At 41.5% G+C, this 66,924-nt stretch overlaps 2 protein-coding genes and 1 non-coding gene across 5 annotated transcripts; all 3 read left to right on the top strand.

The window, feature by feature from the left end:
- Window positions 1–2,050: 2,050 nt before the first annotated feature.
- On the top strand, window positions 2,051–2,125 carry trnaa-cgc (transfer RNA alanine (anticodon CGC)). Its single transcript has one exon. It is a non-coding gene; the product is annotated as a tRNA-Ala (tRNA).
- A 4,094-nt stretch (window positions 2,126–6,219) lies between these two features.
- On the top strand, window positions 6,220–18,118 carry LOC134454196 (polymeric immunoglobulin receptor-like). Of its 2 annotated transcripts, XM_063205048.1 has the most exons (11): window positions 6,220–6,316; window positions 7,289–7,615; window positions 8,195–8,233; window positions 8,999–9,100; window positions 14,016–14,128; window positions 14,552–14,756; window positions 15,311–15,515; window positions 16,400–16,465; window positions 16,776–16,829; window positions 17,297–17,361; window positions 17,682–18,118. In XM_063205048.1, exons 1-8 carry the CDS (start codon window positions 6,259–6,261, stop codon window positions 16,413–16,415), a joined length of 1,065 nt encoding a protein of 354 aa, XP_063061118.1. In that variant the 5' UTR covers window positions 6,220–6,258; the 3' UTR covers window positions 16,416–16,465; window positions 16,776–16,829; window positions 17,297–17,361; window positions 17,682–18,118. The 2 variants fall into 2 exon arrangements, with proteins under 2 accessions (XP_063061118.1, XP_063061110.1); XM_063205040.1 differs by lacking the exons at window positions 16,400–16,465; window positions 16,776–16,829; window positions 17,297–17,361; window positions 17,682–18,118 and adding an exon at window positions 15,620–15,761.
- Window positions 18,119–29,947: 11,829 nt separating this feature from the next.
- On the top strand, window positions 29,948–59,248 carry LOC134454160 (zinc finger MYM-type protein 1-like). Of its 2 annotated transcripts, XM_063204988.1 has the most exons (7): window positions 29,948–30,136; window positions 31,766–32,039; window positions 32,511–32,617; window positions 34,503–36,655; window positions 40,898–40,984; window positions 57,104–57,287; window positions 57,936–59,248. In XM_063204988.1, exons 1-4 carry the CDS (start codon window positions 30,122–30,124, stop codon window positions 36,651–36,653), a joined length of 2,547 nt encoding a protein of 848 aa, XP_063061058.1. In that variant the 5' UTR covers window positions 29,948–30,121; the 3' UTR covers window positions 36,654–36,655; window positions 40,898–40,984; window positions 57,104–57,287; window positions 57,936–59,248. The 2 variants fall into 2 exon arrangements, with proteins under 2 accessions (XP_063061058.1, XP_063061049.1); XM_063204979.1 differs by lacking the exon at window positions 40,898–40,984.
- The last annotated feature ends 7,676 nt before the right edge of the window (window positions 59,249–66,924 follow it).

The following is a 66,924-nucleotide window of genomic DNA, read 5'->3' as shown; positions in this document are numbered from 1 at the left end:
TGTGGAGTGCTGTGTCACAATGACAATGGGAGTTGGAGTTTCCCAATGGGCTTTCACACACACACCAGTGCCACCCGCTTGACGCCAACATTTTTCGGCTGCAAGTGGGTCTGGCCTTGGATCTGTCGAACATTTTGAACACTGTGCCCTGAGTCTGGCAAACCAATCACAACGCAGAGATTTGTTTTGAATCAAAGCGGGCGGGGTTTTGAGGGAGTGACAACGAAGCTTGCAACGTTGGGAGAGCACATCAACAGATCGCTGATTGGTCAGAGCGCCGACCTATAAGCACAGTTTGAAAAAAACAACGGGTTGTTCTCATCAACAATCGTTCATCGGGGCCGACCAAATTACACATCCAGTCTCACATTTAGGCTGGGGACCATTCCATCATTGGCGCTGAATTCAGCGGCGCTTACGCGCAAAAGCGGAGTTTCAACTAACAGCAGCTTAAACTTGAGGCAGACGCCGTTCCACCACTGAGGATCAGCTGCGTCTTGGCTAGTTTCACTTCAGCCGCGCTCATCAAAGCTGGCCTTACGCTCGTGCACGTTGTACATGGGAAGTCCATATCGACGATTGTCGAAAATACGATCATGTTGTAGACTCGGGCATGGCTTGTCAAATCAAGTCTTTATCAGAGATGTCAGGCGCCTACCTGTAGGCGAGCGGTAACGCAACCGCACTTTGATTGAGAGACCAGCGTTCAATCCCCACCATGCGTAATGACAGATCATAACTCAGTTATCGAAGCGAGAGTCTCGTCCTAACCTCGACTGCCATCATTTCAATGCGCAAAAATAAAAAAGCTTGCATCATTTAAGTTGTTTTAATTTTATCTTTCAGAAGAATTTATTTTATGATAACAGGCAAGACTAGGTAAAACGTTAGGCAGAGATAATTGAATCATTGCAATGCAAACTCCAAGCGTAGGCATCTGCAAGGTGGTTGTGAAGACGTTTTTTTATTGCCTATGCTGAAAATAGCCTAAAGGTCTACATTTAAGGTAGGCCTATTGGTAGACCTATTGCTTGACAGCAAATGAAGCCAGCCACAAAGCGACATCAAAGGAGAGAATAGGCAAACGTATGTTATAAAGTTTTAATTTCTAACATGTCGCCATGCAAGACTTGAACCCGGGACGACCACTTATTACGCAGCGCACCTGCCCACTGTGCCATTCACGTCTTCAGTGCCATGAAAGGAATTGTCCGATATTGTGTTAGTAAATCAACACTATAAATGTTTTTAAAAATGTGCTGATTATCATAAAACCCGCGAAATGAAAGACAATGGTAACTATTGTAGTTTTTACTGGCATTATCACATCATAGACTATTAAAATAGAGTGACTGGTTCGCTTTGATCTCGTAAAATGATGGCGGGAATCAAGCGGAACGTGCCCGTTGTGACAGCTGTTTCCTACAGGTTCATGTTTTGTGCAACACTGATTAATTTAGCCTGGTGTTAAACCTGGGAGCTACCAGGTTAACGTTGGAGCATAAATTACCGTGGCAACTCAGCTGAGTTTCAGGTTAGCAAGGCTGATGGAACGGATCTCTGTCTAAAAATAGCTTAGTTTACCGACTTGAGCTCGGATTTGGGGTTACCGCCGTTGATGGAATGGTCCCCGGGTAATGTAGCACACACACACACACACACACACACACACACACACACACACACACACACACACACACACACACACACACACACACACAGCATTCTTAAGTAAAACTATAGTTTTTGTTAATTTAGCAGGGACATCACATATCATAACATTAGCCCAGTTCAAAGTTATTTTTTTAATTATTATTTTATTTTTATTTTTTTAACAATACATTATTACATGTCATATGCAAGAGTTCATACAATTACAATTTCATACATTTTCTGTTCTACATGGGGGATGTAGCTCAGAGGTAGAGTGCATGCTCTCGGTCCTGGGTTCAATGCCCAGCATCTCCAAGGGCAGTTGAAAAAGGGCAGGGCACACCAAAAGACTGGGCATCGTTCTCCAACAGCCGTATCTGACTTTTCCCTGGAAGATGGAGGGCATGTAGCTCAGTGGTAGAGCGCATGCTTCGCATGTATGAGGTCCTGGGTTCAATCCCCAGCATCTCCATGGCAGCTTTTCAGAAGTGAGGTGCCTCTCTGGAAAAGCTGTCGTGAGATGGGCCAATAACGGAAGTTCATCCCCTTCGAGAAAAATTGCCCAATTTCTGCTGCCCCACCTCCCAAACTGAGTCGAGGAGTCAAGAGTGTTCTGGAGTTGCCTTTGTGGACATGGCATCATTCTCCAACATCCGACTGCCTCTTGCACGAGTGACACACTTCCCACGTCTGGATCAACTCTTTGATTTCTTTGGAAGACGGAGGGGATGTAGCTCAGTGGTAGAGTGCGTGCTTTGTTTGCATGTATGAGGTCTTGGGTTCAATCCCCAGCATCTCCATGGCAGCTTTTCAGAAGTCAGGTGCCACTCTGGAAAAGCTGTCGAGAGATGGGCCAATATCCAAAGCTCATCCCCTTCGAGAAAAATCACCCAGTTTCCGCTGCCTCGTCTCCCAAACTGAGTCGAGGAGTCGAGAACGTTCTAGAGTTGTGGACAGCGCATCGTTCTCCAACAGTTGTATCCAACTGCCTGTTGCACGAGTGACAATCTTGCTTCCCACGTATGGATGAACTCTTTGATTTCTTTGCAAGATGGAGGGGATGTAGCTCAGTGGTAGAGCGCATGCTTTGCATGTATGATTTCCTGGGTCCAATCCCCAGCAAGTGAGGTGCTGCTCTGGAAAAACTGCTGAGAGATTGGTCAATATCCAAAGCTCATCCCCTTCGAGAAAAATTGCCCAATTTACGCTGCCCCGCCTCCAACACTAATGCCTCTCAGGAATTGAGGCCCAATTCGAAACAGGGAAGGCAGCTGTCCTTCCAGTGAGCTAACTGGACATCGAGTCATGAAGTGTGGATCGAAACGAAAAAATGCTTTATTTCCTCTCTCGGCAGTTGACTGCATTTGTGGGCGTAACGAGGATATTTCGAGGATACATCAGATGCTGACTTCGCTGCCTTGGTACCCAACATGCTGTGCGCCACCTCCCTCTCAACCGGAAACCTGAAAAACAAACATGGCTACTACCCAAGCTACTACCTTATCATACTCTTTATTCTGACACTTATGTGTGTAGATATTGAAAATCGAATGGATAAATCAACATTGTAGTATCTAAATATGCTGTCGCTAGATCTATTTATAGCCTATTTTACGATTCCGTTGTCCGACGATCATTCACAGTTGAAATAGCATGCCTACGCTAAGCGCTAACGTGATGAACGTAACTCCCGCCATAGAATGCATAGAATCACCGTAACATCAAATGCGCAAGGCAGCGCACTCGTTAGTGCCGTTCGTAACGGCGGCCTCATCAGCTAACTTCGCCTATCTGATCAGTGACCTGTTTATGTAGGAGGAGAGTCATCGAGTCACTGCCTCCCGTTTCGAATTGGGCCTACGAATGTTCACGGGTACGTTCCAATAGCGACCTTGCGTCCTCCACTTGTGCTTGTGGCTTCATACCAGGAAGTAATATGTTGTGATGATATCACTGACAACAGCATTATGTTTCAATATCTCGCAAAGCTCAATTATAAAATCATTTTCTGATTTTCAAACAGGATGGTTAATGAACAATAGTCCACCAAAAATTGTTTTGGCTAGACTGACAGCGGGGAAACTTAATTTCTCCTCGGAGGCGGGGCATAACAAAACATGAGGCCACAAGCCCAAGTCGAGGATGAGAGGTTGCATATTGGAATACACTCTAGAGTTGCCTTTGTGGAATAGGTGGTGGGCCCAGTATCATATCTTGTCAGTTCGTTGTTGTTAACGAGTGGCAACTTTATTTTTGCTTATATAACCCCCTGACAACCCATTAATCAATATTTTGGCTGTTGCCATCCTCAAAACGAACAAACAATCCTGAAGTTTAGGCAAAGGACGCACTAAACTTCTTGGAAAAACGAAAGTCTTTGGGTGCGCGATAAAATGGATCAACTTAAGGAAGAAAAATCCGCACTCACAAAATGCGTCTCATTATTTATTTATATTACCACCATGTCCAAAAAGCAAACGCGTTTCGGCTATCAAGCCTTCATCAGTGCATCCTCAAAGCTTGCACATTGATTTATAAAAATGACAACGAAAACTAGCCGACTGAGTGACGTCACGTCAATACAAAGTCAACGAGGCAGAATACAGCTAGCCTCGAGCGTGCATGCTACCCGGAACCGTCAGATTTCATGGCAAAAAATTACAAGTTGGGGGGTAGGCCTAAGTGGCCTCACTTGTTGTGTACATGCAAAAAAAATAATTCTCTGAAACTTTCAGAAGTGCTCTTTTTCGCTGTTAGTGTTCGGTTGTCTGACCATCATTAGGCAACGAGAGATAAATGTCAAAAAGAGGACAGGTCTGTTCCCTCAAAGCGATAGAGCAATGAGGTGACGGGGGTGGATCAATTTGCCAAAAAACTATGTGTCAGTAAATAAATGCAAGCTGTGTTATTTTTTCCAGTAACAGCAAAATGGTCAGGAATTAAATGCCTACGTTGTTTCAATGATTAGGTGAATTATCTGCCTATGAAAAAAGCCCGATAGGCCTATGCGGATAAATATTCCCTTTTCAACTTTGAGGGGCGGAGACTTCCCATTGACTGTGCATTATGTGACGTCATCCCCAGTCTTTTTTATTTCCGTTATTTTTTAATATCAACATGCAACTTTTCAGCGTGGCAACAGCCAGAATATTGCTTTACATATTGTCAGGAGGTTATATTAGAAAAATCAAGTTGCCACTCGAGAGTGAGAACGAAACTCGTTTTCTAAAGGAGCTACGAAATCTATCCCACAGTCTAGAAGGGATGTAGCTCGGAGGTAGAGCGCATGCTTTCAGTCCTGGGTTAAATCCCCAGCATCTCCATGGCAGCTCCTCAGAAGTGAGTGATCCATAGGGACATGGGTTTCAGAAGAGTGTTCCATAGGGAAGGTGCACGGAAGGTGAAATTCCTGTGGTAATGTCTTTTCAATGACTGTTACAACGTTCCACTGATGGAACAACGTGCACTGATTGCATCACATAAATGTCTATGGTGTAGTTTCACTCTTGCTTTCAGGAAATTCCTTTCGTAATGACAAACATTTGTTCTTTGTTGCCTGGTCCTTTCTGCATGTCTGCCCGTCTTTCAGAACGACCAGGAGAGGAGACTTCCAACTTAAGTAAGCGTTGCCCTCATGTTCCTTTTTTCTCAAGCACCCACACACACACACACACACACACACACACACACACACACACACACACACACACACACACACACACACACACACACACACACACACACACACACACACACAGACAAACAACCATTTCTTTTCAATGACTGTTACAACGTTCCACTGATGGAATAACGTGCACTGATGGAACAACGTGCGTTATACTTTGTGAAGCAGACATAGTGTTAGGGACTTAGAACAGCACTTGTCTAGGAGTGTAAAATTGCTGACCTAGACATGTTAAATGGACACTTGAAGTTGTCCTGTGACAGAGCTGGCTGTGGCTGTGGCCATGCAAAGTACAACAGGCTTCCTCTTTGTGTTTTGTGGTCAGCTCAGCTAAGTTTTCAAAACCAAACCACACGTCAAAAAACACAGCCTATGCATGAATCAGTCGTCCATATCTCTCTCTCTATCTATCTCTCTATATATCTCTCTCTGTCTCTCTCTCTAGCTTTTTTCTTTCACCTACTAACAGAGAGAGACGAGGGAGGGTTAAGAGAAGAAGGGTGTGAATACGTGGTAAGCAGTCTGATGAAAACGGAAAACCTATAGGCAGGGACGGATCATGACTCCATGGGCCCCTGGGCCAGACAATAAGAAAGGGCCCCCTCCAGATGTTAGAGACCCTATATTGTTGGGCATTCAGGTGTTTTCCCCCTGAAAACATGTGAAAATAGAGTTGTTAAAAGTGTGATTTTACACAACATGAGAATGGAAATTTAGAGGATTGGGCTTCAGGGCCCTCTGGACTCTTGGGCCCCTGGGCCTGGGCCCGGTAGGCCCTTGCAGTAATCCGTCCTTGCCTATAGGTCATAAAAGTGGCTTGCCGCTGTTATTCATGAGAATTTCGCTTGCGCCGAATACAACTAAGTATTCGTAAGAGGGTATTGGCTGTGTTATTATTTGCACGTGTATTTGATTGCACCATGAAGGCTCTCTTCGTAAAGACTCTCTTCTTCATTCTCAACCTCTCCAACCACTCAGGTATGGGCAACAATGGGAAATGGAGGAATTGTGCGTGTGTGAGTGTTGTACGTGTGTGTTTGTGTCAGACACGTCAGTGAGATAGGGAGACAGCGAGACACTGTCTTGTACTATTTGCTTATTGTTTTCATACATTACAGTATGTTGTTCTGTTTTTCCACTGTTTGTAGACATGGTACGATACAATGCAACATAATACTTTATTGTCAGTTTACACTGAAATTCATTTTCAATCCCTGAGCAAGACTCGCTCAAGACAGGACATACACTTAACATCACATCACAAGACTATTGCACAACTGACAAAAATAGAGGACTCAGGCCTACAGACATATATACATAAATACGTACATATTGCACATCACATACAGTACAACTCACATAACCAAAGTCCTATTTATCTATTCTAGCTCTATTAATCTACATTAATCTACACATATATCTTAAAGACTGTCTGTATGGGGTGGCTGATTTGACTGTAAAGGGGGCAATAAAAGAAATACATGAAATAGTTGCACGTTTTTTAGATGGCTAATTCAACAGAAGAGAGAAGGACAAACTAAAGGTTTTGACTCTGTATTGGCCTGTGTATATGTGTGGACAGGGGTGTGGTAGCCTGGCTCTCGACAGACCAGTTCAACACAGGAGGGGCACACACACACACACATACACATCCAGGTACACACATAACCACGCGTGTGCACCACTATTAACAAATTAATTTTACCATACCAAATACACCAATACTGTATGTTTGATTGTAAATATACTAATCCTGTATGTTTGTTTTGTGTGTGTGTGTGTGTGTGTGTGTGTGTGTGTGTGTGTGTGTGTGTGTGTGTGTGTGTGTGTGTGTGTGCATGTGCATGTGCATTTTTGTGTACTTACGTGCTTGTCCTTGTCTTTGTGCTTGTGCTTGTCCTTGTGCTTGTGCTTGTGCTTGTGCGTGTGTGCATGTGTCTGTGTGTGCAGGTGTCTGTTCTGCAGAGCCAGTGCTCAGTGTGAGTGGACGTGTAGGTGGATCAGTAGAGATCAGATGCCCCTATGATGCTGGATATGAGACCTACTCCAAGTACCTCTGCAGAGGAGCCTGTTCCTATGGGAACAAAGACAAACTTGTTGAAACTGAAGAAGGGAAGAGCGGGGCTGTTAAAGTAAGATTCTCTCTCCATGACAACACCACTTCTAGAATCTTCACCGTCTCCATCACTGGACTGACTGCAAAGGATGCTGGGAAGTATCGGTGTGGAATTAAGACTGGATTTGCGTTTAAAGATATCTACATTGAAGTCAACCTAGGTAAGTCATGTGACCGGGTCCTTTGGACATTTTAGTTCCTGTGCTTTATTACCTCTGTGTCGAGGTCATTGTTATCTCCGCCTGACACTTCAATATCCAGTGGTTTCATCTATTTTGCTGTGTACAAAACTTCTAGGACCGCTGCAGCCGTACTGCTTGATGTGTTTTTACTCATTTTTTACATTTGTAAATGTTTTGTTGGTTCATTATTTATAAGTTTAGAAAGATATTTAAGCACTGTTATTCTACCTGCCATTTAGACAGTCAGTCACCATGATTCTATTTTGATCTGGCTTGACGGAGGACGATTTTCTATGAACGGTCATTATTTTATTGTTGTCATTGTTGGTTTTTTTATTCATTTATTTTTTATTTGATTTTACTTTTTTTATTATTATTATTTTATTCATTTTGCTTTGTTGTTGTTGGTTATTATTTAACTGGAAATATGTTGAGGGCAAATTACATGTTCAGAATTTGTACAGCTACATTGTTATTCTGATGTATCTGTTCTATATTTCGAAGTTATTTTTGTTTCTTTGTTTGCTTGTGTTCTTGTTTGTTTTCCATGGTCAATAGGCATCACACCACCTGTCATCACCGCACCTCTGACCTCAGGTAAGAGGAACCAGGCAACACTCTGCTTATTGACCCGTTCAGAATTCATGTCACACTGAATGCGCACACATCGTTGACTCAAACTTATATACATAAGTTTGACTGACTGTTAAAGGAGCCATTATGTAGCCAAAGTGTGTGGCCAAAGTATGTAGCCTATTGCAACTATTCTGCTCATTGAAGCTGCATATCGCCAAATTTGACCTTTTTCATGGATATTTAAAGTAATAAACTAGAACTAGTATTTTTTGTTTGCTTTTGTTTTGCAAAAGAATTCACCCAAGTAGGCATGTAGCATTCATGGAATTTAGTAACACTTTAGAATATTTTTGCTTAGAAAGCTTTATTTCTGTAACACTTAAAGGACTAATTGAAAAAAAATTGCCTGCTGGACACTTCTTTATCAAACCGAATGTCTCATCAGCTACATGCTACATCGGCTTGCCTAAATGAACACAGTCCATGCTTCAGCCACGGCCGTTTGGCTGTATTATTTGAACAGCCGGCAACACAACACGTTGTCGGCATGTTGCGCGTGAACAACGCTAGTCTACAGGTCTGTATCTTTTGTTTATTAAACCCCAACATCACCAATTGACTTGCATGGGCTGTTTTCCTCCTCAAATAGGAGTAATGCACATGGAAAACATCATGTCATTCATGAGTATTATCCTTGTAGTACTGGCCTCTCCCACATAGAGGCTGTGCCTTCTTTGTGTCTGTTTTTGTTGGTGGAAATCATGTTTGTGTCTCGTCTTTTTCTAGAGAGTGACAGAGCTACCAGTCCTCCACCAGCTACTCCTCCTCCAACTCCAACTGCCCCTCCTTCAACTCCAACTGCCCCTCCTCTGCCTCCTCAAGTCAATGGTGAGTAGCCGTCAGCATCCACATAGCAGCACACTGCAACTCTATGTGACGTCAACAGTCCCCCACGGGGCGTGAGAGAGCCCTTGGGTGAAAGTTGAAACGATGAAAGTTACACTGTGGAAACCACTCAGGTAAAGGGAGAAACGTTTACATGTCTGAAGCATAATGAAACTTGTGACGTGATTTAACAAGAGACATAATGGACGCAATGCATGAAAGTTAGCAACTAGCTTACATGACTGCAACTCTTTTCAAGCCTATAGTCTTGCCAGCAGGATACTGAAACATTTTCTGAACATGAGAGAGACACACCCTTTGCATCCCCCATGGAGAAATTGTTGTAGATGTTTTGTCTAGCCGGACTATAGTCTCAAAGAGACTTAAAGTTGCGTAAGCCTGGGTAGCAATGTCACTTTGGCAACCTGCTAAATTGCTATCTCACATCCTTCCTTTCTCCTCGTCCTCTGGCCTTCTTGTGGGTCTGAGACATCTTCTATGATGTTGAGGCTGGACGAACAAGGCCATGGCCGTAGCCAGGAATTTGAAATAAGGGAGGTCCATAGTGCACGCGCAGCCCGCCAGAAATTTTTTAAAGGTGCACTGAGTAGGATGATGCCTATTGTAACTAAATGTTGCTCATTGAAACTATGCTATCTTTTGCCAATTTTGGTCTTTTCATGACTATTTGCTAAATAATGAACTAATATTTACTAGTATGACCACAGCTTACAGTATGTTTTGCAGCTGAAAAGATTTCTGGAAATTTAAAATGGCGAACAATGGAGACGATCCCCTAATATATTAATCCCCTAATATTAATAATTATAATATTATCCCCTAAATATTATTTTCTCTAAAAATAAGGGAGGTCCGGACCTCCCTTACCTCATATGTGGCTACGGCCATGAACAAGAATAGCAATGGAAGAGGGATATTTATATCAACTCGCATATACACACACACACTCGCTCTCAGACCTATTGGATGGAGCGGGTTTTTTTGAGCATACTATGCACACATAGGCCTACATAATGCATTGCCAACAAAACAAGTCACAACACCTTCGGAATATGTACAGCGTCTGAGGACAAGAATTTCCGTGATTGTCTGTGCCACTAAAGTGAGAAGGGAGGAGAAAGAGCACATCTGGAATCAGTAAAAACTGGTAAGTGTGCCTAATGCATTCCATGAATTATCCATCCATTATCCATTAGCTTCAAAGTAAACCAAAAAAGTTTGTGGATGGGTGCTCTTTGGTCCAACGTAATTTTTTTCCAATTGGGTGAAAAGAAAAAATTGTTATTGACCAAGGCACACTGTGAGGTTTGAAAGTTGATGAGGATCAGGCTAGCATGTTAGTGCTTTTCCCGTGTTATTATCTAAATATTATGGTAAAAGAAGTATCATCACTGGAGGTGAATCACAGGAACAACAGTCTCTGACTTTTTTGTGCTTCGACTATCCTAGAATTGTTTCAGCTATTAGATGTTGTTTTAGCTATTGTTTTAGCTATATCAATGTCTGTTGTTTTATGTATGTTGTTTCATGTTTTCTTGACATTGTCAACTTTCATAAACTGTCATTTAAGAGTTAGATTAGAAAATAAAACATTACATACTGTTAAGGTGACCATTTCAGAGAGCATTGAAAAGAATCGATTGACTGTGCTGTGACCAAATGAATGTCAGTTGCTAGATTGGGGTTTGTTTTAGTTGTCAGACCTCTCCAAAAAACGGTAAATCTTGCGACAAAGTTGTTAAACTGATATTTCGCTGGGATAAGGGGCTTAATATCTTTCGGATATTATAGTAATTTTCTGAGGCTGGTATTGGAGATAAGGTAGACAAGGTGCAATAGCTTTTGTAATACTATTGTAGCTAGTTAGCAGCTATATACTATATGAAGTAATATTAGTATTATCATCCCCTTGAATGAGCTATTCAAACAGCAACATTACGGTAAATATTTTGGTGTGTGTGTGTTTTTGTCTTTAGGACGCTCCTATGGCCTGGAACTTAGAGAGAAGTATCCCATTCTTGTGGCACTCCTGCCACTTTCTTGTGGCGGTCGTGTGTGTGTATGTGTGTGTGTGTGTGTGTGTGTGTGTGTGTGTGTGTGTGTGTGTGTGTGTGTGTGTGTGTGTGTGTGTGTGTGTGTGTGTGTGTGTGTGTGTGTGTTTGTACCAGACTGTGTATTAGTTGTATGCGGGTCTGTGTGTGTGTGTGTGTGTGTGTGTGTGTGTGTGTGTGTGTGTGTGTGTGTGTGTGTGTGTGTGTGTGTGTGTGTGTGTGTGTGTGTGTGTGTGTGTGTGCGCGCGCACGCGCGCGCGCGCGCGCGTACCAGAGTGTGTTAGTTGTATGTGCGTATGTGTGTCCGAGTGGATCAACACTCGATCAATGAGATGATGCTGACCATGATGAGAATCTCTGCCTCCTACAGACGTAGTAGTGCTGAGCTATCGGCCTAGACCTTTGGCTCGGTGGTATCGTAGGCTACCTGTGCCTCCCTCCTAACTGAGAGGTTGTGAGTTCGAGCCCCTAGAGGCAGATTGTGCATAGATCTCGCTGCGTGTTGAGAGTGTCGTAACTGACAGATGATGGTTATCAGATGAACCCCTTTTCTAGTGAAAGCTACTTATTACAATGTATCGCAACACACGCACAAAGTTCTTCCCACATTGCCGCAATAACATAACATGAGACTACATTACATTACATTACACTTATATGATGCTTTCATCCAAGGTGACTTGCAGTTGTTACAAGGTAGGCCTACTGTATTGGCAACCGTCCCTGGAGCAAGGTGGCGCTAGGTGTCTTGCTCTTCAACCATGGAGGCAAGAAGGCATTGGAAAGTTTTTGATCAACTTTTTGATCTACAGACCAATTCCTTAACCAATACACTATGGCTGTCCCCATGACAGCATTCTGACTCTACATTTATTTTCTCTCTCTCTCTCTCTCTCTCTCTCTCTCTCTCTCTCTCTCTCTCTCTCTCTCTCTCTCTCTCTCTCTCTCTCTCTCTCTCTCTCTCTCTCTCTCTCTCACCCTGTCTCAAACACACACACACACACACACACACACACACACACACACACACACACACACACACACACACACACACACACACACACACACACACACACACACACACACACACACACACACACACACACACACACACACACACGCTGCGATAGCAAGGTGTTATTCAGTGCCTGGAATTACACTCTGTTCTCTGTATCTACTCTCTCTATGGAACCTATGGTATATATCTGTATTTCTCCCCATCATTTCTCATAAAGAAGTGTGTTGGGCGGAGGGGAGGCAGTATAGTTTGCTTGGTCACAAGAAGGCCGAATGGACATCACAGACATCATGGCAATACTCTGGACGCTTCTCTTCTGCCTTAATGCGGGTGAGTGTAAACGGATAAGTGTATTGTGGAGAGTGGGTATATGACTGTATGCATGTGTATGTAATGGATAGATATAATATTGTGTGGTCGAAGTGTACATAGCCTATATGGATAAGTGTATTGTGGAGAGTGGATGTGTACAGTATGTAATGAATTGATATAAAATATTATAAAGTGTCAGCTAAGAGTAATGTAATGTAATATTTTGTATGTTGTTAATCATTTTCTCTTCAACACATGTAAAAGGAGTCTTTTGTTCCTTTACCTGACACGTTTCAACGGTGTAACTCCGTCTTCATCAGAGGGTCACACATGATGAAGACGGACGGTACTCCGTTGATATTCTGTTTCAGGTAAAGAGGGAAAGCACAAAGTTAAAACAACGTTAACATGTGTAAACAAGAGACAATGAATGACTACCTTTAACAAGAAAGCACAAAAATCATAATACAGTGATGGACTATAATGTTTAAGCATGCTTGTTTTTTTTTTTTATCTCAATTTACCATGTGATTTGGACTTTGATTGCCCTACTATGATATTCTTTCCTTAAACTATTAGATCATTCAGTTCTTGTATTTGTTTTTTATATATTATATATTATATATATATTGTATTTTACTAGGTTACATTTCATTTTCTCTATTCATCTGTTTTATTCTTTTTTTATGTGTTCAACAGCGGGTGGGTGCTCCGGTAATGTGGTTGATAACTATACTCTTCAGAAACAGGGCCGTAACCATTTTCAAATACTGAGGTCCTGAGGGGCTGTAGAATTAATAAATAAGGCTCTGCCATGCTTTATTCTATTCTATTGTATTATATTCCATATCCTTCTATTCACTTCTATACTATCATACGCCCTCAACAGTGTGTGTGACAACACGGTATTGTGAGGAGAGGCAACTGGCAGCCAACCACGTGAGCTAATTTTTTGACCGACAGCGGTTTCCAACAATCAGAGGTTGAGTGCGCAGCTAGTTTCGCGCAGTCAGGGGAAAACAAAAATTTAGAGCTCATGTATACTCTGTTTGATTGGATTCCAGTCTATTATATAGGCTACAGTTAGGCCTATCCTGTTATGTCTTTTACATAGGCCGGATGTATGCTGATGATGTGGTTGGTAACCGTGGAGGACTACTATTTTATTATTTTATTTAGCCTACCTTTCTTCTCTTTTTAATTCTATTCTATTTTATTCTATTCTACTCGATTCGATTCTATTCTATTCACATTACATTACACTTAGCTGATACTTTTATCCAAAGTGACACAGTTACTTACATTCTATTCTATTGTATTATATTCTATTGTATTCTATTCTATTTTAAAGATATTATGTCCTTCAAAGTGTGTTTGCTGGTGATATGGTTGTCCACTGTGGATGTTTTCTATTCTATTCTATTCTATTCTATGCTATTTTATTCTATTCTATTCTATTCTATTCTATTCTATTCTATTCTGTTCTGTTCTGTTCTGTTCTGTATGTCCATTACAGTGGGTGTGTTGGCTGGTGATGTGGTCGGCTACTGTGGGGGCGGTGTGAGCATCAGGTGTGAGTACGACACACAGTATGGCCAACGCCCCAAATACTTCTGCCAGGGCGAGCAGGTGAGTCTTCCAGAAAGCCTCTCAGACCTGAATGCTTCATGTATGGGGTCAGTTTTCCAAGTCCCAGTTGTGTGAGTGACTTAACTAAAATAAACATAAACTAAATTGAATTTTTTTAAAAATCTAGCCAAGGGAACCATGGAGTCAGTCAGTCCAATACTTGACTACAATTATTCTACATTACAGATTACGAAATTGGTCATTGCCAATTGACTAAAATTGTGCACGTAATACTCAATTTAGGCAAATTTCAGAAACAAACACTCACATGGTTCAAATATGCCTGAACATATTTAGTCATAAAAGACATCTGAGCCACGGCCAAGGTCTTGTAATGTAACGTAATGTAATGTAAATACCCGTGTGTAAATATGTAGATAGGCAGTAATGTGTTGTGATGTACGTAAATATGGCTCCTCCTAGGCAGCCTGCAGGGAGTTGATCCGAACCAGCACCAAGGGCAAGTGGGTCAGTAAGGACCGTTTCTCGCTGTTCGACAACGGGACGCACTACTTCATCGTGAGCATCTCTGAGCTGACGACGTCTGACTCGGGCCGGTATCAGTGTGGCGTCAGCGTCCTCGAAGGGGAACCGGTCCAGACAGAGGTCAACCTGAAGGTCAAGGACGGTGAGTGGAGTAGATTTTAATGGCAGAGAATACACACACACACATACACACACACAGACACACAGACACACAGACACACAGACACACACACACACACAGACACACACACACACACACACACACACACACACACACACACACACACACACACACACACACACACACACACACACACACACACACACACACACACACACACACACACACACACACACACCATGATAGTCGGGGAGTGGAGTGAAGGATAAGCCACAGGTTCGGTCTGTAGGTCCATACAATCAGAGAGCGGCGAGGGGTGGAAAGACGATGATGCGAACTACTTGACAAACAGACGCTTGCCGTTTGTTTGAATAGATACAACTGACACGATTGGCTATGGGCTGCGTATGCCAAATGATTTATCTCTAACGCTCAATAAACAGTCATGGGCAATAGTAAACCACTCCTTTCTTACTAAGTTGTCTCGAGATGTCATTTTTGAGATAGTCTGGTGTTGACCAGGAAAGGTAAAACTAGGTTCCTGATTGATTGAATGCCTTTTTTTCACCACACAGAAGTGTCCAACTGCGGCATAACAATGGTGAAAACCGCCTTCGTCGGAGAGACTCTGAACGTCACCTGTCCTTACCTGGATGTCCATGAGCATGCTGGCAAGTACCTGTGCAAGGCTTTCCATGGCCAGAGCTGCAACTACAAGGTTTCCGCCCAGGCAGACAGTACCTGGGTACACTCGGATAAGGTATCCGTCTTCGATGACAGGTGACTATATGCTTCCGTGTGTATTTGTTTGTGTGTGTGTTTGTGTGTGTTATCAAGTACCTTTGCAAAGCTTCCTGCGGAAAACTGTGTGTTTCTCTGACAAGGTCTCCATCTATGATGACAGGAAAGGGCGTGTATTCACAGCGTTGCTAAGCAACCTGGGGATGTACGACCGGGGCAGCTACTGGTGTGGTGTGGAGACGGGATGGGAGCACGGTGGAGAGGATGGCTACAGAGCCCTCATCCGCAAACTACAGCTCACTGTGAGAGGTATTATTATTATCATTATTATTATTATTATTATTATTATTATTATTATTATTATTATTATTATTAGTAGTAGTAGTAGTAGTAGTAGTACGGGATGGGAGCACGGTGGAGAGGATGGCTACAGAGCTCTCATCCGCAAACTACAGCTCACTGTGAGAGGTATTATTATTATCATTATTATTATTATTATTATCATTATTATTATCATTATTAGTAGTAGTAGTAGTAGTAGTAGTAGTACGGGATGGGAGCACGGTGGAGAGGATGGCTACAGAGCCCTCATCCGCAAACTACAGCTCACTGTGAGAGGTATTATTATTATCATTATTATTATTATTATTATTATTAGTAGTAGTAGTAGTAGTAGTAGTAGTACGGGGTGGGAGCATGGAGAAGAGGGCTACAAAACTCTCATCCGCAAACTACAGCTCACTGTGAGAGGTACATTACTGAATAACAATTTATCAAACTACCAGTGCATACTACTACTACAGTACATAATATGAATATAGAGGTGTGAGTATGACTAAATGCAACTGTAAGTGCACTTAAGTATGATATCTTAATCCTTAATTTTAACAATTGTGACTATTGTTAATATTGTGCTTGTTTAGCGACAAGACCCCTTAACTCGGGTACAACAGAGTCATATGTCTCTGCCTGGACAACAGCAGACCCAGGTGAGGGAGACAAAAATGAGACTTTGTTATCATAATTTTATCTTGACCGTTATTTCAACCTTCAGCTCTATCTTTATTTACCTTATTTCTCCTTTTTATTACTTTTGGGATAACAAAACTGTTATCTGTGTGTGTGTGTGTGTGTGTGTGTGTGTGTGTGTGTGTGTGTGTGTGTGTGTGTGTGTGTGTGTGTGAGTACATGGATGTCTGCGTGTGTGTGTGTGTGTGCCTGTGAGCGTGTGTGCCTGCGTGCATGTCTGTTTTTGTGGTATTGTGTGTGTGTGTGTGTGTGTGCATTCGTGTGTCACAGAAACCACATCAACGCCTCTTTCTGCCTTGAGCACTGCTGAAGACACAACCCCGGGTAAGCCCTATAGACTGCAGTTCAAATATAACACACACAGCCATTGTCTTCGCATAACACGAGTTTTGCACCGATACTATTTTTGGCCCTGATTCCGATACCCGATGCAGTATAGGCCAATACCGAAAACACACAGATACCACAATGCGAGCGAGAATGAGAGAGAGAGATAGAGGCCGCATGAACTTGATGAATACTTTGGTATTGGTGACCTATTTGTTGGTACTCGCCGATACCAATACCACCATTATGGTGCCGATCTGGGCCCCGCCTAATATTGCTATCGGTATCGGTGCAACGCTACATAGCACCCTCATTTTTGTTTTGTGTTGATTGCACAGTAAAAAGTGCAGCGTCAATTCAAGACTTAGTTCTCTTTATCAAACCTGACAACTCAAAGAATGTAATTGTTGTTACAATGACCTTGAATATGCCTAATTGGCTATTCATTTATTTTGTCATACCAGACGCTGCCCTACTACTGCTGCCAAGCTTGTTCAGAGAGGACAGTAATTTCATTTACTGTATAGAGGTATGTACATACTCTGGTTTCAGTAAATGTTTCTGAATAGGAAAATATGTGCTGCATGGCTCAAATTTTAATTTCCCTCGAAGCAATACTTAAGCCTGGCTTTAACAGTTCATATGTTGACCTTGTGCTATTGTCCTTGTAATGCATGCATTGAATGTTTTGAAAAATGCAGCATTTTGATTTCATTCACAAAATATCAAGCGTTTTTGATGTTGTTCTTGATGTTCATGACATTTTATGAAAATTATTTTTATTGTGTTTTGGAAAAGACTCCTTCAATTACAAGTCCTGATATTCTGATATTCTTTTGTCCCACTCAGGAACCAGTCAGCCCGAACCCAACCATCGTTTTCCACGGGTCCCTGAATGCCCTGAAAGCAGAGAACATCAGCATCCATCTGGATGGAAAAACCATTGTCAAAGGAAAATTGTCCATCCCAGAATCAATTGAATGTCTGTTTTGTGTTTATTTTCTTTTTAACGTTTCATACCCCACGCCAATAATTAACACCCTCACCTTTATCTAAAAATTCTTGCTAAAATTGCCCAACAATACAAAGATTCCCCTCCCTGTCCTCAAAATGCATAACCAATTAATGTCCTACAATTAGATTACTTAGAAACATGTTTTTTTTGTAATTGTCTTTTATTCAAAGGTGTGTGTGCGTTATTTATGTCACTAGGATTAGATTTATTTGTTACACCAGCGCCTTGCAGCCTTGCCATGTTGTACCCAGCCCCCTTGTGTGTGTGTGTGTGTGTGTGTGTGTGTGTGTGTGTGTGTGTGTGTGTGTGTGTGTGTGTGTGTGTGTGTGTGTGTGTGTGTGTGTGTGTGTGTGTGTGTGTGTGTGTGTGTGTGTGTGTGTGTGTTTTGATGACTTTGCTGCCACTCTTGGAAACAATCTTGTAAACAACCCCCCCCCCCCAAAAAAAAAACAAAAAACAGAAATGGAAACATATATATATATATATATATACATTGTACATTGTACGTTTTTGATGGATGAATGAATTAATGTAAAAAAAAAAAAAAAAAAAAAGAGAGAGAGAGAACAGGACAGCACTCAAAGTTTTGTGTTTTATTGCCCTCTTTTTTTCATATAGGCTATTGTTGAGCGCGTTACACCCCTTTTTTGAATGAATTAATTAAGCAATATGACCCGAGTGGGAGGGATGATGTGCACTGACATCCTTCCTGGTGTGGTTCGGCCATAGGCAATCACACCAGGGAGGATGTCAGTGCACATCATCCCGACCACGAGGGTCATATTGCTTAAATAATCTTTTATACAATAGTTCATTTGCCAACAAAATACCACAATAAATGTTCGAATTCGTGTTTATTAGTTACCTTAATCATACTTTGTTTACCTGCTCCGCTAAGCAAAGTAGTTCCGAATTGATTGTATGGTTGCTATGCAATGACGAGCTGACAAGCTGACAGCGCCAGCGCGCAAAGTTCCATGAAACGGTGTGAAGTGCATTTCTGGACTGGGCTTCGCTTACTAAAATGATGCATGATAAATGAAAACACTGTGCAACTTCAACATTTTAGTTAGATGCCTATTTTATAAGCCTTTTTCAGCCGATATTGATTTTCACATTTTTGTGGACCGCAAACTTGCTGCTAGCTGCGTAAAGACTGTTGTAATACAGTAATTTGACAATGCAGGTTAATGCAGGTCAGAATGTGAAATACTGCCACCTTGTGGTGCTATGTATGCTCCGTGTTTCAGTTCAATAAATGCTCGTGAAACTTCAATAGGTTATGGGCCCAGTCGGTCCCAGTCAGTTCTAGTAAATAGCTTAAAACAGTGGTTTTACACGGATTCTGTGTGGAGTACTCGGTGTTGTGTGATTCACAATGGAGGACAGACTGTTTATCGACAAGCTAAGTGGACCAGACAACTGGGCAACGTGGAAATTCCAGATCGAGCATCTGCTGAAAGCTAAAAGTCTATGGGGCATGGTAATGGAGACGGAAACATTAGCACAGGATGCTAACGCAGCTGCACGAGCTGAATTCGCTAGGAAGAAAGAAAAAGCTTTATGTTGGTGCTTAATGTAAGTACATCTCAACTGTACCTAATTACAAGTTGCCAGTCACCTAAAGAAGCGTGGGATACGCTGAAGGGACATTTTGAGAGAGACACTCTAGCAAATAAATTGTTTCTAAAGAAGAAGTACTTCAGGTGTGAAATGAAGGAAGGAGAAACGATAACCGAGCATTTGAAGCGCATGAAAGAATTAACAGATCAGCTCAGTGCTATTGGTGCTGTAATTGAGGAGGAGGATCAGATTGTGACATTGCTGGGTAGTCTCCCACCCAGCTATGCAACAATTGTCACTGCCCTGGAGACAAAGATGGACAGTTTGACTCTTCAATTCGTGCAGCAGTCATTAGTAAATGAGGAACAAAAGCGAGTGCAGGCAAACGGCAGTACCAGTGTTGCGCCACCAGGTGCCGCCTCTGCGATGCAAACTCAAGTGCGTGGGGATCCACAGCCTGAGGGAATCGACAGATCCAAGTGGAAATGTTTTAAATGTGGGAAAGAGGGACATCTGAAACGAAATTGTCCAAAGTTAAAAAATAAAAATCAAACCCACAAGGCTAAACAAATGACATGTGAGGATAATGAAAATTCTGAAAGTGCAAACGAAAGTGCATTTGTTGTCAGAGAAAATCAGAATGAAAAAGTGAAACAGGTCGAATGGCTAATCGATTCTGGAGCGTCAAAACACATGACATGCTCAAAAGAAATACTGCAGGATTACCAGGAATTCACAAAGCCACAGTCAGTGAAACTGGGCGATGGCAGAGTAGTCGATGCACAAGGACTCGGCACTGTAAAAATGAAAATGACTTTCAAAGTGAGTGATGTCAAAGATGTCACAATGTACGATGTGCTGTATGTTCCCAAGTTGTCAGGGAATCTTTTCTCAGTGGGAGCTGCTGTGAAAAAAGGGAATACTGTGCAGTTCAAGAAGGCCCGGTGCTACATTCGTGGAAAAGATGGAGATCTTCTCGGGATGGGAACACAACGATCCGATGGACTATACCAGTTGGATGTGGAGGGGAGTACGCCTGTCCCTCATACAGCAGGAAGTGCATCAGTTGCAGCCAGCCTATGGCATCAAAGACTGGGCCACACTACCATGCTGAAGGAGCTAAAACCTCTGGTGAGTGGAATGGACTTTTCTGCTGAAAAAGAGAACTCCTTCTGTGAAGCGTGCGTGGAGGGCAAGCTGGCTAGGAAGCCATTCAAGTCAGTGGGAGCAATACGCTCAAAGCGAAAACTGCAGCTGATTCATAGTGACGTCTGTGGTCCCATGCAGACTGAATCTATAGGAGGGTCAAAGTATTTCGTGACATTCATTGATGATTACTCAAGATGCTGCAAAGTATACTTCATGAGGCAGAAAAGTGAAGTGCTCAGCAAGTTCAAAGAGTTCGAGAGAACATTCTCCAATGAGTGTGGACAAAGAGTTGCAAGACTGAGAACAGACAACGGTGGGGAATACACGTCGAAAGAATTCCAGGAATACCTGAAAGCTCAAGGCATCCACCATGAAATGTCTGTACCCCATACACCACAGCAAAACGGTGTAGCTGAAAGAAAAAATCGGACTTTAGTTGAAGCAGCAAGGAGTATGCTGTCTCATGCAAAGCTGTCAAACATGTATTGGGCAGAGGCTGTAGCAACAGCAGCCTACGTGCAGAACAGGTTGCCCACATCACTTCTAAAGCAACAGACCCCGTACCAGAGATGGAGTGGAAAAAAGCCGAACATCAGTCACATGAGAGTTTTTGGCTGTGTGGCATATGCACATGTTCCAGAAGTAGAGAGGAGAAAGCTGGACAAGAAAGCGGTGAAGCTTCGCTTCGTGGGATATGCCAACAATGCAAAGGGCTATCGTCTGTGGGATGAGGAGAAAAGGAGAATTCTGATTCGCCGGGACGTCATCTTCAATGAGACAGACTTCGACTGGAAACAGGAAGTGGAAGTATCTTGTTCAGACAGTGATGCTGGCAGTGGTCCTGATGAGAGAGGAGCATCAGTCAACGATGACACACCAGTCAATGAAGCTCCGAGAGAGTGCGGCAGAGTCAGAAAACCCCCAACAAGGTATGGCTATGATGAATATGCAGACACAGTGACTGTTGAACATTATGCAAATGTCTGTAGTGTAAATGAGCCAAGTACACTGAAGGAAGCAATGATGAGCTCCAATGCTAAGGAATGGAAGGAAGCAGCTGATTTGGAGTACGAGTCCCTGCTTGAAAATGATACTTGGGACTTAGTGAAATTGCCAAAAGACAGAAAGCCGATAGGTTCGAGATGGGTGTTCAAAGTCAAGCACCATAGTGATGGAGAAGTGGAGAGATACAAGTGCAGACTTGTTGCCAAGGGTTACTCACAGAAGTATGGCGCTGACTATGATGAAACGTTCTCACCTGTTGTACGATTCAGCTCAATTCGTGCATTGCTGTCCTTTGCTGTTCAGAATAACATGCATGTACACCAGATGGATGTCGTTACTGCATTTCTAAATGGACATCTAGAGGAGGAAATCTACATGGAGCAACCAGACGGGTACGTCAAGCCAGGCCAAGAGCACTTGGTGTGCAAGCTGAAAAAGGCAATCTACGGCCTTAAGCAGTCACCTCGCTGCTGGAGTAAGACTTTCACAGAATTCATGAAAGATCTTGGATTCAACCAGAGCACATCAGATCCCTGTGTGTTCGTGAGAGCTCGACAGGAGCTAGAGATCTTAGCTGTTTATGTCGATGATTTGATTCTGATCACAGAGTCACTGCAGAGCATGAGTGAGTTGAAAGTTGCTCTGAAAAACAGATACAAGATGAAAGACATGGGTGAGTTGTCTTACATACTAGGCATCTCAGTGATTCAAGACAAGACAAACAAGTGTGTGTACCTTCACCAAAAGCATTACATTGAAGCCGTTCTTCAGAAATACGGCATGGATAAAGCAAATCCGGTCACAACCCCAGCTGATGCAAATGTGAAGTTACAGAAAAATGATGGTGTCAGTAAGCCAGTGAACCCAGGTACCTACCAGTCAATTGTAGGAAGCCTGCTGTACGCAGCAATGGCCACCAGGCCAGACATTGCACAAGCAGTGAGTGCTGTGTCAAAGTTCAACGCAGAACCAAACACTGCACACATGACTGCTGTGAAGAGGATTCTTCGCTACCTGAAAGGTACCGCAAACCTCGCTCTCAAGTACCAGAGGTCAGAGTCTGGAACTTTAGTCGGCTTCTCAGACGCTGACTGGGCAGGAGATCAGGATGATCGTCGCTCTACAACCGGAAACGTCTTCCTACTGAGTGGAGGAGCAGTAAGCTGGCTCAGCAAGAAACAGAACACAGTCGCACTGTCAACTGCTGAAGCAGAATACGTCGCTCTCAGCCAGGCAGCACAAGAATGTACCTGGCTTACACGACTTCTCAGTGATCTAGGAATGGACGTTACACCAACAGTGATTCTGGAGGACAACCAAGGAGCTATTGCCATAGCTAAGAATCCAGTTGACCATTCAAGAACAAAGCACATAGACATTCGGTACCACTACATTCGTGAATGTGTGCAGAATGGACAAATTCAACTGCAATACTGTCCTACAGATGATATGAGGGCAGATATCTTGACCAAGCCCTTACCAAAGCAGAAGTTTGAGTATCTTAGGAGAGAGATTGGACTTTGTGCTGTGTAACTCAGATAAGTACAAGTCGTAGGCCAATGTTAAGTATTGTTAGAGCCTAAGTTAAGACTACTGGTAAGTAAGGTAAAAAAAAAAAAAAATTGGCTTGCTAGTATTCTAGTATTACTCTTTTAAGTTTGTTAAAAAGAAGAGGACTTATAGTCTAAGAGAAGAGTCTAAGTTTAATACATCTCCTAAGTTAAAGAAAGTAAGACTTAAGTTTATTGTTAAATTAAGTGGGAGTGTTGTAATACAGTAATTTGACAATGCAGGTTAATGCAGGTCAGAATGTGAAATACTGCCACCTTGTGGTGCTATGTATGCTCCGTGTTTCAGTTCAATAAATGCTCGTGAAACTTCAATACACACACACCCCCTAGTCCTTTCCTCTCCAGTGCCGCATGAGATCCGAGCGCTGTTCTCACACGCACAACCACACAAATCAATCCCTTGTAGGCCTATGATACCCCGATGTCTGCTAAAGTTTAGGCTACTGCAGGCTACAACTTTGTTGCTGAAACACTTTCTCATGCAAACGTCTGATGTGGGTGCGAACCCGAGAAAGGGGTTCGCGTTTTCCCTCCTAAACGAAAAGGCAACTCATTCCAGTTCCAAGCGGCCATGATTTTAAATCGCATGGCACACGGTATCTTGCTTCCAGATGCCCACTTTGTAGCCTAGGGCCTACTAATTTGCACGTGGTGGACGGCAATTGCTGATAGCCTAGGCTATATTTTTAAGAGCATCTCTTCCTCGTCATTCCCTCTCCCGCAGCACAAATGAGATCCGATTATAGCGGTTCTCATACACTGCAGTAGACTGACATAGCCTTTCTGTCTCTGTGTCAAAAAAGTGTCCGTTGTCTCGCATATCCCCCGTTTGAAACTATCTTAATATTTAAAGTAGGCTACATGTTAGATTGCCTTCAAAAGACTACGAAATAGCGGCCGCAGAGGTCTGCCAACTGCCCAGACAACTGCACTAGAATCAGATAACGTCTTTCCTCTCTGCCAGAATCCAGCTACCAACTGGGATAGCCTACGCTCTCTGTCATGCGGGCGTGCGTGCGCCCAACTTAGTCCAGCATAGAACAATGGAATAGAATGATGGTGAGTTCAAACTATGCGGTCCTGGTTACATTCACTTTCTCTATGAAGAGTAGACTATGAGATAGAATGATGGCGAGTTCAAAATGCGCGGCCCTGGTTACATTCTATCCACGGCGGAGTGATTATTAGGTGTGATGAGTCTCCGAGGATGATGTCCACCTAGACATCATCCTCCTTACCGACGCGTAGAATGCCAGTAGAACGCGTCTCATCCAATCAGATATCGCAAAATAAATTGACCGGATCTAACTATTGTATAATAGTTCTATAAAGAACCTCTGTATGGTTCCATATCGCACCATGGTCTGGCTTCAAAGAACCATTCAAAAGGGTTCTATATAGAACCTTTCAGGGGTGCCATATATATATGAGGTGGGTGGGCATAGAACTGGAGACACTCACCTCAATAACCGAGAGCAGAACACTGAGCAGACTAGACTCTATTGTGGACAATCAGCATCACCCCCTTAACGCCACCTTCACTAACCAACTGAGTCTGTTCAGCCACAGACTCCGTGCTTTCACCTGCAGGACTGACAGACTAAGGAAGTCCTTTGTCCCATGGGCAATTCAGCTGTTTAACAACACACAGAAGGACACTAAGAAGATCATCATAGGGGACTGGACTGCCTGAGATGCCAGAGCTGGCCCAGCCCGGGAAACCTCTTGGTGTGTGTGTGTGTGTGTGTGTGTGTGTGTGTGTGTGTGTGTGTGTGTGTGTGTGTGTGTGTGTGTGTGTGTGTGTGTGTGTGTGTGTGTGTGTGTGTGTGTGTGCTGTCCAATAACTGCACTAAGGAACTTTTGACCCTTGACCACTGGACATAGGCCTACTTGTTTTTCCTGCTTACCACAAGCAAAGACTGTGATCTGTCAGAGCTGGCCCAGTTACTGGGGAACCTCTTTGTGTGTGTGTGTGTGTGTGTGTGTGTGTGTGTGTGTGTGTGTGTGTGTGTGTGTGTGTGTGTGTGTGTGTGTGTGTGTGTGTGTGTGTGTGTGTGTGTGTGTGTGTGTGTGCTTGCCTAATACACTTACCTGTACTTTACTGTGACATTGTAAGAATTTTTAACCCCTATCATACTCTGTACACTGCCTACTTCTACTATACTATATCATAGATGTATCCATCAACACTTGTTGTCTACCTTAACTGACAGAGTATGTTTTTCTGCATTGGTCTATCCCAACTCACAGAATGTCTTTTTGCACAATTACCTTTTCTACATTTATTATCTATATTATTTTATTTTACTTTCCCCACCCTGATGACTATTCCTGTGTTTATTTTTGTCTTGAAATGTCCATGTGGGCTTTTGTGTATTTGTGTATTTATGTAAGCTACTGGATACCTGAATTTCCCCCTGGGGATCAATAAAGTTACTCTACTCTACTCTACTCTACATGAAGCATGTGATAGAACCTTTTTTGGTTCTATATAGAACCATTTTTTTCTAAGAGTGCAAAGTCCGGACCTTGGTAATTTGTCAGAGAAAATGTACATTTTTACATCAGGTTACATCGTTTTTTTTGTTTTTTTTTGTTTTGTTTTTTGCATTTTGTTGCATGGGGGCCACAGACCCCTGCAGCGCTGCGACGGGGTAGGGGTCACAAAAAAAGAAAGAAAACAGTGCTGAACTACAGTAGGCTACATCATAACAGCACTGTGACATTACAGAAGTCCTCAGTACTAGATTGAAACATGGACATTCATGATGATAATGCATAAGTTCTGTGTAGTGCTTGTCTAGATACTCAGACGCTTTACAGTTCATAAAATATAGAAAACAATATAAACAATTAGAGATGCACTGCAGAGTATAGACCTCTGTCGAGGAAGCTGTTTGATAGAACATTTGACTAGGTTACACCCTAGTCTTTCTGCCTTGTTTTTGTGGAGTTAGAAACTGGAATGTCAAAATTCGCCCTATCCCACAATGGTGAAGAGTCATTCAAAAAAAAAAAAAAAAAATCTGGATCCGGAACATGATCCATATCACCACCAAACTTTAATCACTTGTTCTTTTTGTCATTTCCAACAACTCCACAGAGTTTCATCTAAATCAGTTCAGAACTTTTTGAGTAATCCTGCTGACAGACAGATAGACAGACAAACAGACAGACAGACAAACCAACGCGACCTAAAACATAACACTCAGGATTTATTTTACCCTGCTGTGTGTGTGTGTGTGTGTGTGTGTGTGTGTGTGTGTGTGTGTGTGTGTGTGTGTGTGTGTGTGTGTGTGTGTGTGTGTGTGTGTGTGTGTGTGTGTGTGTGTGTCTGTGTGTCTGTGTGTCTGTGTGTTTGACGTCATGGCCAAACGTCTTAAATCTCTAGTTAATTCTAATAAGTCATTGAATGAGTTCTGTGTTCAATTCAGATTGATCTGACTGACTATGTATTTTTTAATTGGAAATACACAAAAACTAAGCTTGTTCCGTGTTGACGTCAGGTAGACAGAATGCATTGAATGAAAAGGTGTGTCCAAATCTAGGCCTACTGTATGCATTCAGGTCAGTGAGGCTAATTAACAACAAACAACACAAACTATTGAACAGGTGTCCATTTTCCCATTAGCAACTACCGAAGTTGCTAATAGGCTAACTAAACAACTTGTCTTTTGAGAAATGCACCCCAGCTCTCCATGCTGCGTTGTCACATCTGGAGCAGCAGGGAGACTTTAGCTCTGCCTTCAACACCATCCTCCCCAACAGACTGGTGGACAAACTAACAGGCTTTTGTACTCCACCTGCCATTGGATCAAGGACTTTTCAACAGGTCGCACCCAGCGAGTACGTACCGGTCATCAGACCTCCATGGCCCTCAACATCAGCACTGGGGTTGTGTGTTAAGTTCTCTGCTGCACACACTCTACACATGACTGCTTCCCTGCCACAGTTGTTGGAGGTGGTGCTGGATTTCAGGAGGAAGAGGACTGCCATCCAGCCACTTGTGATTGAGGGTGTGTGTGTGGAGAGGGTGTTAGACTTCCGTTTTCTGGGAGTTAATATCAGGGAGGACCTGACCTGCGTGTCAAGGCTAGAAAGAAGGCACAGCAAAGACTCCTAAGAATACTTAGGAAAAACAACACATCTGTCAGCTGCTTGTGCCCTTCTACCGCTGTTCAGTTGAGATACTAGTACAGTAGATATAGAAAATATAGATAGGCCTATTAACATTATTGTCTTTGAGTGTGGCAGGCAGCACTGTGGCGCAGAGGAAAGAGCTCCAGGGGGCAATAGAGGCAGCAGAGAACATCATTGGCTGCCCTCTTCCCTCTCTGGATAGCCTTCACAGTACCTACTGTCTAAAAGGCCAATTAGAGACACGTGACGTCACACCCACTCAGGCCACAACCTGCTTGAACTGCTGCCACCTGGTAGCAGATACAGATATATGAAAATAAGGACAAATAGACGGAAGAACAGTTTATATCCAGCAGCCATCACTGCACTTGGGCTAATTCTGCTACTTAAGAGTAGTTTTCATATCAACTTTTTAAAAAATACATATTTTTAGTTATTTTTTTTAAATTATATTTATTGATCTTTTATTTATCTGACAGCATTCTACAGAGGAACCATCAAGAGCATCCTGACCAGCTGCATCACAGTGTGGGGAGGAAGCTGCACGGAGCAAAACAGAAAGACACTCCAGCGCATTGTGAACACATCGAAGAAGATCATTGGAGCGCCACTTCCCTCCCTGCAGGATATCACTACCCGCCTTACCCGAAAAGCACTGAGTATCACCAAGGACATTAAGCCACCCTGCACACAAACCTTTCAGGCTCCTGCCCTCTGGAAAGAGGTACAGGTGCCTCCGCTCCCGTACCACCAGGCTGGCAAAGACCTTCATACACCAAGCAATCAGGATGCTGAACACTTAACCCACCTCCTATCACTGATAGCCCCTCCTCAACACTGAATTGTGATTGCACATTTTCACTAACTCAAACAAACACACGTGCACACGCGCACACACACACACACACACACACACACACACACACTGATAGTCCCCCCTTACACTGCATCGTAATTGCACACTCTACTTGCACTAAATAAATAAAATTAAAAACTCACGCACACACTATATACTGACTCAAAAAAGCACACACACACACACACACACACACAAACACACACACACACACACACACACACACACACACACACACACACACACACACACACACACACACACTTTGAACACTGGTCTTACCTTTATTTGTAAATGAAGTCCATGCGCCGCCCCTTCTGGACGAAAACCTCTGTGACTTTGTTGTAGAAATCCTCCTTGTCTTGTCTCAGTTTTAGAAGCCTCTCCTTCTCAATAGCGATGGTTGCCAGGGATGAAAGGTGTCCTTGACAGGTGCGATTACGCCCGTATGTTTTGAGTCTTTTCAGAGCAGAGGAAGACCTTGGCATCAGTGGACCTGAGAGCTCCAGAAGGAGCATAAAAAGAGAGCATGTCAGAGATATAACTAGGGTTTAGGCAGAGGACGCGCTCAACTTCTTGGAAAAATGAAAGTCTTTGGGTGCGCGATAAAGTGGATCAACTTAAGGAAGAAAAATCCACACTCACAAACTGCGTATCATTATTTATTTATATTACCACCATGTCCAAAAAGCAAACACGTTTCGGCTATCAAGCCTTCATCAGTGCGTGGTACTCAGAACAAAGACCGGGTCGTCCTCTGTAATTGGACTAAAATTTTGGAAGCTTGCAGGTCTCCTTGGGGGGTTTAACCCTCCCCTCGGTGTGTCGCCTGAGTGGGCGCCAGAGGTTGCTGCGTTTTCATCTTGGATGCCTTCTAATGTCTGCAATCTTTTTATTGAAAAATCTAGCAAATTCCGCGCACTTGGCATGTGATGCTGCATTTCGGTTGTTATTGCTATGTGTTGGATTAAGCAGGTGGCCAATAGTGGAAAAAAGAACTTCAGCATTATGCTGGTTGTCTGTTATGATTTTGGAAAAATATGCTTTTCTTTCTGATCGTACCGCATTATTGTAGGAGGAGATCTTATCCCTAAGGGATTGTCTATGGACTTCTAATTTTGTTTTCCTCCGAAGACGCTCGGTTGCTCTGCATTTTCTTGTATTGCATTTTATATCTATTATTATTTCACAACACCATGTCAGAATTGTCACAATAGGACATAACTGAAAATGCACAACAATACCTCGTCTCAAGTTCAACAATACATGTTCTATGTAGGCCTATATCAGTTGCCCAGTCTGCAATTTATATGTCTGTAAAGGTATTGTATAGGTACTCTTCTAGGTGTAGGCCTAATGTAGGCCTATGTAGGCTACTGTCTATGTCTAATTGTCTATGTCCACATCTAAAGTCTATGTCTATGTCATAGGAAAGTAAGAAACGTAATTTCAATTCTTTGTATGACCAGTGCAAGAAATTGGTCATAAAACCGACTTGACTTGATCTTTTTTTGTTGTTGCCTCAATCAACTATAATGCACAATTTCGTTGTTGACAAGGACACATAACATATGGGCCTACTCGATTTCAGATGAGAAAATGACACTAGAATTGCGCTTTTACAAGATATTGAATTAATTTTCAGTAACATCATTTATAGCGAGGTTACAAGCACAAATGAGTGAGCAAGTCTCGGGATGATGTAGTCAGATTCAGCATTTACTCCAAGACGCCAGGGGGCGATACGTAGACCACCGCGGTATGTATTTGGAAATATAAACCCAGAAGCATAAGTTTTCCGCGCTTTGTTTTGGCTTCTCAGCTAGCTGTGGGTTCTGTAGTAGATACGGCAATAAAGTTGCCCATCGGCTTACTAAAATTGATACAACAAATAGTGCAGAATGAAGTCGATATACCCGGCGGCTTGAAGACGGTTTTTCAAAGTCTCTCGTTACATTTTGTTCACCATTCCAGCGACCAGCCTGCCATCATGAATGGGTTAGAGGTAAGACGACGCTAAATATTAATCAGTGATCTGCTAAAATTATACTAAATTATAATATTAGATAAGTCTTCAGTAGGTTACAGTCAAAGCCAGTGCAGTCATTTTAATAGACGTTCTCTAGTTGAGTGAAATAAGTAGAGAACTAGAGAAGCTAACATGAAATTGCCTGGACTAGCATGCAGTTACAGCAGAGTTGGAGCCGCTTGTTCGACACAGACACACGTGTTCTTTACTTGGGAAGTGAATGTATCGGAAGCCAGGCCTAGGCCTACCTGTTACGTGTACAACTTAAGAAGCCTAAACTTTAGCTAAAACAGTCTCCTTTTATTGGACGTTTTCTGTGTGGAAGAAGATGTATGACAAAATCTAGTTGCCTGAATAGAAATGTCATCAGCTGGGAGACAGATAGCCACAGATTTTCTGATATGGCTTATTGATATGTGGCATTTGAAACAATGTAAGGCCATAAGATCTAATTTCAACACAATCCTGTCTTTGTAGGCCGACATGTAAACCAGGGGTGGGCAGGGCTCGATTTTTAGGGGGATGCCACCCCTGTAACCAAAGTTGTCATTTCATGTGAAATCAGAGACTTTGTGGCCTGACACAGATTTATTTGTAATACCAACTAGTGTGCCTTTTTAGTGGCAAGATAGATCAGCAGAGAACTGAATTTGCACAAATCTGAGAGAAATTAACTGACGACGTATTCATTAAGAGACTGTAGGACACTAAATTCATCCTTGATTATGTCAGTCAATTTACAGACGTCTCAAACAGATGGTTTTGATTTAGTTTGAAAGCTCTTTTCTGGCTCTACAAAATACACAAGCAACATGAAACAACAGTCATTCGAGTATGTATTATGAGATATTAAAATATGAATATTGCAAACACTCTAATATTTTAAAATTGCCAGTATCTTGTCTAAGGCTACAATGTTATGCAATGTCATGAACAACACCCGAAATGTTGGTATTTGTTTCATGAGTCATATCAGAGATAATGTGGCTTAATGTTGAAATGAGTTCTAATAAAGTATTAATAGAGCGGTGTTAGAGAAGACCCCACACCTCACCCAAAATTGTAATGCTAATGCAAAAACGTTAAGTGTCAGGGTGGGGTTATCTCCTGTAACAATACCCTATTATATTATGTTATACGTCAACTGATTAGATGTCACACTCTGAACTCTTCCTCCAGATCTAGTGTCTATTATTATTATAGTTATTGGTGTGAACAAGTCTTCTTACAAATCAAGTTTTGAAAGGCTAAATATGTCCAAATATAGTTAAGCTGTGCTATTTGTATTTCTACAGTAGCTGATAGACGGGCATAGTGAGAGGACATGGCCATTTGAAGGTGTGTCTGTCTTGAATGTAAATTATGAAGGCGTGACACTCGGACTTTGGAAGGCCTCATCTCCAAAATCGTTATAGGTGGGATGCTGAAACTTGGTACAAGGGTAGCTGTCTGAGAAATTGAAGAGTCACTTGGGGAGATTCTAGGTAGTCTTGTGAATTGATCTTTTTTGTATGCTGCAAAGATAAACAGTATGTCTAAACCCGTTTATGGGGAAAAAGTAGAAATGCGATCTATCTGTGCAACATATTTCTGTGTGTTTTACAGACAAGGGCGGATGGTGTTCCGCAGGGCCCAGTCATTGGGATTAAAGAAGAATTTGAAGTGGAAGAAACTGCTGTGTCTGCTGATGCTTTTTCTGCCAAAGTGGAAATAGAAGACATTGAAGTGGATGCCGCTGCTGCTGCTGCTGCTGCTGAAGTTGAAGTGGAAGTTGAAGACATTGAAGTGGATGATAACTGTGCTAAAGTTGAAAATGAAGAAGTTCAGGTTGCTGCGTCTGCTGATGTTGCTGCGGATGGTTATCAGTTGCTTCGCATTGGTATGATGTGCCTTGGAACATATACACTGGTGCTTGACACTTATCTTTTTTTGCTTAGCAGCCATTTTAGCTAGTGGATTCGGCCTTCACACTAGCCGTAATTTTCTTAACCATCATACATGTTGTGATGTAATATTATAGGCTATAATGTAATAGGTTATACATAGGTTATATAATATAATGTTGGATCAAAGTTGGTGAGACTCAATTTGTTACACGCCAAAGCCGATGGTATACACATGCACACACACACACACACACACACACACACACACACACACACACACACACACACACACACACACACACACACACAAAACTACTGCTACTACTCCTCAGTCTTTCTCTCTGTCCTAGAATCCCACATTTAACTATGTAACACACCTGTAACATTAGTAGTTAAAAGATCTACTCTCTTTCTCCATGAAATAATTCCACCATTTGTCTTGCTGTTCTTGTTTTGTCCTGTAGGTGGCGTTGCCTCCTCCATACTGCAGACCTCCTCATCTGCAGGCCTCCCAGTTCTCCTCCTCATCCAGAACTCCTCACCTGCAAACATCAAAGTTGTACCGCAGCAGGTATGTATGATGGTCCCTCTTTTAGGGTAGTGCTTTACAGCTTCAACACACATACATTGCACACGTGTTGGTTTGCATCACAATGTATCACATAAGAGAGTATACTCCTCACAGGAAGAACTCGCAGAGCATTGCACAATCCCTTGGTAACAGGCTTGAGCGCGTGTCTTTTGCTTGTTCTGTGTATGCTATTATGTAATGCTGTATTAAATGTTTTTATACATTTTAAGGACATGTGTATCTTATGCCACCCTTTTTCTTATAATTTGTACTATTTTCCATTCGTGTGTATCACTTATTTAGTCTTAACACTTTGGCATAACGCCACACTGAAAAGACAGGAGGTGAGGCAGGCAGTAGCTCTGACACATTAGTGGGCATAGCCTACATGAGCTTCTAGTTTGACGGTTGCTTCTCCTACGTCGTCATGTTGTTTACAAAGCGGATTCCAAAAAAGTTGGGACACTTTGTACTTTGTGAATAAAATCAAAATGCTGGCATTTTCAAAACATTCAATGTGTTAATAAGGTAGAGCATTATGTACAGACAACATATCAGTTGTTAAAGTCAAGCAGAATTATTGTTTTGAGGTAATTATGTGATCATTTAAAATTTCACCCTTGCAACAAATCCCCCAAAAATTGGGACAGGGCCAATAAAATGCTTTTTATATTGGATAAGACTAAACACAACACAAGGGATGAGACTGAACAGTTAAATACTTTGACTGATGGCATAATTGCATTCAAAAACTAGATATTTTGATATCCAATACATGATTTCAGCAGCTCAACTGATATGTGTGTTCTTCAACTTGTTTACCTTTTTGTTATGCTTAATATGTGGCATATCCTTAATGCCAGAAAACAATTTTGTGACCTGTTTACTCTTATGATGGAACCACACTGTTGGAACATAGTAGAGATTGAAATTTGCCATCATTATGGGGCATTATCTAAAGGCGGTGCTCAAAAATATAATGCCTTGGTAGCTATGTATGCTGTTGTTGTGTATATCATTCAACATTCATTTTAATGCTCTACCTGAGTAAGAAGACCATAACCAAGGCACCTCTGCACCCCCCTTACCATCATATGCTGTCTTTCAGACTGCCCACTAAATCAAGGTTAAGTATTCATTTTCTATATGACCTGGAGGATGCATTACTCCATGATTTTAAAAAAGGATGAAAGGATTTTCCATTCTGTAATCAGAGGACAGTTTCACATGTCTCCTAGGTTCATCTCGTATTAGCTTTTCTTCATGCAACACTGTTTGATGTCTGCATCATGTACATTAATCAAGTGTTGTGTTTATGGCCGTTTTTTCGAGAGCTGTCATTGTTGGAGTGTCATTGTTTGCTTATTGACGACGAGTATGTCATGATCTCATAACTCCTGCAATGATTACACAGAACTCTATATTACGGAAATAAGCCTTATATGCCTGCAATTTTGATCTTTTTGTGTAATAGATAATTAGTTAGTACCTCAAAATCTTCGCTACTGAGTGCCACAGCCTCTCTGTGATGGTGTTTTATTTGTGCATTCATATTGACAGTCAATATAGTTCCTGTTAAAATATGCTTCCTTGTGTTATTTTCAGAATTATCCAACTATTACAACATGTTTTGGCCCTGTCCCAACTTTTTTGAATTTTGTTGCATGGGTCAAATTTTAAATGATCACATAATTACCTCAAAACAATAATTCTGCTTGACATTAACAACCGATACGTTGTCTGTACATAATGCTCTACCTTATTAACATATTGGATGTTTTGAAAATGCCAGCATTTTGATTTTACTCACAAAATACAAAGTGTCCCAACTTTTTTGGAATCCGCTTGTAATTTAGACAGTGTCATTGTTGGCTTGTTCCCTTAGACTGCTACTGTGGACGTGGATGTCATATCGCAACTGAGAGGGTTCTCAAAGTTGGATTCACAAGGGAAAAAAGATGTGATGAAGCATGAACGACCGACGCCGGAACTAAAGGAATTACAGCAGAGGACAGGGCAGAAGATAACCCGATCGTTTCAAAGTGAGTGGTACAACCGAAAAGACTGGCTGTGTGGATGTGCTTCAAGAAACCGCCTTTTCTGTTACCCGTGTCTCTTGTTTGGGACCTATGAGAATGTATGGACTAACAAGGGATTTAATGACTTGAGAAATCTACCAAGAGCCCTCCAGAAACACGAATGCTCTTCTGCTCACATTCAAAGTCAAATTGCTTTGAAGACGTTTGGGACTTCTCCAATAGACGTGGCCTTGAGTGAACAGCACCGGCTAAATGTTAGCAAGCACAACGCCAAGGTGAAGGAAAACCGAGAGATCTTAAAGCACCTCATTCATGCGACCTGCTTCTTAGCCAAACAGGGGTTGGCGTTTCGTGGTAATGATGAGAGCGCCAGCTCTTCAAATCGTGGGAATTATGTCGAGCTGTTGAATGCGTTTGCCGAGTTGGATGAGAGGCTCGAAAGACACCTAGAGACAGCTACTGTATTTTCTGGGTTGTCGGGTACAATTCAGAATGACTTAATTGAAGCAGTGGGAGATGTGATCAGAGCTGATATCAAAAAGGAAATTGATGATGCACCATTCGTTGCTCTAGAAGTTGACGAAACGACAGATGTGACAAACAGAACTCAGATCTCCACGATTCTACGTTATGTTGCAACAAGTGAGGCGGGCTGTGAAGTGAAGGAGGCTTTTTTAGGGTTTGATGATGTCAGTGAAGACCGAAGAGCCCCTGCAATAGCCCAGTACGTCTTGGGAGTGTTGGAGAAATACAACTGCGTCGACAAATTAGTTGCACAGACATACGACGGGGCAGCTGTCATGTCGTCAGAGCTGAATGGTGTGCAAGCAAAGATAAAAGAAAGAGTACCCGAAGCGATGCTTACTCACTGTTATGCGCACAAGTTTAGTTTAGTACTGCAACATGCAGCAAAGTGCATAGCTGAATGCAGAAACTTCTTCAAAACTGTTGAGGGGATAGGGAGGTTTTTCAGCAAGTCCACAAAGGCCTCTCGCTTACTGGATGAAGTTGTGAAGCAGCGCTTACCAACAGCAGCGCCCACAAGATGGAGTTCTGATTCCAGACATCTGCAAACCATCAGCATGTTCCAATCTGACCTGCTCACGGTATTCCGTACCATCAGCGATGATCCAGACGGTTGGGATAATGACGCTGCAATCATGGCCTCTGGATATGAGCAGTGGCTGTCAAAACCATCAACGTGCTTCCTCATGATGTTGTATGATTTCATCTTCAATGCAACGGATGCTCTCTTTAGAGTGCTGCGAAAGAAGGCCATGGATTTTGAATTGTGTTGTAAACGGATTAATGACACAATTGAAGCTGTGGAACTAAAGAGACTGGAGTTTTACAGTTTCTACGAGCAGGTTGAGCAGAAATGCTCCTCACTTGGTCTGACCGATAGCATGCAAAGTCAGAAGCCAGCCAGAGATGAGCGGAAACGATTGTTCTTGAACATTCTAGACAATGTCACATCTCAGCTGAAAGCCCGATTTGATCACTTTGGGGATCTAGCTTTCCTTGCATTGATCGATTGTTCAAAATTGAAGGAAATGGCCAGACATTGTGATGAGACGAAACTGCAAAGCTTGTCAAATTATGCCAAGTTCTTTGACTTCGTCAGGCTAAAGGCTGATCTGATTGGACTGTATTGCTCACAAGCAGTGAGGAAGGAATGCAAATCCCCTGTCCAGCTTCTCAGTTTTTTGGCCAAGAACAAACTGACGGAGACGGTCCCTGAAGCGACCAAGTTACTTCAACTGGCCCTCACGATACCAGCTGTAACAGTGCTGGTGGACAGGTCTTCCTCTGCTCTGAAAAGACTCAAAACATACGGGCGTAATCGCACCTGTCAAGGACACCTTTCATCCCTGGCAACCATCGCTATTGAGAAGGAGAGGCTTCTAAAACTGAGACAAGACAAGGAGGATTTCTACAACAAAGTCACAGAGGTTTTCGTCCAGAAGGGGCGGCGCATGGACTTCATTTACAAATAAAGGTAAGACCAGTGTTCAAATCGTGTGTGTGTGTGTGTGTGTGTGTGTGTGTGTGTGTGTGTGTGTGTGTGTGTGTGTGTGTGTGTGTGTGTGTGTGTGTGTGTGTGTGTGTGTGTGTGTGTGTGAAGAAAGCAAAGCAGCAAGCATAGTATTGTTCACTATCTTCAGTTATAGGCAGTTTGCATAGAAAGAGATGCCACTTGTTGGTATTTATGTAGAAGACGCACTATTGCTTCTTTAACATTGTTTGGGGCGCTGAATTGTTTTCTCAATAATTATCGGTCCTCCGAAATAAACTAACCGAGTGTGTGTGTGCGCGTGCGTGCGTGTGTGTGTGTGAGAGAGTGAGCAAGGGAAAGAGAGGGAGAGTGAGAAAGCATCTGTAATGATGCAGTGCCTTGCTCAGGGTGCCCGCGGGGTAGTAAAAAGTAGTAAAATGTAGTAAATGAAAAAGTCCAAAATAATGACCAGTAAAAGGTAGGGGTGGTACGGTTCACAAAATTCACTGTTCGGTTCATATCACGGTGTCAAGGTCACGGTTTTGGGTTCTCTACGGTTCATTTTTTTAGTTCATGATAAATGATGCACTGGGAATATTAAACAATATTTATATAACTGCAGTTATAAAGTGATGTGTAGGCTTATAATAGGCTTATTGTATAGGCTCATAATGTGAAAATGGTGTGATTTTAATTGTGTCATCCTCTGATTGGTCTTATACCAGGGTCCCCGCGGGACATTAAAAAGCATTAAAAAGCATTAAATACAGAACTTGCAATTTAAGGCTTTAAAAATCATTAAATTTCGAGGTGTGGCATTAATTTTCAAAGGATCGGCATTAAATTTCACCTGGACACATTGTAGTAGCCTACTATATAGAGATTTGGACAGTTAATTTACGTAAAAACAGTTTTCCATCACTAAGACAGACGGCAACAAGCGCTCCGAGTCGGAACATGCCTGGGGTAGGAAACAAGGCACGCGACAATGACAGGCGGCCAGGTAGCAGACCCCCTCGTCTGGATCCCCCTACTGGTTGATGACGATGGCTGACCAAGTAAATTCCATCGACCACAGTGCGTGTGGTGGCTGACTTGACCGCAGTTTAAGAGTTGAGACTTTAAATTTCATCAACCAAAATGCCGCGTGGATATTTGTATTTCTGTGGTACCGTCGAAACTTTACTCGTCGAAAGCGTGAGCTTGAGTGTAGCGTTTGCTAACTCATGTAATTGCATGAATGCCATGATTGCAATGTAGATTAGCAGTTAAATCGTGCAATATTCTACTTCAAAGTCTCCGAGCTTCGTATCATTGTGTTTACGGTTTGATGCTGTCAAGGGGTAACGCAATCGGGAGTGTGCCCGAGTAGTGAAGTTGCAAGCGGTGGAAATGTGTGTAAAATGTAACAAACCGGTGTTTACGAGTCTAAATGACGCAATGAGATATGCGAGGATGTCCAAATCGGTAACCGCGTGGCGTGTGCATCGGTAGCTTATATTTTAGTTGGGTGTCAGCGGTGAAATGCTTGTGGTATTCACATGAAGCTGCTGCTTCTTGCTCTCGCCGCTCCGAAGAAGGACTTGTTGCTAAACTGAAAGTAGAACGCCTCTTGCTAGATGCCACCGTCTCTATTATGAAGCTTGGGGGGAAAGGAGGAGTAGCCCAGAGCCGTTCCTTTTTAACCCTTTTTAAACCACAGGTGTTATAGCCTCTACTCATAGTAGGCTAATGTGCACTCAACTATTTATCCATTATGAATGGTCAATTGTTGCCCATTTTATTTTATTTTTTACAATTGAAGGTATTTGATTAAATGTCATCAAACTTTCAAACATGCACCATTTTGAAATGGTTTCAGTTTTGAAGGAATTTAAAAGAAATGGGTTAGGCCTAATGGTGTTTCAAACTAGTGTGTGTCACCTCGCTCTTTTTGTTGTGTTTGCATGTCTTTGGTTAAATTAGGCACAACAATAAAGACTACTGGAGCTTGGGCCCTCCTGGGCAGCAGCCAGATCAACTGTAATTTTAACACAGATGCAGGCTACTTTGATTTGGAATAATAATACATTATTCTAAGGGAGGGGCACAGTCATGAAAACTCCCACATCATTCAGAAACCTCTTTAACAAGTCATGGCAAATGTCTGCCACAGAAAGTGACAAGGGAGCTGGCAGTGAGAATGAAATAACAGAGAGCAGCGTGAATGCCTGCTCAGTTTTATTTCGTAGGCTTATTAAAGCATGTGCGAGGCTGAGGGAGAAACATTAGGCCCCCCCATTAACTTAAAGAAGAAATGAAACGAATATTAATTGTTGGAATTTTACAGTTTGTGCTGCATATTACAAAAGTTCCAAGCTTTGTGATTAAAACAAGATATTATGTGTGTAATAATTTATCCGGGAAGTCATGTTAAAACGTGCTCAAAATGAGCAATATTTTGTCCAGTAGTGCGAATTTATTGTCTTATGCGTGACGTCATAAGGTTGACACAGTCCAACTCCGAACCCACAAAGTTATAGTAATCAATGGCGGCGTCTATGGCTAGTAAATCAAAGCACAGTGGAAAATATTGTGTTCGTGGCGGTCCAAATGGTACAGGTTGCAACAAGTACAAGCTTCACTGAAGGCATCTCTCTGCACAAGTGTCTTTAAGTCAAAATTACTGGAACTGTTGCTGACAAGGAGAAGGCAAAACAACGCTGATCGTGTAGGAGGCATCGGCTTTTGAACTAGATCAATGTTGTGCTCCGGGCGTTTTCCACCCCTCTTGTTGTTTACCTTAAAAAATCTGGAGACCGTGGACATGGTTGGAAATACACTCCTAGGCTACCACAAGCAGTGTCTATGGATAGCAGGTGTGCTGACGGATATCTCTAGCTCGAGTGCGACCACGGGTGAGTCTGGCCGACAGCCACTTAGCAGGATAGCAGCATGCTAAAGATGCTATTCCTCCTGCTTGTATGCAATTCGACAAGCTTGGTCTCCATAAGGCTTCCAGATCAGTTCTTCCTTGCTGCTGCTTACATGTGTTCACATTAGGCTTCACTACTAGCATAATAGTCATAATACTTTTATTGTATATGTGTATTGCATTGCATTATAGCAATGTAATAACAACTATACCATGTAACGTGCACATGCACACACCCCGTGTAGTGGTATTAATTTTCTTGTTGGAGGTATTAAAAATGGTATTAAAAAGCATTAAATTGGGTGAGCAAAAATGTGCAGATACCCTGTATACGCTAATGTTTTAATCAGAGAGACTGGATAAGATACTCCTAGAATGTCTGTTTTACATATTTTTCTGGGCAGTACATGAATTGCGGTTTGCGATGGATCGGTGCGGTTTGTGCCATCCCTAGTAAAAGGTAGTAAGCCACATCTCAACTGGTAGTAATTTCCCTGACTCCCTACAACATGGTCTTATTTGTTTTCTAATTTGTTTTGATTCCTATAGCCCAGGGGTCGGCAATTAAGTTTGGACGCGGGCCAATTTTTTTTCAGACAATGGCATCGCGGGCCATAGCTCTTTTTTGGGGGGGGGGTTTGTTCCTGCCATTTAAATAATTCATTATTTATCGATGCAAAATGTCGTTGTTGAAAACCTTGAAAAGAAAAAATGATTCAGAATGCACCGTTGGCCCGCGGGACCGCTAGTTATCGAATAGACTACTAGTGTGCGTCTTCCCTCAAACACAACTCTGTCATAACGCAATGATCACACCTCATGTTTTTGTTGTTGGGGGAAGATTCATTAAGAACAAGTAGGCGAGTACATCTATGGCCTTAATATACCAAGCCCCAAAAAAATTGATACAAAAGGTTTTTCAACTGATATCAATACATCCAGGTGTCCTTACTAACATACTGAAAATCTAACGTCAGGAAAGGTGTCATTTTCAAGATCAAAGTTTTTCAAAATAAAGGTTATTACATGATAATTACATTATTAGCTATCTTGAAAAGACCTATTTATTTTACATTGGAAACCCAGAAATGTTATATTTGTGTATGTTATGTATGTAATGTTATATTTGAAAATGAAATGAAATGTTTTTGTCAGCAATATATAGGCCTACTTGTCAAAATTGCCAGATGCTAACTCCCTTATATTGTTCAACTTCACTATGTCATGCAATTTGCGTGATTTATCATGTTTTCAGGATCTGTTTGGTTGGAGTGCTGTTAGGGTGGATAAAGACAATACTGCTATGGTAATATCCATGTGTTGTTTTTCAGGGCACATCATCAGTGATGAATCATGGTGTCACTGGGTGTTTTGGGTCTTTCAGCAGCTGAACTGAACAGACAGGAGCCACTACTTGTGTATGTAGAGGGCAAGATGAAATGGTTGATACTAGAGGAAGACAGTGTCCTGGAAGGAACATGGGGCTTTAGCATAGCTTTCAGATACGCCAGAGTAGGGCCTGTTTTAGCTTTGTAGGCAAGGGTCAGGGCCTTGTATTAAATTTGGGCATGAAAAAGAGGAGTGACATGCAGTGACATTTGCAAAGGTATTATTGCACAAGCTGGAAGGCCAGTCAGGAGAAAGTTGCAGTAGTTGAGGTCAGATGGACAGTAGGCCTACCAGAAGTGGAGTCATTTAGGTCAGGCACAGTCTGATTGTATGTATATTTTAGAGGTGCACCGAAAATTCGGCCACTTTCGGTTTTCGGCCGAAAGCCAATTGAGCAGCCGAATCGGAGGCCGAATAGAAAATGAATTGAAAATGGGCATTAATTAAACTAATATCAGTTCTACTCTAACATTTGAAGACTTCAAATACACATTTATTTTCTTTCAAAAACATCTCAAAACATTTACCGATATTGTAAACCGTAGATTTCAGCAATATTTAAAAATAGTGAAAAACCTAACTTTTGATCACTTTTGACTGAATTGTAATATTCAGTTTCGTTTCGGTATTCGGCCAAGTGATTTCATTATTATTCAGTTTCGGTTTCGGCCACAAATGTTCATTTCGGTGCACCTCTAGTATATTTAAGTTACTGAGAAGCGACAGGACTGGGAAACTGAGGCTATGTGGTCAGAGGATGATGGATGGCCATCAATAATGACACCTAGGTTTCTTGTGGCCTTTGAGGCAACAGCAGAGTCCATATTGAGTTTGATATCATGGCAGCCTGAATCTTTGCTTGTGATCACCAGCAGTGCTGTTTTAGCGAGGCTCAACTGCATTCCATCATACTTGTGATAGTTCAGAGAGGCAAGCGGTAAGGTGTGCGTAGACCATGGAGTCATATGTCACAAATTTACAGATATGACTGTGCTTCATCAGTGTAACAGTAGTATGAGAATCTGTGAGAACAGATGACATGACCCAGTGACGTGGTGTAACTTACATGGCAAATAGGAGCCCCAGTACCAGCCCTTAGGACACCCCTGTGGAGAGGCTATGAGTTGAGGATAGCTGACCTTGCCATGATGCATGCTAAAAATTATATTACCAGACTCATAGAATATCTGGAAGGACTTGAGAAACATAAAACTGAATTATTTTAATCTAAGAGATGTGTTAAAGGAGAAGTCCACTTTTTTGAACATTAAGGCCATTTTCTGAGTGGTCTGCAATGTTTTAGAGTCCTCCTCACCGTTTGTTTCATGATTGCTGCAGTCTCTATTATTTGGCTGATTTGGATTTGATCTCAAACAGCTTTAGAATGGCCGTCTATGGGCTCCTGCAACTCTATTCTTAATATCACCTTTAACATTTGTTTTGAAGAATATGCAACTCAGCAAGTGTTCAGCAGTATTCACTGGTGTTCCTTAGCAATTTTTGTAGCGAAATATGGCATCTGTCGTGTTTTATGTGTGTTTTAAATAGCAATTTGTAAATTAAGTTTCACTTTCACTTTCACTTTCTTTCACAAAATGGTCAATAAAAAATGACAGAAGCCATATTTCGCCTTGAAACTTGTTAGGGACCGCTAGTGAACACCCCTAACCACTTTATCAGCTGTAGACTTTCGAAAACAAACGTTTAAGGTGATTTAAGAACCGAGTTGCAGGTGCTCATAGACGCCCATTCTAAAGCTGGTTGAGATCAAATCCAAATCAGCCAAATAACAGAGACTGCAGCAAACATGAAATAAACGGTGAGGGGGACTCTAAAACATTGCAGACCACTCAGAAAATGGCCTTAATGTTAAAAAACTGGACTTCTCCTTTAAAAAAACATGTTTTGAAAATATTGCTAGCTGGCGTGTCTGCACAAAGATCTTAAGATTTACTACAAAGCAAAACAAGATGTCCATACTCTCTTCTGAAGATATCTTTTGGCTTACTAGAAACAAAATAAGACTAATTTTGAGCCTGGCCTTTTCAGATTTTGAGGTTTTGCATTTCTAATTACCATATTAAAATATAACATTTCAGAAAACTTGCAATACATTTTTTTCTCACAAATATGTGAGTAATCACCGGTTTAAATTTCATGGTGATATTAGCAAGCTAAATTTTTTGGCCTATTCACCTGGAGTGTCTCTCGGCCCTTATAATAAGCCTACAGGGGTGATAGTGAAAAAAAATCCAGAGCCTGAACTTTTCCCCCTGCTCTAACGACGACGACAAGATACTGCATAGTGACGTAATGTAGGCCTATTTTGACACATTATTCAAACATTTAATAGCCTGTGTATGACCATAATTCAAGCCTCATAGTAGAAGAAAACCCTGAACCTATAACACTTTCTGAGGTAAGAATAACCTAATGGCTAATTATTATCAATGTTTTTATTTTTGCAAACTCTGTCAAGCCTGAAATCAGGCATGGTGCCTGAATACTATCACCCCTGAGCCTATAGCAGCCATGTTGAAAATAACTAATTTCCCAAAGTCAGATTTTACTAGATTTTTAGTATGTCATTTAGGAGGTCCAATAGTAATATAATCCATGAAAAAAACTTAATCAATTTTTTGGGGGTTAAACCCTAAATGTACTCGCCTAAAGACAGTAACACAGCCTGTGATGGTAACACCATTTGCAGTGGGTTATTTGAAAAGAGAGAAATTACCAACCGGTTACGGTTTCCAGCTGATTTGGCGATGTCTTCTGTGTCCTAATATCCTCACGTTTTATTAGTTTGGAATAGGTGTTCAGCGGTTGGGCTACTCAAAATAGTTCTGGTTACTGAATCTCTATCCCTTGTACTGGTCCAAGTGTCCCCAGTAGGGTTTAATATTTTTCCCGAAAATGGCATGAATCAAATCCCGGGATCGGACGACCCATTTCCCGGGAATCCCGGGAAATCCCGTTTTTTTTTTCCCTCCCATTTTTTGATCTAGTCATGTAGAGGCTATAATTCAACTGTTCCTCCCAAACTGGCATTTTGTATCAAGTTGTTACTGTTTGTATCATTATTGGGAGAAAAGAATTAAGATTAAGCTCTACTATCCACCAACACAATAATAATGAAGTGTAAGATGATAGCCTGTGCGCAGCATGCAGCGCTTATCAATGACGGGTGGATTGTTGGTGACGGTGACTCGTCTTCTAAAAAAAAGAAAAAAACCTAAGCAGCCCTTACATAAAAGTAGCACACTGTTATGAAAACGGAAATATGGTATAGTCAACCATTTAATGATTTCCTTAAATCCATTATATGGCTGTTAAGAACTAACGGCAGCAAAGGGGAATAATCACTCGTTAAGTTACACAAACATCTCTTTATTGTTTATTGTTAGGCCGTGGCAGGCATGTTTTACTACTCATAAGTGATGATAGTTAATTATGTGTCTACTGTTTAAGTCAGGAATGGATATCAACATGATACGATGTTTGTATGCTTACAATTTGAAACGGTGATGACATTTAAAACCGGGTCAAACGGCCATAAACAGCATTGTAATGAAGGGTGTCCGTAACAGCAGCATGAAAGAGATGGAACTTTAATTTCACGACGACATTCTGTCTAAAAACTCGCCCTGGCCGCTTCCCTGTTTCGCTTTAGTTTGATCGTTACTGTGGAAACGGTTGAATAATTTTGCTCCTAATCACAGTTCCTGCAACGGTAAAGCCAGAACTGCAAGTGTGAACGAAATCAACACAACAGCATGAAGGAATAATAAACAGTAACGGAAATACTGACGTGACCTGAAATCAAGCGGGCGGAATTGGGAGCCTTTCGCCGGTGAATTGGGCTGAAACTAGATTTTGCTGCTGCTTAAGTGAGCCTGAAGTGTTACCGCTGTTAGATGGCACTGTTGCTTACTGTTGCTAGGACAACAAATAGACACGCACTTAATTTTTTTTCCCGGTTTCCCGTCATGGCTTTCCCGGGAAACGGGAAATTGTTTTGATCAGATTTCTCGGGAATCCCGGGTCCCGGGATTAAACAGCATGAGAGTCCTTTCACACATTTTGCGTGATACTGGAAAGTTCTCTCCGACTCTGGAATTTCTGTTGTTCCCGCGCTGTGTTTCCACATGTAGGAGAAAAGCGTCTTGAATATACGAACAGAAGATTCATTACAAAGCGCAAGTCAAGAGCTGCCACGCAAAATTTGAGCTGTCAGAGAGCACAGTGCAACGAACGGCCTTTTGACTTTCTGACGCTTCGTGGAATTAACAGAATCGAAAGTGTCTCGCCGCGGTGTGGGTTAGCTTATTTGGGCTTTCACTTCTTTCTTTATGATTTGATTTAATTGGGCCATTTCACATTTGAGCAGACATTATGTTAATTTAATGAAACCTAGACTATTTTTTACCTTTCCCACTGGAGGAGGGAGACAGGACACTTTTTTTGCTTAAGATTACACGCACATGGCGTGCCATACCGTTCCGACCTGTGCGTCATGGATAAGTGCAGGGATGTTCCACCTGTCATTTTGTCAATTTAGGAATATCATCTATACCTCAATAAATGTTTCGAAATGTATGAATGTATGGTACTGCTGTATGTATTCCCTTTTAAAAATAATAATACAAAAAAGTAAAAAAAAAAAATAATAATAATACATCAAATTAATGTCATCTCGCGGGCCAGGCAGAATAGATGGCGGGCCAAAATTGGCCCGCGGGCCCCTATTTGCCGACCACTGCTGTAGCCCATGATCTCAACTCTCGGCAAATTGATTTTTATGCAGCTGCAAGGACGGACGCTGGGTGAACTGATTTAGCTTTGTGCTAATACTACCAGTAGTTGTTAACTAGCAGCTGACTGACAGGCGTCAGACATCGGCAGCGCCACAAAAGCTACCTGCTAGGCATTTTGTAGTCTACGTTCTGCTAGACGCGACTAACCTGGTTGGATGTGAAACGGTGAAAGGTCTGCTAAACGCAATTTCATGAATTCCATGATGACTGTCTGTTTGAGATTAGCTGTTGTTCATACAATACTAATGAAGTCAGAAGCGGTGGAAATTGGTGCGTAACATGGTGCGTAATATTGGTGTTAAATGTAACAAATCGGTCGAGTAAAAGAATGCGAGGCTGAATATTTTTTCACCGGTGCATCCAGCCAAAAACAAAATTAATTGACAATGCTAAACGCCATTTTAATGGCCATTTGTCATTCTGCAGTAGTGCTAGTAGGTATTAGCCCACCAAAAAATAAAAACGTTTTTGGAACTGCGGCCATTCCTTCAACTCCGCTGCTCTGGCTTTCTACCCCTTGCACCTTGCGCTGATAGGCAGCCCGACTTTTCAAAATTAAATGTTCGACTACCCGAGTTCATAATGTGCTAGTCGAGGTGGTGCTCAACCAAATCTGGGATTTTTGAAACGGGACGAGAGGGTAAGAAGGGAAACGTAATGCAAACAGCAGCGGCCACTGATAGAATTCACGCGGAAGGTTCAAGCGCAAAGAATGGCCCGTTTCAGTCACTGTCAAGAGTTGACACGCAAAGTCTCCCGGGAGATTGCAGATGTTTTTGATAGCGACGTACTATCTGTCGGCAAGGCATCCTTCATGCACCGAGACAGAGAGAGAGTGTGACGAGAGAGAGACGCAGACGCTTCGAAGCGCTTGCTAAGATGCCACAATCATCATTAGGAGCGATCCAGAATGGGGAAGGGCAAAACCAAATTCACCTCGGTTTCCACCTAAACAAACAAAAATCAACAAATCTATCGATGTAGCTACCATATGAGTGTTTTTTAAAAGTGAAATTGTAGTCCCTTTTAAAAAACAATGAATTTTAAGTTATTTTAATTTTGCTCCCTCTGAATTTCAGTTTGACATCCCTGGCTGAGGCGTTCAGCAGGCGTTTTTTTGCAGGTGCCTTAGGCTTAAGGGTTACAGAAGGTCTGCTATTGCAGGGCTCCAGACTAACTTTTTGCACTGGTTGCACTTAGGTGCAGCCAAATGTTTTCACCACCACATAGGCCTACACACACGCACCTCAGCTTTAAAAAATAATAATTACAAATAATAATAGCAATAATAATAGCAACAATAATAGAATAATACGAATTATTATTATTATTGTTATTATTATTATTGTTATTATTATTATATTATTGTTGCTATTTAAAAGACCTGGAGCCTTTCATGTGCTATAGGCTAGTCTCCCAAATGTGCTCCTTATAAAAGACATGACAGTAGGCTACCTAAGTAACACATCTTGGATACAAGCAGTTTGGCTGGTAGAAAAGACCAAATTAGTAGCCTGTTAGTCAGTATGTGACTAGTAACATCAACATACCAGCCTTTTCTGCAATAAGGCTACGCACACGGCACAAGCACAGAGTTACAATATGAAGATGGATGGATGGATGGATAGATAGATAGATAGATAGATAGATTTTTTAACAAACCCTGCTAAAAATGTCATGGTTTTTTAAATCATTAGACACAAATAGCCTAGCCTATGTTTACAGTGGAATCTGAAGTGAATTGGGTTTTGTCTATTTCCCCGTTTTTGAGCGCTCTCCCTCTGCATAATGATTGTGGTATCTTAGCAAGCGCTACGAACAGACACGACAGCACTAGTGCGCTCGCTCGCTCACACACACTCTCTCTCTCTCTCTCCCCCTCTCTCTCGTGCTGTCTCGAGGTGCATGAACGATGGCTTACCGACTGATAGGCAGTATGTAGCCTGCCCTAGTCGCTATCAAAAAACTCACAGAAGTCCCGACAGACTAGCGCGTCACCTGTTGTTTGGCCAGCTCTGCACGCGGCTGAAACGGGCAATTATCTGCACCCGTCTGCGTTTTTGTGTGGCAATGTTTAATATCCGCTCAAGCCATTTAGTTTTTCCCCGTGATTGTGACTCTCTCGTGTTTAAAATATCCTCAAGTCATTTCCTGTTTTTACCGTGATTGTAACTCTCTCGTCCGTTGCAAAACTCGCCCGGTTGAGAACACAAAACTCGCTGGCACATGTGAACTCGGATAGTTGAGCGAAGTCGAACATTCTATTCTGAAACGTCGGGCTGCCTGTCCGCGAGAGGAAGGGGGAGAAAGCTAGTTCAGCGGAGTTGAAGGAATGACCGCATTAACACGTTTTATTGTGTGATGATGGGCCACTACTGTAGAATGACTATTAATTTTATGTCTATTAAAACGTTTGTTTGGTAATTGATTTTGTTCTACTGATGGCTGGTCGCACCAGTGCGCCTAAAAATATTTTTTAGGCGCACCATTGAAAAAAATGGGCGCATATGCGACCAAATTGGTCGCACTCTGGAGCCCTGTATTGGTAGTCAAGGCTGGTTATGGATTCTGTGTTCTATCAAAATCACGAAAACTTTGCCATAACTATAATGACTGCCATTTTTGTCATATCCTGTGTAGTATTTTCTCTGATTCTGTTAAAGACACACACACACACAGACTCTCACACACAGGTGTTGGGGGGCATTTGGGTGCACCTAGATTTTGTGCTGGTGCACCTGAAAACAATTTTTAGACGCACTAGTGCAACCAGCGCAAAAAGTTAGCAGAGTCCTGGTGGACATTGACTACAGGAATCCACTTCAAGGTGCACTGCTGGTTCTTTCTCTCCCCCCACTCTCTGAGAAGAGCGACTTCTTCTGTTAAAAGTGCACTGCACTATTATTTAACCATTATAAATGGTGAGTTGGTGAGTATAAATGTTTCAAACATACCTGCATTAACTTGTACTAACACATACACTCAATGATTAGCTTGTTAAATTACAAAAACATTATTAATTTGTGTTATTAATAGGCTTTGGAAAGCTATTTCATTTCTGTAGTCATTTTAAGATCGATGTTGTAATGGTAGTAAGTAAAAAAAACAATTGGAGGTAGTAAAAAAGTAGTAAAAGGTAGTAAATTCAACCTAGGAATATCTGTAGGCACCCTGCTTGCTGTGAATGTACAATTCTGCTCAGAATAATAGCAGTGCCTTTACAAATGTGAGTAAATGTCCAGATTCTTAAAATAAATTGTACTTTCATGAGCAAAAATGTATCGGGGACACTGCACATTCACTGCACATTCTATTTTAACTAGTGGTGGGCCGTTATCGGCGTTAACGTGCTACGATAATTTGAGACTCTTGTCGCGTGACAAAGAAAATATCGCACGTTAATCTATTCTCAAAATATGGATTTGGGGTTTGGAGATGCGCGTCACCATAGCGTTCGATTGACAGACGCTTTCAGACTGCCCTCCAGTCACTTCGCCTCTCCACCTGTTGCTCAGCAGACCTACTAAATATGAACAGTGTTTGCATGCTGTAAACATTAATCTCTCTGCCTTATTGTTGTTATAGTGCTTTGTCATAAGTGGTAGACTAGAGAGAAGTTATTGTTTGAGGTGAAGCAGACATTATTGTGTATCAGCACGACATAGCCTACATTTCCTCACGCATTGCATGGAACACAAACAACAGTCTTGTTCCAGAAATCTTGCCTGTGCCATAATTGCAAAACATTCCGTGTGATATAGGCCTACATTTTGAAGATTGTCAAACTGAAACTGTCAATATCTACAGTCGCTAAATGTTTGTGTTATGATCGCGCATTTGCGACTTATGTCAGACTGTAATACACCTCGCGGTTGTTGCGCTTGATCTAGCCAAACTTGCGGTCGTCGCGCTTGACTCTTTTTTTTTTTGCAAACTGAATTCATTTGGAGTTGTAACTCTGCTGGCATTCTAATGCAGAGAACAACTGTCAGGTTTAGGCTAAATCGATGTGGGCCAGTCCTTTAGGGTCTAGAACTTGCTCTAGATATCTAGTAGCATGGCTCTGACTTTGCTGTACCTGCTGCGCAGCTCCTCCCTCTCTGGAGCCGCTGCCCTTTTTAACAGTCAGTGGCAGATTCATTCTCTCTCTCTCTCTCTCTCTCTCTCTCTCTCTCTCTCTCTCTCTCTCTCTCTCCATTAGAAATGCTGAACTGTTGAGGTCATTTTGTTTAAATAGTCTAAATGTTTGATAGTTTTATCTGTATTTGCCTCTACAATTTATAGCACTGTTCATTTTGAAATGTCAGTATATTATGATTGTAAATGCTTCCTAACATATTTGAAACACCTTTCAAATATTGCAGTGATTTTTTTTCATCACCAAATATCAACCATTTTTTTGATGATGAGATGCATTTTTGAAAAAAGAGATGAGCTATGGTCTAATGCGCCATCTTAAGAAACCCCCTAGGTTTTTTTTCGTCATTATTTCGCTAGCGTGCCTATTCTGAATGAGCCATTTTGATATAGATTAATCTAGATTAATCTAGATTAATTTCATAATTACAGTGAGATTCATCTAGATTAAAAAAATTAATCTATGCCCACCCCTAATTTTAACCCTATCGCACCGGACGCATCATATTTGATTCATCAAATTCAAAGCCCTCTCCCCGCTGGCAAAAAAAGAAATTAGATCTCAAAAACATCTTGCGTGTCATTTCCAAACGTCCTGCAGTACACGGAAACCGCCACAAGAGAGCAGCGCTCAACAAGTTGACCACAGCTCGGCAAAGCATGGCTGAACAGGGGTGGAAGCGGTTTCCCTGACCGACGCGGAGATATCGTCAAATTGCAAAGGGTTTGTGTACAAATTTCCGAAATATAACTATATCCTTGAATTTGAACACTTGCTTTTTGCAATTAATCAAGGAAGAGTTTATATTTTTACACCGTGTTGCAGAGAGATCGTGCTAAAACTGATGAAACAAATAAGCACCATCCGGCGGTGGCAGGAAGTCAGCCATCAATGCATTTTGCCATAGGGAAACTTACAAAGCATACCACAACGATAATTTAACAAAATACACAAGTTGTTTTACTTCAAGACAAAGATATTGCCTTAAGAAACAGGTTTTACTTGCAATTTTGAAAATGTGATGCAAAATGTTGAAATTATGATCTCGTAAAAAATGCATTGAAGTGAATGGAGAAATGGTCCAATTGTAGTAATGCACCCATATATTCCAATTCCACATCAAAAGTGAATAATGATCTATATTACACTCATAAATAGATTGTTAAGCATTCGATCAGCTATGTTTTTACATATATTTAAAAAAAAATTCCCAACCAGGCTGTGGGAAATGTAAAATATGGTCCTGCTAAAACAAGGATAGGCTAAAAAATGGCAGGATCTCACTAAATATTTAAAGATAATCCTCAAGTTAAAATTGTCTGACAACTTTTTTAAATAAAAAAAAGTTGTAAATGCATTAAGTCATTTTTCAATGGTCATGAAATTGGCCTGGTCATTTACAGGGTCTCCGCGGATCCTTAAAAAGTCTTATAAAGTCTTACTTTTGATATTTTGAGATTTAAGGTCTTATAAAACATTATATTTCGCCAATTTTTGGAAGTGTGGTATTATATTTACGTGGGAGGTCTTATATTTCATCTGGGTAGCTTGAGTGTAAGAAAAAAGGTCTATTTTTTGACGCTATAAACCTTATTTAACCGGCATACGTCCCTTATCAAGATGCGGAAAAGTAGAGGAAACGGATCTGTGTTTGTGGCGCAGCGCAGCCCGCTGGCCACACAGCGGGGGGCAGGCGCAGACCTGTGGGCGCAGCGTCTAGCCTACTTGCATGTTCTAGTAGAAACAGTCGAAAAAGTGGTCGAAAAAATATGAACGTGTATCGAGATGGGTAGATAGATGCACGTTCAGTGTAATGTGGCTTGAGGACAAGAAATAAGACGGTTAACTGCTATCCAAAGCAACGTCGGAATATGAAGCTTGATGTTAACTGTGTCGGGAGGACGCATAGCCTAATCAGTCGTTGAGTGTATTAAATGTTGTCTATCGTAAGCATGTTAGCCATGCCCTCGCGTTTGGGTAGAAGCGTTTGCTAAATGTAAAGGGTTCATTTCATAAAGTCCATTATGACCGTATTCGAAAATAATTGTTCCTTCATACAATAGCCTACACTTTCAAAATCGCCTCTAGATACGTGACAGGCTATTTGATGCCTCTGTCAAATGCAAAATGATTTCGTTAACATGATGGCAGCATGAGGAAGTGAGCGCGAGGCAATACGAAATCGGATGAGTAACAGAATATGTACGAAGCCAATGATCTGGCAAGGTGCGTAATGTCCAAATCGGTAACCAGATGGGCAACGGTAAACGCGCTAAATGCTTGTTATGGACATGCTGGAAATCGCTTCCAAGTTGTGCGCTGTTTCTTGCGCCCATCTAGAGAATACCAAACTATAGACAGGCTAAGCTCAAAGTAGAACGCTTGCTTCTGCTACCCGTCTCTGATAAAGCGAGCTGGAGGAGGAGGAACGGCACTCAGAGTAGTCATACATTTAACCCTTTTGACACCAGGTGTCCTCTCTACTAAATAGCAAAGTGCATTCAACTATTTATCCATCAGAAATGATGAATTGTTGAGCCATTTTTAATGTGTACATTTAAAGGCATTTGATTGAACATTCATCTGATTTTTCTATAGGCCGTCAAAACATGCGTGGGACCCTCAATTAAATGCCAGTTGTCAATTAACTGACCATATGCATGCATGTCATATAATATTGTTAATATTATGTACTAGGCCTACATTTCATTATAGCAATGCAAACTAATAACATTAGCAATATTGCAATGCCTCACCCCGAGCGGTGGTCTTATATTTTATCATCAGAGGTCTTATATTTGTCTTAAAAAGTCTTATATTTGGTGATGCAAAATGTGCAGAAACCCTGATTTATTTAAAGCCTGATGCATCATATATGATGCATTAAATATCTCAGTGACCTTAAAGGGACAATGTGCAGGAAATGGTCCAAAAATGTACTGCAACTATGCTGCTTATTGAAATTGGGCTGCCTATTGCCAAATTTGATCTTTACATGAAAGTTTACTAAGTAATAAACACATATTTTCTAGTATGGTCCAAGTACAGTCATTTTTGCAGCTAAAAATGGCTATTTCTGGAAATTCAAAATGGCTGACCATGGATTCATGTAAGAAAAAGTGCAATTTCTCCAGTCATAATGAATACTTAGAATTTGATGCTGGTGGTAAGTATTCATGAAAAAGGTAACATTAGTGAATGGGCAGCATGAATTCTGGAAATAAACAACTAAAAATCTCACACAGTGTCCCTTTAACAAAATTTTCATTTTTTTTCACATTTCTTATAAGGGACCAATATTGAGGCAAATTCCAAAAAAATTGAATTTTCTGTCATTGCTTTCATGGTTCAGGTCTCACAGGGTTAAAGCAGGAAAATGTTGAAAAAAGAATTCAATTTTATAATATTAACAGAAAGCGAAGAAATGCATGGTCATAAAAATAGTAATGCTGACATCTGCCTTTGGAAACTCAAAAATGTTCTGTACATTACAAACTAACAAATTCTTGAAAATTCAACATTGTTGAGCATCCTGAACTAATATTTTGTTACATAACCATCGTGCCGATTAACAGTTTCACATCTGCGGTGCATGAAGTTCACCAAAGTACGGTAATGGTCAACGGGTATTTCAACCTAGGTCCATTGTATTATATCAGCGTATTTTATGTCGGCCCCCAAGTGTAATGAAGTAAGCTACAATTGTAATGAAGTACAATTGTAATTAATTAAATTATTCATCAAAAATCATCAAGCCGCCATCTAGTTTTCTTAAAACATATTGAAACTTCATTCGCAATTCTTTATCTGCTATGTCTTGAGATCATATCCACATTGAAATGATACGGATTGAGTGTAAAGGTCATGAAGAGTACTTCAAAGTCCATGTATGTCCAATTATCTCACTTCCTGTTGGGCGTGGCCATGGCATCCCATGACTTTTTTTGTTCATCTTAATGAGATACACACCCCAAAAAAATTGGAGTCTCTCGCTGTACGTTATACCGGCCCCGCCCCATAGGCCTATGCATTAGGGGGGCGCCAGAGAGCCCATGGGACGATTAAGGGGTGGGGCTGTTTTGGAGTTGTGCATATTCAATATTTACATGCAATTGTGAGTTTTTTTCGTTGATAAACATTGCGAAATATTTGTTTTGATTTTTAAAATTAGACACGTAAATTAATCAACCTTAATTCATCAAGCTGCCATTTTGTAATCTTACAAGATATCAAAATACCCCTTTGCATTTTATCATCTGCAATACCTTGAGCTCCGTGCTTGAGCCCTAATGAAGTACAATTAACCTGGGCTCCTGTACCTGTTGACCAGTGCCAGACTTGACTGGTTGACTCCATGCACCAAATTTTAATTTTCAAAAATTTGTTTGTTTGCACAGAACATTTTTGAGCTTTCAAAGACAGATGTCAGCGCTGATATTTCTATGAACATTGCCAATGTTCTTGCTTTGAAAATACAATGTGCAGTGATTGTGCAGTGAATTTCCAGCGTCCCCAATGCATTTTTGCTCAAGAAAAAACAATCTACTTGAAGAAATTTGACATTTACCCACCTTTGAAATAGAACTATCATTTTGACCACACATGTATATAGCATCTGCCGTGCTGCTGTGTGGCCTGTTCATGTATTAACTAGTCACGGGTGTGTCATGGGTAAGCGGTTAGTGCGTCAGACTTGTAGCCCAAAGGTTGCTGGTTCGACTCCCGACCCACCATGTTGGTAGGGAAAGAAATTAACCAGTGTGCTCCGCCATCCTCCTCCATGACTGAGGTACCCTGAGCAGGGTACCATCCTGCCGCACTGCTCCCTTGGGGTGCCATTGGTGGCTGCCCCCTTGCATGGGTGAGGCATAAATGCAATTGTGTTGTGTGCAATGTGCTGTGGAGTGCTGTGTCACAATGACAACGGGAGTTGGACTTTCCCAGTTGGGCTTTCACTTCACTTTCACTTCACTAAATGTGGCATCTGCCGTGCTGCAGTCCGATCCACCTTGGTGCTGTGTGGTTTATGTGGGATCCACTGTGGTGCTTTGTGGCAATTTGGCCTGTGGCATCCGTTGTAGTGCACAGTGGTTTCCTCTGTATATGGTGTGCTCTGGGTATGGAGGTAGGGATCTAGATGAAAGGATGTGTTATTTGTGACAGTCACCTGGGATGCCAATTCTATCATTTCTGTTTAGTGTGTCATGCCCACCTGTAGGTAATGGGTCTGGCTCTTAATGGGCTACAGTTGATTGAGTTGATTGAATAAATATAAATATATTCAAGACCAGTAAAGCTTTTGGAGTCAATGGAGGGTATAAATAAGATGCAAGGAAGATGGCTATGGGCTCATATTAGAGGGTAAACATTAAAGGAATACTAGACTTAGACATTTTTTTATTGAATCACCTCTAAATGTACGAATAAATAGAGAAAAATTCCCAAAACATCAAACCTTCATAATATAATTTTTTACATTTTTCCACTTAAAATTGGTAATATTAATTGTGGTTTGTAAAGGGTTGGTCGGTAATTGTATGTTCATGTTTGGATTTCACCATAAAAAGTAGAAAGAAACAGCACCAACATTTTTTCCAGTTATCGCCAAAAAACATGGTTGCATAATAGCCTTAGTCTGAGTGTAGGTGACGGCAAGCATGCACACATGAAATAACACTTCAGTGAGGGGGAAATAATCACTCATGGTAAAGTCAGGTGAAAATGGATTACAGAAACCTTCACATTTTTTAGTTTTTTTCAATGTTTGCATGCAAAATGGCAAATATTCATTCCAATCTGCCCAGAAAGGGTTGTTGCCTTAGATTGCCTGTTTTTTTTTAATTGAAAATCATGATAAAAAAAAGTGGAAATCGAGATTGTATGTTAAAAAAACGTAATATTTTTTTCCAATATCGCCCACCTCTTAGGTGCACTGTGTAATATTTGTTGCAGTTTCTTCCAGTATTCATGCTTCCCATTGATCATTTTAACCTTTTTCACAAATACTTACCACTACCATCGAAGTCATAAGAAAAGTAGTTAAACTATGAAGTTATACATGAAAAGGTGGATCTTCTCGATATCTGCCATTTTGAATGAATTTTACTGGTGTATATTAAAGGAGAAGTCCAGTTTTTTTAACATTAAGGCCATTTTCTGAGTGGTCTGCAATGTTTTAGAGTCCCCCTCACCGTTTATTTCATGTTTGCTGCAGTCTCTGTTATTTTGCTGATTTGGATTTGATCTCAACCAGCTTTAGAATGGCCGTCTATGAGCACCTGCAACTCTGTTCTTAAAATCACCTTAAACATTTGTTTTCGAAAGTCTACAGCTCACAAAGTGGTTAGGGGTGTTTACTAGCAGTCCCTAACAAGTTTCAAGGCGAAATATGGCTTCTGTCATTTTTTATTTGCCATTTTGTGAAAGAAAGTGAAAGTGAAACTTAATTTACAAATTGCTACATAAAACACGACAGATGCCATATTTCGCTACAAAAATTGTTAAGGAACACCAGTGAATACTGCTGAAGACTTGGTGAGTTGCATATTCTTGAAAACAAATGTTAAAGGTGATTTTAAGAACAGAGTTGCAGGTGCCCATAGATAGCCATTCTAAAGCTGGTTGATCTCAAATCCAAATAAACCAAATAACAGAGACTGCAGCAAACATGAAATAAACGGTGAGGGGGACTCTAAAACATTGTAGACCACTCAGAAAATGGCCTTAATGTTCAAAAAAGTGGAGTTCTCCTTTAAGTAATAAACGAATATATATCATTATTTCAATCTCTTATTATTTACGAGGTATTAAAAATATTAAATATTGAATATCAGAAAAGCTATAAACAGCTACTGGGATAACTATTGTGTTCCATGTTGTTTTGAGTAATTTGTAGAGCCAAAATAGAGCTTTCAAACAACGTCAAACCCATCTCTTTGTGATTTATATGGTCATAATCAAGGATGAATGGATTGTGTCCTACCCTCTTAATTAAACCTTTCCTAGTCCATTCCTCATTTGATATCAGTGCCAGATTTGTGTTTATTCAGTACTGAGGTTCTACCTTGCCACTAAACACACACAGTTTTATTAAAATCTGTATCGGCCGGGCCCCAAAGTGTCTGATTTCACGATAAAATGACCCATTGTAATTCAGTGTGATCCGTTTTTTTTGTCTTTTAATGTGTTTTTAGGAGCAGGATGGTGAATCTGGCCTGGCTCCAGCCCTGAGCTCTGAGGTGGTCTGTTCATCTCCAGATCTGGTGTCCCTATTTCAGCTAAAGAGATTATCAGTGCAGCTGGTCGACTGCCGAGCATCTCCAGGGCAACAAGAAACAAACGACAATAACAACAGAGACAGAGGAGAACCCAAAACTGGTATGCTCTCTCTCTCTCTCTCTCTCTCTCTCTCTCTCTCTCTCTCTCTCTCTCTCTCTCTCTCTCTCTCTCTCTCTCTCTCTCTCTCTCTCTCTCTCTCTCTCCTCACAAACACATTAGTTCCCAAAATCATACAATCAACAATATACTCATGGCCATCCCTCTTGAGAACACAGTGTTGTTATCACTGTAGTTACAGAAAGCCGATATCCACATGTTTGCAAATACGCAATGATCAGCATCAGCCATAATAGATAAAAGGTCCAAATTAAAATGTATTGAGGCCAGAATCTAGTCAATATGTGGGATCGTTAATGGGTTGCTGGGTAAACTTATTTATAAGGGTCTAGATGAGTGGTAATGATTTCTGTATTTTTATTTTTCAGAGAAGCCCCTTCTTAGAGTTAACCAGCGCATTCACACAGGAGATCGACCCCATATCTGACACACACACACACACACACACACACACACACACACACACACACACACACACACACACACACACACACACACACACACACACACACACACACACACACACAGAGCTAAGTTGAGGATCAACATGTGGGTTGGTTAACAGGATGCTGTGTGAAGGCATTTAAAGGGTCATGATAAATTGTAATGACTTTGTGTCTGTTTTTGCAGACAAAACCTATGACTGCCTACAATGTGGGAAAAGCTTTTCAAGACCAAGCACTCTCACAAGACACCAGCGCATTCACTCTGGAGAGACGCCTTACCATTGCGAACAGTGTGGGAAACGTTGTGCTCGGGCGGAAGCTCTCAAAACCCACCAGCTCATTCACACAGGGGAGACGCCTCACACCTGCCACCAGTGCGGAAAAAGCTTTCCGGAGCCCAGTAAACTTCGAGTACACTTGCGCACGCACTCAGGAGAGAAACCCTACCATTGCGGACAGTGTGGGTCACGTTTTTCACAGCCACATCATCTCAAACGGCACCAGGTCATTCACACGGGCGACAAGCCCCACCATTGCCAACAGTGCGGAGAAACCTTCTCGCAGGCAGATCATCTCAAACGGCACCAGGACGTTCACACCAGAGAGAAGCCCTACCACTGTGGAGAGTGCGGACGAGGGTTTTCGCGGGCGGAGCACCTCAGAGAACACCAGCACACTCACGGCGGAGACACCAGGGAGAAGGCCTACCCCTGTGAACAGTGTGGGAAAAGCTATACAGAGGCACGAAAGCTTATTGTACACCAGCGTGTTCACAGCGGAGAGAGGCCCTATCATTGTGCACAGTGCGGGGAGAGTTTTTCGCTGGCAGGAACGCTCCAGCGACACCAGCGCATTCACACTGGAGACAAACCGTATCAGTGTGGACAGTGTGGGATGAGTTTTTCACAGGCTTGGAATCTCAGCAGACACCAACGCAGACACACAAGGGACATGCCCTACTGATGGACAGCTGGCATCACTGATGGATGCAAACAACGCGATGGCAGGGCATCCACAACTTAGAGACTGCTACTGTGATCCTTATGGTACTTCTTGCACACATGAACTGAAGCATTACCGTGAAACCCACAGTACTTCGTGGCTGAACTGAAATTGTTGACGCACATAAGCGTCAAACAGGGAATTGCTAGAAATACACCATGGAATAAAAACGTACTCAACTACTGCTTGCTGCAGATGAGTTTGAGTTAAGTGTCTGATGGCCAGAGGTGGAAAGCGTAAAGAAAAGGTATACTGAAGTGAAAGAATCTTTGCTTTGCCTAAATCCTACTCAAGTAAAAGTACCTATCTTAACATCTACTTGAAGTAAAAAGTACTTCACTTAAAATGTAATTTGAGTAAAAGTACATAAAATATTTATTTTTTAACAAATGCTTTCCTCTCGAGAATTCAATGTGTCTTTTTCTTACATCGTCTCTCATAACCTCTATCTCTTGCTTGGCACCAGTACAAGTAAAAATACAATGGTGGAAATACTGTTTACAGTCCTGTGTAATCTTTAATTTCCACCAGATTATTTTTTTATTTTGCAGTCCATGTTTTTTACTCCTTACTCAGGCCAGGTTCCAGTGTAATTGAGTTATATACTTGGTCCAAAATGTACTGAAGTATAAGTAAAAGTTCTAATGTTAAAAAGTACTTGACATGTACTCATGAAAGCTACTGAATTACAATACCTGAGTAAATGTAATTTAGTTGCTTTCCACCCCTGATATAATAATCGCCTGCAGTTATTTCTATTACCCAAGATGTTGAATGCCACAGAGACTCGTGAGGCATAGCCTTCTGATTCCCTCCAAATTTAACAACATAAGACAAGACCTTAAGAAATATTTGTTAAAGAGGAATTCCGACCATTTAGCTACAGGCACCATAACCAATTTGGTCAAAGGCACTTTGAGTCATGTTAAGAGTTTCATAGAAGGTTAAATCAAAAATACTGAATTAAACCAAGATATCGCAAAACACGCCCACTCGATGCAAAAACGTGTCTCCAGAGCCATCTAATATCAGAGTTACGCCACTCCCATAGACCTCTATGGACCAATCTTTCCACAGCAATGGCGGCTCTCATGGAGCCTCACGGAGCGTTAACATGGAAATCCCCATTGACTTTAGTTCTATTAGAAGTTACTTAGTTCCAGGAGGTGGCCGTAGAACACAGAAAATGTGGTAAAGGTAATGTAATTTGTTTGTACTTAATCTTTGTTTGGTATGTGATGGTTCTGTGTTAGTTTCCAACGAACAGAAGTTTACTGTTAAGAAACATTTTAATCTACGCGAATCACATCACCAACCGACTTCCTGGTCCCCCGTTTGCGCAACTCTGTTATTAAATGGCTCTGGTCTGCTCAAGTTGGGTCTCCTAAGGGGGCGTTGTCCCCTACTTCTTCTTCTCTTTTTGAAGTGTTTGCGCAAGACGTGCGCTACTGCCATCTACAGCGCTAAGGGGACTTAATTGATTCTCAACCTCAGGACTCCGAAGGTCTCCTAACCGAAGGTCTCCTAAAGGGGCGTTCACCCGACATGAAGTGGATACCGGAAAGGAAACAAAATGACGCTTCTTGTTAGATCCACCTTCTTTGGTTAAATGCTTACCTGAAAGACCCACTTTCATGGTAATTGGCTCAATTAGCAAACTTTGCGCAGGCTATGATTTTCCCTTTGGGGTCATTCCATGTCAATTCACATGATTCCCTAGAGTCTCCCCAGGTGACCCCCTCCGATTTACCCGATATCTCACATACAGGTACCTTTTGATGTCAATTGAAAGAATACCAAGTATCAGCACCCTACGTCCAACGGTTGCGGAGAAGAAGCCCTCTAAAGTTGGGGTGCCCACTTTTCAACTTTTTGCATTCAAAATTTATAAGCAGATTTTGACACCTCTGGTTTTAATTTGAAGTAAGATACGGGCCTAAAAATCACCATGGCCCCTCAATATGACCCTGTCTACCAGATGATGTACTTACAAATGGCATGCCTTGATTATTTTTGGCTGTATTAAGCCTTAAAAACTGAATTTGTGAAACGCGTGATGAAGAGTTGCCACTTTGGGGTTCCAGATGTTGGAAACTATGTATGCTTGGGGAGTTATAATTGATATTTGGGAACTGTACTGTGTATTCCAAAAAAGTAGGGCATTCAGACTTTAAAAGATAAAATAGGAGGGACTCAAAAACAGCTTTGGGACAAAATGACCTTACGGTACCCTCTACTTAAGGGTGTTCCAATCATCAAGGGCGGAATTCTCCCACCCGCTTAAGTCAAAAAAAGCGCACAACAGCGCCTCCGAGCTTGCTCAAGCCAGTGAGTAAGCGGGGCTTAAGCGCGATTTCATCACTTGCGCACTTTGGGTGGGGCCAGGCCAAAATCAGGGAGTTCCCCATGTTAATCAATCCTAAGCGGATTCTCCCGTCCACTTAAGCGTGTTTGCCTTTACGCGCATCAAAGGGCTGTAGTAAGGTCAAGCGCCACTATGAGGTAAAATGTAATATTGCATTTGATGCTCGCTTGGCTCGCATTTTGAACATGTTACACGGTATGCTTTGTTGATGTTCCTTACCATCAGCGTGAGTCCGAATCGAAATTCATTCACAGTTCCACATAAACATCCTGCATTAATTGTGACAAAATATGACCAGCTGCCCAGAGCATGTTCTCATATCGGTGAACTTACAAACAAAAGCAGGTAATTAATTCATCAGTATGAGGATCATCATGTTGTCTCCACGGACGGTAACCAAAACCAAAAACACCTCGTTGCACCATGCACAAGTGGGCTAAATTGACAAGGCACGTCAGACTAAAGACCGCTGTTCCAGTCGTCCCAACAACCACCCAAAGTATGCCTATTCAAAAACAACCTTCACCATTTTTACTATGTTGTAGCCACGACGTTAAGTAAAGGGTTTTTATTGCAACTCCTCCACTTTTGTGATTTATTGGAACTCATGCATATGTGCATGTAACCTATTAAACTTTCTGAACTGATGCCCGACATACAAAACCACCACATACTGAGGTAGGCTACAGGTTGTCCTATCTGTTTTTGTAAGGCAGAAAATATTTCCTGAATGTCATTACAGCTAAACGTAAAAAGGTAGGCCTACATATCAGAGCATATCTTTGGCATTTCGATTCTGGTCTCTATTACACCCCATCAGCTGCGCGTTTAAGTCCTGGCTTGGCATTGCATGCCCATGTCCAATTAATTCCAATGTTTGCGACAGAACATAAAGTCTCCGTTTTTTCATGACGATCGATTTCCTTGTTCATTCTTCAGCATGCATGTAGCCTAAGTGTAATATGCTGACGGACAGCTGAGATCCACATATTTCCAATGATATTAATGTCACCTTGCTGTACAGAGAAGCGGAGAAGCACTTTTAAAAGTCAGCAAATACAATGTGTTTGTTTAACTGTGGGAATGATCAGCATTTTAAATCAGTTTTTGATTTCCGGAATTGTCCAGGCAACACGCCAAACTCAATTTTTAACAAAACGTTTAATCATGTTTATTATTTAAATCAACCTGTTCCCCAACCAAAACGCTCAGCTGAGTTCCCGCCAAAAGTACACATTGCGTTTACATCTCACTATCTCACCTCCACTACTCACCTTGTGTTTGTGAAAAGGAGCGGAGGTTAGATTTTGAAACGCTTTTGCAAGAGGACTTTTGGCACGTGGTTTTAAATTCAAAGTTAAAGTTCAGTGTTGGATCTCAATGGACTGCCGAGGTTTTCACATGGTTGATCTGAAAATCCATGCTCCATAGTTTCTTTGTAGCCACAACTGATGAACTTGGCGGAGACTCATCCCCCCATTTAGCATATATAGCTGTTTTTCTGAGTTAAGCGCGAGGGGTGTGGCGACGTTCCAGAGGGGAGAATACGCGCAAGATAAGACCGCGTAAAATATGCGCGCGTAAAACCGACTTAAGTGGAGACGGGAGAATTCCGCCCCTAGTGCCCACACGGTTAATTTGAGGCCTGATATTTCATTGAGGGAAATAAGTATTTGATCCCCTGTCAACCATTAAGAGTTTGTGTCCCGCAGATCAGATGGGCACTTCCAATCAACTTCTGAATTGAACACGTCTATAAAAAGTAATCAGCATGAAAGGAAAATTGAATATGCAGAAAACAGTCCATACTATTATCAGTCAATCAATCAAAAACCGTAAACACGCCAACATGGGACGGACCAAAAAGCTGTCAAAGGATGTCAGGGACAACATTTTAGACCTCAACAAGGCTGCTGCATTTCTTCCAAATTGTAAGACATACACAATGACCATCAATCATAGGTCTGCCTGTGGTTCCATACACGATTTAACTTTGTGGGGATTCAATAACCAGGAAAACGGAGGTAAAGCACCCAAAAGCTGTATGGGAAGAACTAGGCAATGATCTCAAGACAGCTGGGACCTCAATCACTAAGTAAACTATTGGAAACTCTTAATACCACAGTGGATCCTGCTGTGTATGTATGGTAGCCTCCCCCTGCTTCAGGAGGAACCTGTTCAGGCTCACCTGAGGTTTGCCAATGAACATCAAACTGGATTAGGATATGATTGGGAGGGGCTGTAATCAGATGACGTGGAAATTAAACTGTTTTTCTCAAAACACATTGAATTGTGTTAATGGCAGAGAAATGCTGCCTATGATCCAAAGAACACCTTCCTCAACAGCATGCATGAAAGTGGTAACATGTTTTGAGGTTGTTTGTCTGGCCAAGGCACAGGACAACTTCACATCGTCAACAAATGCATGGAGGGAGACATGTAAACGTTCGATGTTGAGTGCCAACCTCCTTCCCACGGCCACTAGACTGAAGGTGAGCCATGGATGGGGCTTCCAATATGCTCCATGACGATAATCCACAACAGGCCATGCAGCCAAAGCAACGAAGGAGTGGCTCAAAAAGAAGCACCTTAAAGTCATGAAGTGGCCTAGACAGCTTCCAAACATGAACTCTATAATAATCCTATGGAGGGAATTGAAGCTCCCATTTGCCAAGCTACAGCCATAAAACTTAAATGATTTAGAGATTACTTGCAAAGAAAAGTGGACAAAATCCCTTCTAATAGCCTATATCCGCAAACATTGTCTTCTATTTGTCGTCTTTGGCTAAAGGGGTCAATTTTTTCTTTTTTCTTTTGTTTTTGATATTCTGTCTCTCCATATTAGAATACATTTTATCATTAACATTATAGACTGATCATGTCTTTATTAGTGGCCAAACCAACAAAATCAGTAAAATATCAAATACTTATTTGCCTCACTGTATTTGCCATGAACAATGTACATTTATTTTCTACCGTGATTGATTAAATGTTAAATCCGCACCACAATTGAGATGGGTCAAAGACGTCTTTGTCATTCAGTGTACACCTTCCGCCGACTGTAACTGCAAAAAAAAACATGATTTTTAAATCGTTTCAAGTGAATGGATGACAGCCGAGGCTTTCATGAATTCCCTGTAACAATAAATAAATAAAAAGAGTTTTTAACAGTTACAGTCAGCAGAAGGCATCCGTTACACTGAATGACAATGCCATTTTGCACGTCTTTGACCTAGGCCTAGATGTTGCGTAATATACACGAGAATATGCACTTCTGATTAACCTTAGCACTATTGATAAAACGAAAAAATAACAGTTATGGAAACGTTTCCATGGTCATCTCTCAGCTGTTGTTAATTTGATTGATTGACTCATCAATAAATCTAGTAATGTACAGTAGGCGATGCTACAGTTGACCTATGCTAGTTTACCTATCTACACAACAGACTAGTCAAATTAGTAGGCTTGTTGATGGCACCACGGTAAAGAGTGAGAGACAAGAGCCTCACACAAGCGCAAAGGGGAGGAGCTCATGGGGGGAGGAGTTGGGCACTGTCGTATTGCAGAGCAGTGCAGGGAACTCTTCAAAGTGTTGAAATATTAGTCTAAACTTAAATTGTAAAAAGTATAGCAGCAAATGATGAAGATAAGAGATTGTGCAGAAACGTTTTCTTGGGATGGTAATTTATGGGGGAAAGAGTTGGGCACTATCGTATCGCAGAGCAGTGCAGAAAACTATAGCAGAAGAAGTATAGCAGCAAAAGATGAAGATTTTACAGATTGGTTTCCATAATGATCATAAATGAAACGTTTTCTTGTTTCTATCCTGTTATACTGTAAAAACTGTGAAAACACCTTGAACAAAAACACACAGCCAGTATTGTGGTAGTCTGAACCTCGATCAAAATGTGGTAAAACTTGAAATGAAGATGTCTGTGGGGACACAAGTATTTTAGCTAATGGAAAGGTCACAGGAGTTGGACTGGGTAAGGTGTATGGTGGCCCAAAGACCAGAAAATCCTTCTTTAAAGGGGAACTCCACTTTTTTGAACATTAAGGCCATTTTCTATTTCATGTTTGCTGCAATCTCTGTTATTTAGCTGATATGGATTTTATCTCAACCAGCTTTAGAATCGATGTCTATGGGCACCTGCAACTCTGTTCTTAAAATCACCTTAAACATTTGTTTTAGAAAGTCTACAGCTCACAAAGTGGTTAGGGGTGTTCACTAGCAGTCCCTAAGAAGTTTCAAGGTGAAATATGGCTTCTGTCATTTTGTATTTGCCATTTTGTGAAAGAAAGTGAAAGTGAAACTTAATTTACAAATTGCTACAAAACACACATAAAACATGACAGATGCCATATTTTGCTACAAAAAATGTTAAGGAACATCAGTGAATACTGCTGAACACTTGGTGGGCTGCATATTCTTGAAAACAAATGTTAAAGGTGATTTTAAGAACAGAGTTGCGTGTGCCCATAGACGGCCATTCTAAAGCTGTTTGAGATAAAATCCAAATAAGCCAAATAACAGAGACTGCGGCAAACATGAAATAAACGGTGAGGGGGACTCCAAAACATTGCAGACCACTCAGAAAATGGCCTTAATGTTAAAAAAAAGTGGAGTTCTCCTATAATGTAACATAGTTGTTCATATTTGACTTGGAGCGAGGGGTCATACAGTATTTATTTATTTTTTTAGGTCAGTGTCCATGTTATGCGGTGGCTCAATTGAACAACAGCTGTTGCCCTGTTCACAAAACTTGTCGGACCAAAGTACAGGTTGTGCAGCAAAGATGTCTATTACTTGTAAAAAAAAAAATGGATCGAGAAAACAGTGTAAATTAATATTTTGAAACTGATGGTGGAGGCAAGATAACATATGACAATGGGCAGCGCAAATTCTGGACGCAAAACTATTTTTTTTTCTTTTTACATACCACTCCTTTGGCGATTATCTGACTGGAGGTATTAACCAAACACACCAAAAGAGACAAAAGCTGTAAAGCATCGGGGGGTTTGAACAGGACAGGCCGCGCACGCCGACGAGGACGGTGTGAAAGGCTGATTAGAACAGTCGACAGAAAGACCGCAGTCCTCTCGCCGCCACGCCACGCTCTGATGTGAAACCGGCTTTAAGCTGCCCTGTCCAGTTTAAAATACACACCAGTTAAGAATTAAGCTTACAGGGACACTGCGTGAGATTTTTAGTTCTTGATTTCCAGAATTCATGCTGCCCATTCACTAATGTTACCTTTTTCATCAATACATACCACCACCATCAAATTCTAAGTATTCATTATGACTGGAAAAATTGCACTTTTCATACATGAAAAGGGGGATCTCCTCCATGGTCCGCCATTTAGAATTTCCAAAAATAGACTCTATTTGGACCATACTATGACATATTTGTGTATTACTCAGTAAACCTTCATGTAAAGATCAAATTTGGCAATAGGCAGCCCAGTTTCAATGAGCAGCATAGTTGCAGTACCTTTTTTGACATTTCCTGAACAGTTTACCTTTAAGAATGCGATTTGATACGATACGATGCAATTCGATTCAATCATCAGAATATATTGTGATATATCGATACATTTCATTTGGTCAGCTGACACCCCTGTGTGCACCATGCCTTAATGCCTTCTGAAAACCTATAAAATAAAATACAAATAAATCTCTAAAAGGCTACAAAACCCTTTCTAAAAGTCTTGATGTACACAAATGCATGGCTAGAGAAAGTTTAGCAATGTTGCTTCTGTCTCAAGTGGTCATCGCCCTGCAAAAAATACTCCAAAGTCATAGC

This window comes from Engraulis encrasicolus, chromosome 1, assembly GCF_034702125.1.
Source record: "Engraulis encrasicolus isolate BLACKSEA-1 chromosome 1, IST_EnEncr_1.0, whole genome shotgun sequence".
Classification (NCBI taxonomy): Eukaryota; Metazoa; Chordata; class Actinopteri; order Clupeiformes; family Engraulidae; genus Engraulis; species Engraulis encrasicolus.
This window is presented reverse-complemented; position numbering and strand designations above follow the sequence as displayed.

Bases quoted from the DNA above. Each gene is read 5' to 3' on its own strand.
- LOC134454160 (XM_063204979.1), top strand. The intron at 32,040-32,510 runs GTATGATGTGCC...TTTGTCCTGTAG, and splicing joins TTATCAGTTGCTTCGCATTG to GTGGCGTTGCCTCCTCCATA. The intron at 32,618-34,502 runs GTATGTATGATG...TTGTTCCCTTAG, and splicing joins TCAAAGTTGTACCGCAGCAG to ACTGCTACTGTGGACGTGGA.
- LOC134454196 (XM_063205040.1), top strand. From the start codon at position 6,259: ATGAAGGCTCTCTTCGTAAAGACTCTCTTCTTCATTCTCAACCTCTCC. The intron at 6,317-7,288 runs GTATGGGCAACA...CTGTGTGTGCAG, and splicing joins CAACCTCTCCAACCACTCAG to GTGTCTGTTCTGCAGAGCCA. The intron at 14,129-14,551 runs GTGAGTCTTCCA...GGCTCCTCCTAG, and splicing joins ACTTCTGCCAGGGCGAGCAG to GCAGCCTGCAGGGAGTTGAT.